Below are 72,089 nucleotides of genomic sequence, written 5' to 3' on the forward strand. Positions count from 1 at the left end.
ACTATTCCTTCTGCTTTTCAGATTGAAAAGGGTCAGATTTAATATACCGTTTTTTCTCCTCGGTCAGAACGCTTGAAGTTAGGGCATCATATCTCTCCAGCTCTCTGTCTCGTTCATCCAGGATGGCAAGGTTGAACTGGAAATCTTCCTTCAATTGCTGGTAACGTTCTCTGGTAAATGAAACATTAAAGAATATTAATCGGCTATTTTTGTGGGGGAAAAAAGACAAAAAATACCAAGTTAATGCTATTAATGTATAAGTAGAAGGTAATCAAAGGTTATCAAGTGAGAGAAAGTTGTCTAGAGTTTCTGTTCCTTTTTCAAACTGGTGTCTGTGTTGAAGTAGGGCCAGTGACCGGCAGGTCCGGTTTCTAAGTATTTAGAGCATGACATCCAGCTTTTCACAGCAAACAAGCTGGTCACCAATATATTTTGGGAATTAATATCTGCCTCAATAGGCACGTACAGCTGAGTATCAAAGACAGCATTAAACATGTGTTAAGGAAATTGTGTGATCAAATGTATTAACATTGCTAACTGTAAACTGTTTCTCTGATTAGGTCGTATCCTGGGAGTGACCTTTAAGGCCCCGTTTACTTGGATACGGTTCGGGTTGTATCTGCTACTTTTCTCTTTCGTATAGCCCGTTCGTTCACACGAGGCCGTAACGGAACAGCGGAAACGGACCCCTCAAACAATAACGGGTCCCAAGGTGGGTAGATCTGCGGACAGAACGCTCTGGGGGGGCAAACGGCTCAGTGTGTACGCCCTATACGATAATTTCCTGATAACGATGAAGCCATAGCACCGCCTCTCCCCAACTCTGCTGCTCACTGCTGTAGCATGGTCAGTAGCTACTGCTGTGGCTGAATAGATTGTATGTATGGGAATCCTGTAAATTCAGTTATCGACATCCATGTGTTTATTTGGCCTCTAAATAATATTATATGTACCTGTGCCCTTTTCAGGGGTGCTATTAATTGTTAGGCCCACCTTCACCTTGGATACCTTCATTCATTTGGTTTTGTTCTTTAAGTTTATTTACTAGTGTTTTCCTTGTTTAACATTGACCATTGCATACAGACTTTGTTTGGATAAGTTCATTCATTTGGTTTTGTTATTTAAGTTTATATACTAGTGTTTTCCTTGTTTAATATGAACCATTGTGTGCAGACTTTATTTGGATAAGTTAATTTATTTGGTTGTATTTGTTTGGTTAATTATTTAGTTGTTTATTTAAGTGTAATACTGTGTGGAGGTTTTAACCGTCTTCCTCTTGTCAGACAGGTGCTGTGGGCCTGAGGCAGCAACCCCAATCCCTGGTGGTGGTGTTCTTCACGAGTCCTGTTGTTTGGTTTGCGGTGTCACGGGTGGTTTTGAGTTGGACCCTTCCCCCTTTTTGATGTATTGCCGCCTGGTAAGCCCCAGCCCTGTCTTGTACCTCCTATGTCCCAGTATTAACTTTTAGCTGATTGTATAATGTGTATCTGGTGTTTTTAGAATAGTTAATTGATTGTTATAAAATAAAGTAATTGTGTTAACTGTAACTGAAACTGTCTCTGGCCCGTTATGTAAAACTAACCTGTGTTCCTTGTAGGGTTGCAAAATTCCGGGAATTTTCAAAGATGGAAACTTTCCACGGGAATTAACGGGAATTAACGGGAAAGTATATTTTAGCATAATCTTGACTAAAACAAACAGATGCCATTCAAGTACACTTGAATATCCATGCCATAGCACACTGCCATTGCTTACTGCATGGCTATTGAGACCACACAAAGTTTCGGAACAGGCTCACAAATGTGAGAGTGGAAAAACTGGTTTGAGCCTGACACAGAGCCATCCTCAACAAGGCTGGACAGTGACACTGAAGAGGAAGACTACACCGGCACTTTTCACTTTCTAGCTCCTCGCGAGAGCTTTTCTGGTTCAGCTCCCGTTTCCCTTTTCAGCTCCCGCTCTGTTCACACCGCTCACACCGCTCAAGAGCCGGGATGGTACTGCGTCATTGCCTCATCGTTTGCGTCATGACGTAACCGTTTACGTGCCTGCTTCCTAAAACCCAAACCGCGCGGAAATCACGACAACAATGGCCGATTGTATTGAAGCGCTGTTCGCTGTGGTTATCCTCTTACGAGACGAAATGGAAGGCATCGGACGACTTTTCAAGGGACGACTGAATATTGCCATGAAGTTGTGTACAACCAACCCCCTTTACACCCCTTTCCAGAGAACGGTAGACAAGAAGGAGCTGACGTTAGATCTGCATTGATGGAGTATTTCAACATGGGGGACCACTAATATTACTGCAGTTAAACCTGATCTATTTTGTATCATGCCTCTTACAATAAAATCACTGGATCAGACTTGAATTGTGTTTTCTTTTGTATACAAATCACAGAATGTAAACAGATAAACAGGTATGAACAATATTCTTATAAAAATAGTGCATACCCAAAAGGTTGCCCCCGCCTCCGCCTCGACGGACGTAAGAGAGACGTAAGCGACGCCGCGTCATAGCTCCAAAGCTCTTGCCTCTGCTCTGGACCGACAACTTTTTGGAGCTGGAAGTGAACCGCATTCCGGAGCTATGACGCGCCGCCGCTGCGGTGTGAACAGGAAAAACCGGCGCTTTTCAGGCTCTAGCTCCCAGCAGGAGCTGGAAAAGCGCCGGTGTGAAAGGGGCATCAGAGTTGGATGTTGATGAGGCCCAGGAAGAGCCCGTTGACTGAAAGGGTTTAGCAAAAATGCAGAGGATCGCTTGAAGGAAGATTTGCATGTTTAATGGGACTTTTTGGAGGGAGAAGGGCTCTTTTCATCTAACATTTTCATGACTTTGTGGGGATTTTTGGATGGGGGGTGCATTTTTGTTCATTTTTTAATGAGTGGGGTTGGGGGGGATGAGTAACATTTAACTCAACATTCCTGTTTTTGTTCTTCAATGAAACAAATAATTGTTCAATAAAATAATTAAAACTTGTTCTGTTCAACTTAAAAATCTGTTGAAATTTCATGTTTTTTTGTTTAATTTTGCATCGAATATTTCCAAAATTCCCCAGCTTAACTTTCCATGGAAACTTTCCGGAAATTTACCGGAAACTTTCCGCCCCTTTGCAACCCTAGGTTGCGGTCGAATAGTCCAAAAATCAGCTCCTAAGTTCTAACCCTATCGTCTATTCCTTGACCTCTGAGTGAAACGTCATGGGGTTAAGGGATAGTGGATAGGAGAATTCAAAAGGATTTAGGAGAAGAGACTGCGGTACTTTAGAGAATCCGACTGCACTTTCACTATCCGACGTGTTTATGATGCGCCAGCGGAGGTCATAAATGTGCGCCTGCTGCTGTGGGGAAACTATGGAAACTACAGTTTTCTATACAGCGGACTACAACATGGATGTTTAATAAGAACCAGGGACTACTGTAAACTCATCTAGAGACTCTGCACCGTGCTCTGATGCTGTTGTTTTATGCTTTATGAACGGGGACAACAGAGAAACATATTCTTCATGACCAAAGTTGGAATTGAAATAAAAAAGGAAAGTGAAACTTATGCTCGTCACCCTCTCCCTCCGGTCCACATTAATACAAATGATCCCAATACGTATGATTGTATGAAAAGATCTTAAAATCAATACAAATGTATTTATTATAAACGTTAGTCCTTAACATCTATCACTGTGTATATCACCATTCAAACATCTTTTAAAAGTTGAACAAACCCCACACAGCTCAGTAAACACTGTGAAATGTTGACTTTATTTGATCATTTCAGTAAAAACTAACGTTCATATTTCTCTTTTTGATTATAATACTGATGAACGTTCAAAACAAAGCACTTTGGCAAGTTACCACATACGTTTTAAAATGCTTAATAAGCACCGTAACTTTCATGATATCATTTATCGGTCATAATCGGTTGTTTCCGTGAACGGCCGACTGTTGTGTGACGGCAAATGCCACGGCCGCAAGGCATTGTGGGGCAGCATTTTCTCCTCTCCTTTCGGTTAGGGAGGTCCAGTGGTTCCTAAGCTAAAGGAGGTTATAAAGGAAGTTTGAAACCTCCTTTCCTTTCATTTAGAGAATTCGAACGGCACTTATCATGGCTGCCACTGAGGGACTTCCGGGTCATTTCACTCCGTTAGGAAGGTTCCTAAGCTAAATGGACTATTCGACCGCAACCCTAGTTCCTTGTGGGTTAAATCTTTTATTATCAATAGTTAGTTCCTAGGGGTGAAACTCCCTTAGGTGGCGTTGTTGGCAACACAAACTCTTACCTACACCACACCGTCACATTTGTGAGTTTGTGTTGCCAACAATGCCACCTAAGGGAGTTTCACCCCTAGGAACTAACTATTGATAATAAAAGATTTAACCCACAAGGAACACAGGTTCGTTTTACATAACGGGCCAGAGACAGTTTCAGTTACAGTTAACACAATTACTTTATTTTATAACAATCCATTAACTATTCTAAAAACACCAGATACACATTATACAATCAGCTACTTGTAGCTACTGCTACTGCTACTGACCATGCTACAGATGTTAGTGCAAAATCTACAGCTCCTCTACCACAACCATCAGCAACAAGTGCACATGGAGAACTACATGAACTACATGTTGCTAAATCCACCGCGGAGCATACACAGAAGGGCAACTGGGCAACCATGCTCGGGGGGTCTTCTTCGCTGCTTTTGGTGTATTTTGTGGCGGAAGTACAGCGCCACTTACAGGCCCGGCATATGTACTACAGCGTCTCCAGCTGGTCGAGCGGTCTCGTGTGAACGGACACGTTAATTGAGCCGATTGCGTGTGAACGGAATACTTTTTTGATATCGAATTTGGTTCATTTTCGTTTGCGTTCCCGTGTAAATGGGGCCTAAATGTATGTGTGATCAACAGATGTGTTTGGACAAGGGGGTTTAATGACAACCACAGGAAGAGAGGATGAGTGAAAGGGATTTACGATAAGGGGTTATCTGCATATCCCATTGTTCTTTGTAGGGTGTGAGTTTTTGCATACAGTGCCATGGGGTTTACCAGCTGGCCTCACAACATGTTGTTTGTAATGTAAATAAGCTTTGATGTCCTCCTATAAGGAGAGCCTGTTTTTCACAGAACAGTACGCTCTCTTTGGTGGATTCTTGCAAGTATAAAAGATCTTTGATACCTTTAATACGAATATTGTGTTGCAGTACGTTTGTTACCTAACTGATCATTTTCTCTAGACCACAGCTGATTTTAAGTTGCTACGACACATGTGAGGAAATATATTCTTTAATTATTTAGCTTAAACCTCTACGTTCAAATGTTCTAACTGTTGTCATGTTATCATCCTTTCAGTTTTCTTGAGAATTCAACTTTTACACACTGACACAATTATATTGATATTGAATTGTATTACAAATAAACAGTGTGCTTAACACTAATTCAAGAAACAAAATGTATCCACCCGAGTCAGTTGAGTTAAGTCAGTAAGTCACAGCAAACCAATGACTGAAACAATGAATGTGTTGGTTGATTGATTGGCAGAAACTGTTTTGGATAATTGCTTGATCTTCTATGTATCTTATGAAACAAACATGCCTAACTTATTTTCTCCATTTTATATTATTGTAAACTGATTATATTTGGGTTTGCAATGGTGGTGAGAAATAACATCACACAATTATTGTGATGTAACCTGTCAACAAACAAAACAGCTACACAGCTACTTCGTTGTTTATTAAGAAAGTCAGAGACAGGGCAATCCTACAAATGTTTAAGAGCATATTTCCAGCTTAAAGCTTCAGTGGAAATGCACATGTACTTTGATCCTGACGGGAGGTTCATGTAGATGTGGTACCTGAGGGATAAGCACTCCTCCTGGGCCGTTTTGAGGGAAGTCTCCAGTTGATGAACCATCGCAGCCTGGAGCTCCTTCCACTCCATCTCTTTCCTGACCAGCTTGGCCTCCAGGTCTCCCAGTCCACTGTCCCCGTCCGACTGCATGGTGGAACTTGGATATACCTACAGCCACAAAGCAAGTGTTCAATTCATCAATAAAATTGTATTTATATAGCCCAATATCACAATGACACATTTGCCTCAAGAGGCTTTACAGTGTGTACCGCATACGACATCCTCTGTCCTTCCCAAAGAAACCACACAATTAACGGAGAGAGAATAGAAAACACCTTGGGGAGAGCAACCATAGACTGTATATATAAAGAGAGCAACAGATCTGTCTCTAAGGATGGACATATGTGCAATACATGTAGTGTGTTCAGATTCAAAAATCAAGATGTAAAATATGGATAGATCCAGGTTGATGTACAAAATATACTAGGTGCCACACAAACACATCAATGTGTTTATCAAGCATTGAGTATGTTATGGTTAACATGAATATTAAAATAATTTAACACACACATACACCCACCTTATAATATTTCAGTCCGTCAAATATTGATGTTGTGCTCTTTTTTCTCCATGTATTGCTTTTAATATTTCTAAGAAGTTCGAACATTGTATAGAAGACCCACTCACACAACAAACACTCACGCGCACACACACTGTATTAAATGCATACGTGAACTTACCAAAACACAGTAGCTTCAGCTTTTTAGCAATGGTTAGGTATCTGTGACATTAGTGTTTCCGTTTTTGCTCATAAGTCTTCATACTTCACGGAAAACATTACAGTTAGCGACAAATAAATAACAACTTAACACGTAACGATAGCTAAAAACATTTCACGAGCTAGATTACTAAACTAAAACTTGGCTACTTCCTCGTGTGATGTAAATTGATTCCATGGCAACCTAATACGGTACGTCTGTGAAATTGTTCCCCTGCTACAATAATAGACAATGGTTCCTGCACGCCAGCTTTAGATAAAGTCCAGCGACGGTAGCGCGCTCACACGTTTATTGTGGACGAGCTTCTGAAGGAGGCGGACAGCATCTCAGCAGGTAGGCTACCGTGTGATAAGTTATTATTTTTCCTTTTAATCAATTCTTCATTTGTATATGTGTATGTGTATGTGTTACGGCCTTCTCGGAATGTATTTCCCCTGTTATATAGAGTGCTCAGCAACAGAGTAACAGGTAGGATGAAAGTCACTCGAGTAATTTGAAGGGATCCTATGCCGTTATTATAATTGTGTTGAATGGTGGTGAATAGTCTCTGGATATTGTAAGTTGTTATAACAGGATACCGGTCAGACTGGACCCACCCCTCAGAAATGTCGTCCGCCGGGATGCACATTAGAGACATACGCCTCGGTCCTCACGTAAGCACCGAGCTTTGTCCACATCTGTCTCGGTGTCGCATTTTACTGTCTTAGGCAGACATAAAGGCGGACACACCGTATAAAATGAAGCCTAACTTTACTTCGGTTCTATTCAACTGAAGTAAATAAAAGACGGACGCGTTCATTGTCTTTTTTTAGAAAAAATACAACTTTTTGGTGTCTTGGATAATGTAAAAATATACTGAAATATTAGCCGGAAATAGTATTTTGTCATCCTACCAACCAAGAAATTAAGAGCAGAGAAACTATAGCGGAGTCGGAGTGGATGTTATTTCACAAGAAGAGATGTTAACTGAAGGTCGTTTCCTGATTCGGCGAGTGATGGAGTCACAGTGTGATGCAATGAACAGTCAACGTTAGGACTGTAATGTGGTGATGCAGAAGTAGACTAGTGCCTACGTGCTCTCAGCAGCATATCTGAGGCTGATAACCCCCGGGCTCTGAGCTTCATCATTACTCTGCTTTCATATACCTTGAGAAGTCAAGGTCACAGGATCAAATAAATACATATTTGGGTGAAGAAAATACAAAACAAATAAACATTTGTATTTGTTTCCTCAAGCATTATTTCTTTAACATAATTATTTATTTCCATATTATTTGTTTCTTTTATTTATTTCAGCCCTTATTTATTTTCTTATTTCTTATTTTTATTTATGTTATTTTCATTTATTCCTTTATTTATTTTTCTGTATCGATACATTTTTCCTTATCTCTTTATACTTATGTCATTTTCTATTCTCCATACTCATCGAGTAGCCTAAAAAGATATGCTTTACAATATATCTCAGCGTTAGCAAAAACTAGTGTGATGTGTGTGTAACACTTAAGTGCAAATTAGTTGTAGTTGTATTTTACTTGAGTATTTTCTTTTCATGACACTTAATTATTTGACTATTACAATTGAAATGGTAATATTGTAAGTTGTACTATAATACATTTAGAAATGTTTGCCTAAGAAACACAGGAGTCTATAAAATCATATGTATTTAAATGAATTAACTAGCCAACAGTTAATACAGCGCAGTCTTTTTGGCGCATTATACTGTTACATTTAATATCTTAAGTACATTTTGCTGATTATACTTACTTAAGTGACATTGCAATGCAGGACTTTTACTTGTAACAGAGTATTTTTACAGTGTTGATCCGAATACTGTAAAAAATACCCTGTGATGAGAACCTTTACAATCTGTGATGAAAGCCTTTATTAAAGATACACATTAATTAAAACTGAATGGACACCACTAACAGAAATCCCCACAGAGGTCCAACCATAATGCACTTAGCCAGTAACCATACCCTCAAGAAAACAGGCTGCACTGCAAGTGAATAAGGCCAATCTTCATCCACACCACTCCAGGGTAACTCTGCAAACCTAAAACGCCAGGCATCAATCAGTCACAGTGATTACTACTGAAACAGACCACACCAAACTGTAGATCAAAAACATTCCTACAACGGTCATTAATTTGTTAAAGCTGCTGCATTTTGTTGGGATCCAATTCTACGCCTATGACTTTGGAATACATTCAGGGAACTGCAGAAACCCTCAGACGGATTGAGATGGGGAGACCCCCCCGCCCTGAGCTTAAATGGTACAACAGCTGATGCAATGTTGCTAAGCTAACAAAGTGGAGAGCTTCGGTCAGTCTAGCCAAATAATGTATTCTGATTGAAAGTTGTTCTCACTTGGTAGAGCTGGCAGCCCATATACTGGGGCTTGGTACTTATGTGGAGGTCTGGTTTTAAAAAAAAACGCGCGCGCGTGCGTGTGTAGAATGTTTAGGGTCTTATTTTAGTCATGGTCTGGTCATGGTTTAGTCTGGTCATGGAAGGTGTGGATGATGTGGGCTGGCCTATAGAAGGAGTATTCTTGTAGGGTCATGCTAATGTCACTGTGTGTGTGTGTGTGTGTGTGTGTGTGTGTGTGTGTGTGTGTGTGTGTGTGTGTGTGTGTGTGTGTGTGTGTGTGTGTGTGTGTGTGTGTGTGTGTGTGTGTGTGTGTGTGTGTGTGTGTGTGTGTGTGTGTGTGTGTGTGTGTGTGTGTGTGTGTGTGTGTGTGTGTGTGTGTGTGTGTGTGTGTGTGTGTGTGTGTGTGTGTGTGTGTGTGTGTGTGTGTGTGTGTGTGTGTGTGTGTGTGTGTGTGTGTGTGTGTGTGTGTGTGTGTGTGTGTGTGTCCCATCATGCAGATGGACACTTGAAACAGGCATTTCTATGTGGAACAGGACATCATTTGCTTTCCGTTTCTTGTTTTTATGCAAAAATAGTGGTGTTTTCTGATGTTCCTACAGTAATTTAATAATTCAAGAAACCATTTCAGAAAGCGGGGTGATAATGACTTCTCATTTATATTATTTATAATATCTTATTGTCAACATTCTTCTTGGTTAAATCGCAAAGGGGAGTACTGGCGCTGCTTGGCTTCACCCAGTGTAATACATTGACAGAAAATAATGACAGTACATTTGGATACCACGCTGTATAATCAACAAGTCATCAATTAAATACCACAAACGCTTGTTCACTTATTAGCCATGCTAGCTCCTGCTCCTAAACAACATCTGTCAGGCTCTGACCTGTAATGTACACGGTGTGACTGAAAATACATTAAAGACAAATTAGGCCTTATTAAGCAAGAGTATTTCTAGGTATATATGTTTATACATTCAACTTAAATGCATATATACTGGATATCATATAAGATATATATGAATGGTAAACTGATCATTTGTATGGAGATTTTTGTATGCAGGATATATAATCAGATAAGGAAACCACATAAACAAATCTATTATATATGACAGACAACCCTGCTTTACATATATCATAAATATTATGTGTAACCTTTAAACCTACTAACTGTGATAAAATATTTGCATTACAGAATAAGGATACCATATAAAGTAATTACACAATGGGGCAGCTTTGCCGACTGTGCCAATAGGGAAGCAAAGGCAAGGCTGTTGCAGTTGTGGCTGACAAAAATAGAACCTGAAAGGAACACCAGCCAAAAACCGCCTCCCAGATGTCCTTCATGAAAGGTATGCCAGGCTAAACAGTAAACACTAGTTATCACTTAGGAGAAAATATTACACACATTTTATGTTAAAGGTCACGTATTACGCAAAATCCACTTTTCATGTCTTTTATACATTAATATGTGTCCCCTTTGTGTAAAGAGATACAGAACGTTTCAGGAAAAAAGATTCCCTCTCTGTTTGTCCTGATCCATCCAAAAGAAAATGTTTTTTTGGAATGTGCAACCATTAGCCAATAACTAACCAAGGTAATACCAGCCAGCCTTATCACCTGAATCTCCTCCGAGAGCACCATTAGCCGCGTTCACACCGCAGTACTTTTCCCACCGCAGTACTTTTCCCACCGCAGTACTTTTCCCACCGCAGTACTTTTCCCACTTTAGTTCCGATATAGTTCCAAAATGTCGCGTTCACACCAAAAAGAGCCAGAACTAAAATTAGTTAATGAGAACCTTTTTTACCCCCTTTTCCGTCCCTGCTAGAGAGCAGGTACTTTCGTGGGAGAAAAAGGTTCCTATGTCTGATTGGCTGGGCGGAATGCAAACCACGCCCCGTAAAACTCCAAAAAAGTTTTGTGAAGCCGCCATTTTATTATCCTCGCGTTAGCATTAGCATTAGCCCAGCGCACAAACGCAGAGAGACTAACTTATGGCAACACAAAAGAAAACATGGGAGCGGTGGAGATGAGGAGGTGTCGGCGTTCTGGCGATTTACTCGGATTTACTTGGGACTCCCAGCAGCTTCTACTGAAGCCAGTCCCCAACTCTGGGGACTTCCGGCCGGGGACTTCGGGTGGCAGTATACGCCGTGAAGTTGTTTGCGGCCTGCCAGTAAACCCAAAGCAGAAGAAGAAGAAGTGACGTCAGCGGCTTCATTTGCCTAATCCTTCCCCCCGTTCATGAGAACTAAAGAGTTCTCATGAACTAAGTTCTCATGAACCTTTGTGGGAAAAGTACTGCGGTGTGAATGCGCCTATTGTGTTCTATTAAACCGAACACTTCCACAGAGGGGCGTGGCCAGCAGCAGCTCATTAGCATTTAAAGCAGGGGTGTAGAACTCAATTTCATCGGGGGCATTAGCATTAAGGTTGCACTCAAAGGGCCGGTTGTAACTTGACAATAGCCGCTTTCACACCAAGTACTTTGCCATAGCACTTAGTGCCAGCACTTAGTACCCCCATGGAACTAAGTACAGATCGCGTTCACACCGGAATAAGTTCCCCGAGGGAAGATTACGTAAATGAAGCCGCTGACGTCACTTCTTCTTCTGCTTTGGGTTTACTGGCAGGCCGCAAACAACTTCACGGCGTACACTGCCACCCGAAGTCCCCGGCTGGAAGTCCCCGGAGTTGGGGACTGGCTTCTACTGAAGCCTTCCGAGTAAATTGCCAGAACGTCGACACCTCCTCATCACTCCACCGCTCCCATGTTTTTTTTTGTGTTGCCATAAGTTAGTCTCTCTCCGTTGGTGCGCGGGGCTAATGCTAATAATGCTAATGCCAGCAAATACAATGGCGGCTTCACAAAACTTTTCAGAGTTTTACGGGGCATGGTTTGCAATTCGCCCAGCCAATCGAAATTGGTACTTTTTTCTCCCCAGGATAGTCCCACCTCTCTAGCAGGCACTAAAAATGGGGGTAAAAGTTCTCGGAACTAAGTACTCTTTTTGGTGTGAACGCAAAATTCCAGGCACTATCGGAACTAAACGGGAAAAGTACGGGGAAAAGTACTCCGGTGTGAACGCGCCTTATATAAATATATATATACACATATATAATTATATATATATATATATACACATATATAAATATATATAAAATTATGTATTATATTACATTATTGCCTATGCATTGGGTTATTATCGGATAGGGTAATAACTTCATAATGAACTACGTCTGAGAGCAGAAGTATAGGGCAATTAAAGGTGGGGTAGGTAATTTTGGAGAAACCAGCTCGAGATCGCTAGAATTTGAAAATACACAGCCGGAAAAAATCTGCCACTTCCTTACAGAGCCCCTCCTCCAACACACACGAACGCACACATGACCAATGAGGGCACGAGATAAGTTTGTGCACAGATGGAAGGCTGACAGGCAGGTAGGCCATCCAGTTATTTTAGCCGGGCCGGCTAAAATGATTGGTCGTGCTTTTTACAGTACTACGGCTTCCACAGATTACATTTTTGTATGGATTTTTTGTCAAAGCTACAAAACTACAACAAGATGGACATATTTGACCGTGATTTAATTGTAATACACGTTTCAAAATGATGCCGAAGTAACAACATACTGATACCGGTTATTAAAAACCATGAATTAATGCTTTGACAAGTCTGCAGACAGACGGCAGGCGAAAAACCTTTTAAAATGCGTGTTTTCTAAATGGAGATTGGCTAAGCTAACGCAGTGTATGCTCCGACCGTCCACACTCACAACAACGGCCTATACAGACATAAATAAAACAGCGACTGTATTCGCCATGACACAGACAGTCTGTGGTTTGTACTTGTTTAGCTTTTGTCTAGTTTCTGAACAGATATGAGGAGCTGTGAGCTCTGAGGGCTAACAGCTAACGGCTGATGTTGGTTTTGTGTTTCGCATTGAAGATGACGTCACGGCTCCGCCTACACTGCGTTACTATAGATACTGCCCCAGTTCCTAAACTGTAATGGAAATGCGCCATAAAGTGAGCCAGTCCTAACAAGGCCTAACAAGGCCTAACAAGGCCTAACAAGGCCTAGCCATACCGAGCGAGGCCGAGCGAGGCCGTGTAGTGGAAATGCGCCATTAGAGTGGTGCAGGAATGAGTCCTGAAACCAATAAATTAGTTAGCATTTTAGCACTTTCAGTTCATTGTCTCGAAGCTATTGTTTTTTTAATTGGTAAGATGTCTGAAATAAGGTCTGTGGTTAACACAAGCTTAAGAGATTTTTATGTTCCACAACGTAAAATACATCCTGAATCCCCACTCTTGAATGTCTCAAGATTTTAAGTGTCGGCGGTTGCTAACAAGTGGCTAAATAAGACTACTAGACGTCATCACGACGAACATTAGCCGCCTTTAGCTTAGCTTAGCAGTGGTGCCGCGCAGTCATGCAACCATGATGTAGTTGTTTGTAGCCTAACGTTAGCTTTTAACTTCTGGTGATTGCATTTACATGTCTAAAATAACAAAAGTGGTGTTTATATGTGGAGATTATTCTACTGAACAAAATGTGTAAGTATTGTTCGCCACAGATCTTATTTTCTGCAATATACCAAAATCCACTAGAAAAATCCCATTGCTTTTTGTCATGGAGCCTTAATGATGCTAACTTCCGGGTATACATCATCACTCCACCACATTAGGCTCGTCTCAATTGAATATTTCACCTCCTCCTTTCCCTCACTCGCGTCCCTTGCTTGTGTCTTAGCTCCGCCTCCGTAAGATGCGAGCGAGAGACACGAGGAGGTGACGCGAGGACAGAGGAGTCCTCAGGTATTAATTGGGACGTCCTCGTTCACTCAAACGTCACTCTTAAACGACGTCTGTTAATGATGACATGTGCACAGCTGTATCCCCTCTCATCGGGCTTAACTGAATAACCCCTTAGAACCGGCCCATTTGTTTGTAAATATTTAATTAAATTAATTAATCTTTCTCTTGTTAGTCAAGGAATTCAATGTATGATGGTTGGTCCTGCTTTTGTGTTCCGTTGTGGTGTAAAATGTAGCCTACATTTAAATAAAAAATATAATTATAGTAATGTGAAATCCTTTACTCTGAAAATGTGTGTCCTGTAGATCCCCACATTTACCACAAACCCACATTCAGGACTGTACATTTTAATTTAACTACTGAATATTTTAACACAAAACTATAAAATAATTGTTATTCTAGCTATTATTGTAAGATCTAGCCATTTATGAAATACCTTTCTTAACAGCTATGTTTTAGTGACGTTCAAAATCTTTAAATATGACTTCAATTGTTAGTATAACCTTAAGAAATGAATTGCACATAATAATTCCCACGGTGCTGTGAGCACTTATACATTTATGTGATGCTTTTCCACTCATTCTTCCAGTTCTCCGTTTTCCTGTGTTGAAATCGACCAGCTGTGAAGGTGGGGGCGGGGCTTTTATACGCGCGTAGTCTGCTCTCGTGTATCCTCCCTCACCCCTCCTCCCTCACCCCTCCTCATGGTCGATTTCCGGGTCAAGTCCCGGAGGAGGGGAAGAGAGGAGTCGAGGAGGGGTATTGAGATGAACCTAAAGTCTCTCTTTCCTGCTGTCTGTCTTTATGTGTCAGCCCTGTGGTTGCTTAGCGATCAGTCCAGGGTGTGCTTCACCTCTCACCTAATGTCAGGATCAGCTGCGGCCCCCTGCTGTGCTGCAGAGGATAATTGGTTTCATATAATGGATGGATTTATGTTAACACTGATCATACTATCAAGGCTCAGTGGTGGCTTACATGTTAAAGAAGCTAGCTATAGAGAACCGCAGTGACGCGTCCTAAAACCCGGAAGTAAGCTGCGCATGGGTTTCTTCGTCAAAAATGCAATGCAATTTCTCCATAGGATTTTGGAAAATAGCTTGAAATAAGGTCTGTGGTTGACACACATTTAAGAGACGGATCACGTTTTGTTCAGCCGGATAATCTCCACATGTCTACCCTACTTTTATAATTTTCGAATCATAAATCTAATCGATAGATTTATGATCGATAGATTTATGATTTATGCATTTTTGTCGAAGGAACCAGAAGAAGTTTACTTCCGGGTTTTAGGACGTGTCACTGCGGTTCTCTATTGCAAATCTCCAGACTGGCAGGATCAATCTGGGAGGGGTCACTTGAGAAATGTCCCTGATTCCTCAACCCCAACTGATCAGTGGCCAGCAGATCAGTGTGTGTTTGTACTGGACAGCTTCCAGGTATGCATGTGCAACTGTGTGAATGTGATCAGGGGTTTCCTTTTATAATTACATTCATAAATAAACTCTACAAGAAATATTATCCATTTTACTTAGGTGGATAGTAATTAAGTACAATACATATCTACAATTGTGAGGTACTTGTACTTCCATTTTCTTTTACTCCACTACTCCAATTTCATTGAGAATTTTTGTTACATTGCATTAATGATATGAAATATAATAAATACAGGACTTATACTTGTATTTCTACGTTGTGGTATTCCTACATTTACTTAAAGTGGACCTATCATGGTATATTTAAATGATATATTGTAGGGCCATACCTATATAAGGTATATTTATACGTTTCTGTTTTCAAAATACCAAACAGATCATGCATTTTAGCCATGCCTCATTTCGCTCAATTTGCACTTTTTTTTAGCTCTGCTCTGCAAGGGCAGATTCTGTGAGAACAGCACCATCTACAGGCCTGGCATATGTACTACAGCGTCTCCAGCGCTTTCGAACGGCAATGGCCGTGGCTGTCTCCTCCTGATTGGTGGAGTTGGCCCAATAGCCGTAGCGCCATTGTCCTGACGTCAGGACAGTGTTCAAATCTGGATCAGTCTGTATCAGATCCGTTGCAGCCCCTTTTTTAGAGATTTGGGTATGGAGGAAAATAGAGAGGGTTGTGTTTTCTGACACTTGGTGAGTTCCCTGGAACACCGGGGACACATATTCATGTATAAAAGACGTACAAAAGTGCATTTTGCATGATAGGTCCCCTTTAAGTACAGGATCTCAGTACATCCACCCCTGACATTTTACAACACAGTTATATACTATACCATATGTATATAGTACGGTACTGTGAGGATGAACAGCAGAGATTATAGGCTGTGCAGTAGTGTGTCCATGTGCGGAGTGTGTGAGTTATGTGGACTCCGACTGGGTGATGAAGAATATTCATCCGTCCTGACAAGCTGTTAATAGTAAATCCCGCACCGCAGATGCCATGTTTCCATATTGACACCCTCTACTGTAATGAATACAACACTCAAACACACTCCTACACAAAACACACACTCTCCCATGCAGAGTCTCATATTGTAAATAAAACAAACCCACCTCTCCCAAGAACACTAGCCTCAAACTGAACAGGTTAAGTGATTTCTTTATAGCACAAAACAGTATATTGTGTGTAGTTTGCATCATTATCATGGCTGTTATGTTATTCCTGTCATTTTATTGAACTCATTTCAAAGGCGATATTAAGTTTTGCACTGTGACGTACATAGCTTTTACACATGATTGGGTTGATTAACCACACACATATGATTTTGACTTAAGTAATTATAAACATTGTTTGACCTCTTGTTTTTACCACTGTGTTTATAGCCACTGACCTCAACAAAGTAGTCAAAGAGCATCATGGGAGGAGCAGTGGTGGACGACGCACCTCCCGGGGTGAAGGCACCAGATGGCGGCTGGGGGTGGGCAGTGTTGGCCGGGGGCTTCGTCATTACTGGCTTCTCCTACGCCTTCCCCAAAGCTGTCAGCGTGTTCTTCAAGGAGCTGATCCTAGAGTTCGATGTGGGATACAGCGACACTGCCTTGATCTCATCAATACTGCTCGCCATGCTGTACGGCTCAGGTAGACATGGGTGGTACAAGACTGGGGGGATAAGCTGTTAACATCAAAATGATATATACCACACTACACATGTGCACACTTAATTGACGTATTGATTATGTTTTCTCAGGCCCTCTGTGCAGCGTGTTGGTGAACAGGTTTGGCTGTCGGCCGGTGATGATGGTCGGCGGACTCTTCGCCTCCCTGGGAATGATATTGGCCTCCTTTGCCACAAGTATCATACACATCTACCTTTGCACTGGAGTTATTACAGGTAAAGTCATAACGAACATGCACAAAAATTAAAAAAACACAAACATGTAAAAAGGTTACATAAATATGCATGCATCTACTCTGTATATCTATTCATTACACTACATGGAATTTGGCTTACGCTTTTATCCAAAGAAACGTACATGCACTTCAATATTGTAGACATGCTTACAAAGCAAATTGTGGTTACTGTATCTTGCCCACAGACACTTCAACATATTGACTGCAGGGGGTGGGATTAACCCAATAACCCCTGGTTACATCCTTCTTGTTCTATTGGTTAATTTCCTTACAATACACAGCAACAGTATTGACGAAACATGACAAACCATGCAAATGTTTGTTTTGTTTTCCTTCTACATTTTTTGTCAGTTGCTTTTTCCATTCATCAAAGCAACATATTGTGAAACAAACGTCCTACTTTTACTTTGGATATTCCTGCAGAATATGTATATTGTTGATGACTTCCTGACCTTTGCACTACTGTCATCATCTGGGCAAAATCAATGTAACAGGAAATATGCAAACTTTAGAAACACTGATAAACCTCTTCCTGCTGATGAACCTGAACTTCTTAGCTTTATTCTAATGCCATCTTAAGGTCAACATAAGCCTTGATCCAAAGGACTTTCACATTCATGCCATCAGGTGGAAAAACATAAAGAAACGATATGATGTGAAAATTACAATATGATACATTTACAACACCATTCTTGGGACCTACTCAAACTCTACTTCTCCAAATATAAAAGAAACAGCCACAATTATCTTGAGATGATCCAAGTTTCTATGGAAGTTCAAAATGGTTAGGCAGTGAACTCTAGTGGCCATAGTAATAATTACAGTAAGTTACAGTTGCAGTAATACTAAAGTCAGTTCATGAAGTCTGTGTAGGGTTGAGGTTGGGAGGTCAAACAAACATGGAACTTTGGTCCAGGATTAATGCCAACGCCATTTAATGGTTAAATGTCATCTATATATAGATAGATGACATCAAACCATTAATGGCGTATTAATAGAAAATCATATATATATGCATATATGATATGACAATAAACCTTTTGAATTTGAATTTAATTTAATTCTCGAAATAAAACTTTTCAACAGCTGTATTCAAACTTTACTTCTCCATATAGAACTGTACGCTTTTTTTTAATTGCTTGATATTGAATGTCATTTTTAGTCTATCATTTTGGTACAGACTAAAATTGGAAACGACATTTCTAAATTAAATTTTAGCCACAAAGAATTTGTCTTTCCATGTCCAAAACGACAACAGAGACTGAGTCCTTTCCAGTGTTTGTGTCTCAAGATGCTTCTATGTGTTGGTGTCCCTCTAGTATACCTCCCTCCCTCACCCCTAACCTTTTGCAAAGTGAATTATTTCTGTCTGTCTCTCTGTCCTCAGGTCTGGGTCTGGCGTTGAACTTCCAGCCGTCTCTCATCATGCTGAATCGCTACTTCAGCGAGAAGCGTCCTCTAGCCAATGGCTTGGCGGCAGCAGGCAGCCCTGTGGCGCTGTGCTGCCTCTCCCCACTGGGACAGGTACTCCAGTACCACTATGGCTGGAGGGGGGGGTTCCTCATACTCGGGGGCCTACTTCTCAACTGCTGTGCCTGTGGGGCCCTCATGAGGCCCCTGTTGCCCCCTGAGAAGGCCAAGAACCTGGAGGAAAGCATTCCCACAGAGGAAAAGAAAATCCAGCCGAAGAAGAAGCTGTTGGATTTCAGCGTGTTCAAGGATAGAGGTTTCATCATCTACACCCTTGCAGCGTCCATCATGGTGCTGGGCCTGTTCGTGCCCCCCGTGTTTGTGGTCAGCTACGCCAAAAGCCTTGGTTATGAAGACACACAGTCTGCATTGCTCCTCACCATCCTGGGATTTGTTGATATGTTCGCTCGACCTATCTGTGGACTCATAGCCGGCACGAAGTGGGTCCGACCCAGAACTGTGTACGTGTTGAGCTTCGCTATGATCTTCAACGGGTGCACCGATCTCATTGGATCACAGGTAATTAAGCAGCATTCGGTTCAATATAAAAAGAGGATAAAGATGATCATACCTGTGTGAAGGGTTTTCAGTTTCACACACTGACTAGAAGCCACATCCGTTGACATCATAAAGGTCAGAGAACTGGACTACTTGGCTCATACTGGGAAAATAACAGGATAAAAAAAGAAACAAAACATATCAATTAAATATTTAAGAGATTATAACATGTAATGCCTATAAAAATCAGTCTAGTAAAAAAACAACTGAATGTTGTTCGGTAGATTATTTCAGTTAATTATCCTGAAGGGAAAACTGTAAATTAGACTGATATACTTTGTTATATTTGTATAGTTGGGCTAGGTAACTGTAGTGCTGTGTCTCAATTCACAAACTCCTGTACTGACGTGATTTTTTGAGAGCATCAGTGCGTCAAAATGCTAAGTATAGCAAAATGCACTATGAGTACCCAAATGACCACCATCTTGGCTACGTAACAGAAGTAACCGTTACTTTGGTCAACACATTACTGTACAAATAAAAGTTTTCTAGTAGGTTTTTTTTCATTGACACGTACTACTACTCCAGTGTCGAAAATAATCCTCTGTTCTTTTTATTATTGTTTTTTAGAGCAGATCATCTGCTACCAAGAACAATAACTGCTAGCTAGCTAACAGTGGTCATTGTCACTTTTGGTAAAGGGCACAGCAGCCGTGCGCAATGTTCATTTTATTGGGTTTATTGAGCAGTCTGTAATTATTTGCTACCACGAATAATAACGACCCTAGCTAGCTTTCAAGCTAACAGCGGTAATAGTGCAGTTTGAAACATCACTGCCTGTTAAAAATGCACAAACTGTGATAATAGTGTATGACATTGCAATGTAGGAGAGCATCTTAAATGGAGACACATCATAAGTCTTTAACTTTCGTCATTCCTTCACCTTAATGTCCTATGCTAACCTGACTTTTCTTCTACTTGCAGGCAAAAGACTACGGTGGTCTGGTGATCTTCTGCATCTTCTTCGGCATGTCGTACGGCATGGTTGGAGCGCTGCAGTTCGAGGTCCTCATGGCTGTCGTAGGGACGGAGAAGTTCTCCAGCGCCATAGGCCTGGTGCTGCTGGTGGAAGCTATCGCTGTTCTAGTGGGACCTCCTGGAGCAGGTCAGAACAAGGGAGGAAAGATTGAGACAGTGAAATAATAAAGGGGTTGACAGTCATGCTAATGTTCTCCTTCTCTCCACCAGGTCGCCTCCTGGACTACACCAATGTCTACATGTACGTCTTCCTGTTGGCGGGCTGTGAGGTCACACTGTCAGCTATAGTCTTAGCCCTGGGCAACTTTTTCTGCATTAAGATAAAACACGGAGAGACAGAAGCTAAATTGGAGATGGCTGTGAATGCTGCAGAGAAGGAGGGGCTGAATCGCGGGGTGGAAGAGGAGGAAGACCATGACGGCGAAGAGGAGCCAAAGGGAAAAGACAATGGAAAAGTCTGCGCTTTAAAAGCAGGCGAGGAGGAGATAACGGTGATGGAGACGGGAGAGAAAGAGGAAGACAACACATCGATATGAAGAATAAGACTGAGGAATGACAAACTGTTCACCAACAGGAAGTCAAATGTTCTCAGGAGGATCTGTTGCAAAACGCTGAGCTAGGAGCCACACAAAGGGAAAGGGTCTAAGTATTGTAAGGTGAGAAAATATTGCCCTTTAAATAACAATCTATTCTGATAATGAGTGTTTATCATCAACACGTGTTTTTGCCCTATTCGGCTCTAATGCAACATTTGGATGTGATTCAAAATGTGTATTACTGTTAATGAGTTCAATGGAGAGTCTGAAACACAATTCCTTTGGGCATTAAAGGTCTCACTCACTCAACACCTTTTTTAAATAAATATCTCAGTACTAGGCTCGGCTCAGACACAGATTACATTTAAGGACAAGGACATTTAGTTTTCGTTTTTTGTACTTTTCTCAGCAGTTTTTTGCTGTTGTTTTACAGACAGATGCTGTTTTCTTCAGAATTCAAGCTGTTCCACCTTCCATTTCCCTAAGGATTCCAAAAAGGTTGACTAAAAATGCCAGTCAACGTCCACTTACTAGCTCTTTTATCAAGCTTTCAACAACTTCTCATAGCTTTGGTCAACAGATGGGGTTTGCTCAGCTGCCATCATATGACCTACTGTAAGCTTTCTGTCTTTAGGGTATACCAGCAGAGATATTAGGGTGTGAGCGGTTTGTGTGATGCGAAACACAAACTGCAATGGTCTCCGTTTTTGATTGCAGACCACTTCTTTAACTTTCTACTGCAGTGGTGCCAGATCTCGGTCCCAAAGATGTGTTGAATCTAAGAGCTGAGCGGCGTCAGTCAGAGGCTGAGCTGTAGCAGTTTACAGTGAGAGCTTTAAGTGGTTGCAAAAGCTGTGGTTCCAAGATCAAAGTGGCTACAACGCAACCACACACACACATATATACTGTATGTCCCACATTATTTACCAGGCATAAAATGTAGAATAAAGGCCTGTCAAGGTTCACGCTCACAATTAAACATTTAAAAGCAAAACATTTCATGCAACATATCAGCAAGTTTGGCCCAAAGTTGCTCCCATAATACCAGCTCAAATGCTTACTATCTCACAGCAGTGGAAAGACAAAGGTTAATCATGATTTATCACTGATTATCATTGTGATTAACACAGCACTAATAATGTTCCCTCTCCAGTCTCCATTATCATTACGTATTAAAAAACTGCCTATATTTACAAACGCCAGTCAAAAGAACTTGAACTGAAACACAGTTTAAAGCTTTCGAAGGCTTGTAGGTGGACATTGCTTCAAAAATATATTGTCAAGCTAATATAAAAAATGAATGTATTTATTGTCGTTTTATGTTACAATAGGATAGCAACTCGCATTTGAAAATTGTTTGAACAACTATTTAAAAAAGGGGCAGCTAAATGTCATACTGTAGCTGTTCACTAATTGCTGCCATGTTAAAGTCTTTTTTGTTTTGTTGTCACGTGACTGCTGAGAGCTACTACTGAGCTTTCTTCATACGCTGCCTGATACATTTGTGTAGGAAACTTGAATTGTCAGTCTGTGTTGGTGTTGTTTACTCAGCTGATGAATGTACGTCCTCGTATGCCTTTACTACTGTTGATGCTGCAAGTGTCCCTGGGCTGTGTTGGTATGATGTCCAATGCTGGGATCCATGTGCTCTACTGTCTGTGTACTGTATGTGTTCCATTCAATGTTAAAACACTTAGAGCAAGCAGGACCCTGTTGCTTGGTGAAGAAATGGAACGCACCTGCTGCTTTTACACTGCTATTTTTCTGAGTGATGTCAAACACAATCTAGGCATGTGGTGCCTGATTTTCCCAAATAAATATATATTTTCTGTGGACAAATGACTAAATGACGTGTGTTCTGTTTTGTAGGACTCACAGATGAACTGATTCATGAGCAGGAACTATGTACAAGTAATTCATTTATTTACAGTTTAAGTACACAAATACAGTGGCAAATATAAATGTGAGAAAGTAAATCTCGCTGATCTGTTTGCTTACATAATTCACTCAATGTAAAGCGGAGAGGTCAAGGGTCAAAATCCAATATTAGAGGAGCAGCAGCAGGAAGAATGAAGTACAACCATTTCATTCTGAAAGACATGGCAGAGAAGTGTCCAGATTGAAAACAAAACCCCACTGCTGCTGTAGAAGTTCAGCTTTCTTCTCAACAAAGAATGGTTTCACAAAGTGTTTAAGAGGATTCACAAAGAATGCATTTCAGTGCCCGATACTGCAGTTTGTCACATTGGTGGCAGATCACTGAACCTCTAATACCAAGAACAGTGACGGCAAACATGTCGCACAAAAAGTCTTTCACATTCATCTTCCCTGCCAACAGCACGCTCTCTGCAGTCCCTCCATGTCTCTGCAGGGGCCAGCTGATGGGACACTACTACATCTAGGCATCTCAAACTCAGGTTCCTAGAGCAAGCCACACCCATCGACAGATGAGCAAACATTTTTACAACATTATTACAAGTAATTCACAGCTTGGAAATTATACAAATAAGAAAAAATGTTTCTCTGTACACAGTGAATGGACATCTGGTAAAATATGCTAGATGATGTCCTTGCCCCGTACGTAAAGTGCACTTCCTTAGTATGGAACACTAGAAGGGGAAGCGGGCTCATTGGACCCGGAGCCTGGAGGTGAAGACAGAACATATTGCCAACTAGCGTGTGAACACACAACCTCCATCACCCAACATACCAAAGCAGATTAGTGGTACGTTCAGGGGTTCAACTAGCAGTCGAGTCCACACCTGACGCTGAAGGCTCACCCCTAAAACATGCAAAGAAGTACTTTCTTTTTATTTAATACAAATGGCTATATAGTTACTGAAGAGAGCCCCATCAGTGGTGGTGGCCATCATTAAAACAGGAAAAGTGGTCAGTGGGAATGAAAAGTGAAAAGCATCACACCCCAAAAATTACCCATATATATATATATTTATAAAATGAAGAGCTGCTGCTTTATTTTTATACATGTTACTGCACAAAAGAGAGATTTTATTGATCAGGTATCGAAGTAGCAGTGGAAATGTGGGGTCCTCGATGACAGATGCTTCTGCAGAGGAAGGAGTCTCAACTCTCATCAGTGGGTCCGGCTGCCACGTTAGCCTCAGACACAGCACTGTCCATTCAGACTCTAGTGGTGGTGGTTTGTTTTTACGTCTCCTTAAAAAGCAGACGGAGTCTTCCCGAGGTCTGGTCACTGTTAAAGGTTCTGGGAGAGGACCAGAGTCTGAATGACACGGCTGTTCTGAGAGCAGTCAGAAAGCAGTGAATCAGAAGGTGCTCCCAATGGTAGCTGTAGTTAGGAATAGTAGTTAGTAAGAATATTAAGATTGCTTCTTAGTGGAAAGGGCCTGGTCCGCCAGGGTGCATTGTGGTTAGGCTCATCGAGGAGCTAGAAGATGGAGACCAGCGGTCTGTACACCGGACATCATCTGGGGGAAACAGCACAGGAAACAGGAGGGTCAGAAACTAACACACCCCTAGGGGCATTAGAGGAGCAGTGTGTAGGATCTGGAGGCTTCCAACTGAAACCCCCCCCACCTCTCTCAGTGCGTCACAGTAGCTACAGTGGCCTGCAGGTATTTGGAATAGGTGTGTCTGTTCCGACTACTGTAGGAACATGTCCGTGCAACAGAGGTTTCTCAGAAGAGGAACGGCTCCCTATTCAGTTCTGGATGACTCGTCCTCCACTAACTATTGTTTTAGGTGACGATACACTGATGGAAACATAACGCTGATATTCCATTTCCTCTAAAAGATCCCCTTAGAAGTTACACACTGCTCCTTATAGCTTTACACATGCATGCTTATCTGTACTGTCACACCTTCTGAATTAACATGTGGGTAGCACCTACATTCATCAACAGTCTACATGTGTTTTAGAGTCACAAATTCACCTAAAGCATTTAATACTCACGTTCAAAACGACCCAATTTCTAAACTGGAGTAACAGCTGGTAGTAACTAGAGATTGCTGATTGGTAGCTTGTAACAATATCAGATCATTTTCTGGCTACGGACAATATCAAGCAAAATAACATCAGTTCTGTCAGGTGAAATGGACAGGGAAGGAATACATTTATACTATTTCATTAAGAAACACAAATGTTATATACTGCTGTGATGCAGGGAAGGAACACTAATAGGGTGGGCTTACAGTGCAGCTTACATCAGGCAAAACATTTGCAAACATTTATGAAATTCCAAAACTAGGAGGGTTAGGGAGTGAAATGATTAGCGGCTGAGCTCTCAAGCAGCTGCAGCCCCAAGATATAAATGAAGTGGACTGAGCAAAGACGATTACTCCAAAAACAACTCCTTCATTCTATAAGACAAGGCTCAAAAATACAGTCACAGGAAAAAGATGCAAACGTATTGCTTCTATAAACACATTTTGCACATTGATAATTGCGGTGTTGCAAACTAACTGTTGCATTACTTGCCCTCTGATATTTAGAGGTGTGTTAAAATTCAGGTTGATGAACTCATCTGGAAAGTACAGCGGAAATAAAAGCAGAATGTGTCATAATTGCTACACCTGAAGTTACAGTTTGTTCACTTCCTGCAGTGGAAAAGGCCTGCATGGTGATTCATCTTCTGGGTGTTATCCTGGAAGTCATGTTCAGCAAACCTCGAGGACATGTAACTGCCAAAACCTCTTTGAGACACTGTGTATACATAATCTGTTCCTTGTCTTTTTCTTTAAATACTAGGAAGCAAAATAAACGTTTTTCCTTTCAGAACATGCTCTCAGCCACAGCCAGGACAAAGCTGAACGCTGACATGCAGATAAGAAGCTTCATATCATGCAGGTGCTTGGTGGAAAGGCCAGGGGGGGGAATCTGCAGGTGAACATTGGACTGCACCAAGCAAGGCTGGAGGGGGGGGGGGGGGTAGTAGGGAGGCACATCCCTGTTGGAGGATAACAACTGCTTCACAGCAACAGTACAAGCAACAAGCCACAGAGCTGAGTAGAGGGGCATTACGTCACCCATGGGGAAGGAAGAAGGGAGTCACATAGTTGGGCTGTGATGCACTGCGATGCATTTTCCAATCCAGTTCTCAGAGGACTTCCCTGCGCTGCTTGTTATTGTCAGTATCTGACTGTTCAATGATAATGCAGCTGTGATGTCATGGTCAGCAAAGTGGCTGTATAACTGAATAGGGCTGCCCTTAACCAAAGATGTTCCTAGTCAACCAGTAATTGTCACTTCCAGGGGTTAATCAGGGGTGGTCACGCGTTCATCATATTTTGATGATTATTAAATATTTTATTTTTATTTTGGCTTCACAAAATGGCTTCATTTCAAGGGCTAAGAAAGAATGTTACAGGTATATTATTCATATATTCGTACAATTGGAAGGTGTGAAATGATCCCACATTTAAATCATGGCACAACTCCCAAATGAAGTTTGAGGAGTTTTCAGGCTGATGCAACAAAACTTGCTTGACTAAGACTTTTTTAGCTGACGAACATTTGGTTGACAATTGGGGGGGGGGGGGGGGGCAGCCCTACAGTTTAATGACTGTTCTAGTCTCTCTCTAAGCACAGTGGTGAATAAAGCGAGACTCAGCGCAGCCAGGTGTGGAACTGGAGGTTGGAGCCATGCATCCCGGTGCTGTGCAGGACTCACCCAGTGTTGCCGCCGTCACACAAGGACGTGGCGAGCGTCTACTTGGCGTGATGCTCGTAGGGAATACTATTCTGAGGTTGGGGGGAAGGGAGAGAGAAGGCCCAATATGTCAAGTCAGAACCCATAGCCTGCACCAGCCCTAACAGCTGGAGGAACAGGACACATGTGGCTGGTGGAACAGCATCAGGACTGTTCTGCTGCTCTGTATCGGAGCACTGTTTGAAGGACTACACATCAGTCTAGTTTAAATCATGTAGACCAAAGCTAATCCTATGAAGTAGCAAGATACAGACTTCCATAAAGACAACGTTTATATTACCATTGAAATGTAAATCCAACTGCTACTAGTAACTAGAGCTTAAAATAGAGATTTTCGCTGCCTATACAAAAAGGAGCTTCTTCAAGCCTTGCCTGGGGTGAGATGGAATTATATATGGTTAGTAAATGTTTAGACTTTCTTCTTTCTGCTCTTTCAAGTGTTTTAATTTACACTTTGGAGCAATCCTAATCTGGCACCAACTTCCTCTTCTATCCCACTTCCCCTCTGTTTTTGCTTTTACATATTAAGTACCCTTCCAAGCCAATAAGCGTGGACGGGCAACCAGCTGCCCTTACTGACCACGTGCAACGATGTTTTGTGTATGTAATGGAATAGTCTACGTTAAATGTAAACATTTAAACTTCTTAAATTAAGAACAGACAGACATTTAATTATCTCATAAGGTCTCAACCTGTTAAGCCCTGAGCCTGTTTTTCAGGCCTCAGGCTCGAAAATGACATTCCCAGAACAAATTAGTATAACTTCCCTTCTAAAAGGGGTAAACTAATCATCATTTTTCTCAAAGTAATGATAATGGATTTTTGTTATTTTAAAGTAAATTCAGATTGAACACAGTAAAAAAATATAAATGATAGTGTCCGTCCAAAAAAAAAAACATTACTTATAGTGAAAACCACCCTTGAATGATGGGATAGTAGACTAAAAGCTTTAGGAATCCAAACTATAACATATAATAAGTACCCTGTATCAAGATTGATGCAAAACAAGTGACATTTTACCTTTTTAGAGAGATTTAGAAAAAAGAAACCACTTCTGGGGTCATTTGGGTGCATTTTCCATATCTCTGGCTCCCGTTGTTCGATTTTGATGATTGACTTTTTAACCGTTAGAGCCAATAGAATCAAGGGGAAGTTCCTAAAATCCATCTAAACATTACCCATTGGTGAATGAGTGATGCGTAGCCAGAATGCCCCGGAACCGGAAGCTGCGATACACTCTGGTGGCTATCATTAGCAGCTAATATGAAATCTCCGTTTTTGACATAGAAATTGAATGATGGATTATCAGTAAGCATTTCAAAGTGACTGACACATTGGATTAACCTATGGATTAACCTTCAGCAGCGTTTTTATCGTTTTAATGCCATTGAACACGACTTTTGATCAGAACAACAGCAAAGGTGAGACGATCTCCCGTGAATGCTCCGTAATGCTATGTGTTGTGATGTCTGTGTTTGCTTCCCATGTCGCGAGTTCTGATCGCTCAGTGATGATACTAATACCTATAGAATCTGTGGAATCTGATATATTGTATGTGCAGTTACGATAAGTAATAAGGGTATTTTTACCTTGAGTTCTGTGCCAAGTGCGTTAGCATTTTTTCGCTCAGGGCTCATTTAGACGCTTCTTGTGAGACTTGTGTTTTATTTCGGTAAAAGCGGTTCGTATCGTCAGTTAGCTGAGTTTCTTCCCGTTAAATGGGTATGACACATTAATCGGTTTTTAAATATTAAGAAGCCCTGAGACACAGTTTCGTGAAAAAACACCCTGCAGGCCCCGGATTAGGGCTTAACAGGTTAAACAACCTATAGATTACATTGTATTTAGGGTCAAATACACATCTAGTCTAGAAAACAGTAGAGTTCAGTGTAAAGTGATGTATATTTACAGCTTAAAGAAGGGTGTTCTTTTAGCTTTGAGTTCAGGAGTTAAGTGGCTGGATTGGAATTGGGCTAATAAGAAGAGAGCGGGTGCGTCTTAAGGGGTGAGTTTTACCTGTGAGGTGGACATGCGGGAGGTGTCCTGCCGCCCTGTCAGATCAGAGGAGGACACGTTGACAGGAGCTCCGCGGTGCAGGCGCATGCTGACCTTTCTCTCACGCTCCATCCCGGACACTTGTCGAGGGGACGTGTTCGCTGGAGACCAGAGATCAAACATGAGGAGGGAATGCATGTGGTGATCATAATCAACACTATTTGATCTATTTATTAAAGTTTCTGATACTTCCATCATTAAACACCATTCCTACCTATAACTAACTATAATGCTGATACATTATGGTATACCATTGAAGTCTATACTTTAACATTACAATCCTAACTGCACTGCACTGATGGTTTTACCAGTATTTGCATGAGGAACTGACCTGTGTGTGAGGTGGGTGTTAGCGGGGTGGCTGGGGCTCCCTCTACGGCTGCTCGGGGCCTCCCTGATGCAGCAGGGACTGCTCTGGCCCCCGGGGTCCTGCCGTGCCTCAGCCTGTCCTCCCGGTCCCGCCGCTCCCTCTCTGCTTCCTCTGCTGCACGGTTGGCTCCCTGTGTGAAACAAAAAAGAAACTAAAACCACTTCCTTCTTTATGGGACAGGTTTGGACCTAGTTGCAGTTCTCGAGAAGCCTTTAAGTGTAAGAGCTCTAGAATGTAAAGTAGGCATGGTAGAAATACACGTGAGTCACTGACAGCGCATGGAGTGGTAAAACAAATGAATAACATGATGTCATTTCCTGTCAGCATTCTTCTCATATAGGTGAAATTACTTCAAACTAAAATCAGTTTTCCCTTTTATTTATCAGATATAAAATACTCAACACTCCCCAACAAATCAAGACAGGCATCTACAAACTTTTGAGTTTTAATTATAGCTTATATTATACAGTTGAGAATATAATTAATACTCACAAACTTGAGCATGTTCCAGTCAAACACATAGTCGTAGGAGAAGCCCTGTCTGTGGAACAGGTTCCTGAAGAGCTGCCGGAGGTACGAGTAGTCCGGCTTGTCATCGAAGCGCAGGGAGCGACAGAAGTTCAGGTAGGTTGCAAACTCAGCTGTGGTAGAGAACAAGAAAACATCTCTTAGCTGATGGGATGACCGAGTGACTATGATTGGTCAAAATAATTTTGAAATATCTTAATACTTGTATCAAAAGCCAAAACCAATTAAATGCAATGTCCCTTTTACTCGTTGCTTCACATTTTGACAAATCAAAGCAGGTCTTAATTCGATTGTTGTATTGAATATGTTTAAAACATTTCTTGGGTGTATAACATTTCTTAAACACCACTGGCAGTGCAGGAGCAAGTTCTAAGCTGTGGAGATCGTGCACTTAAAATTCATGTTTAAACTTGTGTCAATATGGACATGCTACACGAAACAAAGGTGGTAACTCCCTTCTTTTGAACCTGCCATAAAGTCTTTTTTAATTTATGATATTCCCACAGTCCTTAAGGGGCCACTGTCAAAATGTTTTTGTTCATACAAAATGAAAGAAAGTCAAGAATGTCAAATCTATTGCTCGATGTCTTCCACACTTGTACAATATGTTCTCTTCTTCCTGCATTGTACACTGTATTGTAATACGTTGCCAGCCACAAAATGAATGTGAACCAGGTTGTCTCTGCCGAGTTTCCACCTCTTTTTATGTTTGCCAAATAGTTGTGTTGCTGACAGGCAGGTGGCCTTTAAAAGATGTTGTGTCAGTATGACAAGTGCCTTATAATGAGCATTAACTGTTACTGAGAATGAACGCTTAACTTACCGTATACAAGTAAAATCATACTGTTTAAATGAACATTTCCAGTGTTTCCCATCTTTGCTGAGCAAGAGTATTTTGTTAAATGCCTATTACAAATCTAAGCCTGTTGAGTACAGGGATTGAAGCATTACAACGACTTATTCATTTGTGTTTTAGTGTATTTTTTGGATAATTTATAATGAAGGAAACCCAAAACAAGTAGATACTCACAGGGGTATCCCTTGCAAAGAACCTCAATGGGGGTGGACATTTTCTTCTCACTGATCCGCTCATACTTCTGCCTCTTGGTAGCAGCCTTGAGGCCTTGCCAGGGCAATGAGCCGAGGTTAAAATACATGAGAACATAGCCCAGTGACTCCAGGTCATCACGCCTCGACTGTTCTGTAGAGGGGGGCAACAGACAAAGAGAAGGGTCAATACTGCACTGTAACTTTCAATTCACTGCCTAAGAAATACAACAATGTGTTTAAAGCATATTCTGAGTGTTTTGTGTGTTATTTACCAATCCCCAGATGTGTGTTGATTGAGGCGTAGCGGGCGGTGCCGGTCAGGTTCTTGTTCTCTCGGTAGGGGATGTGCTGGTGTGTTCTGGCATCGCGATACTTTTTAGCCAGGCCAAAGTCGATGATATAGACCAGGTTGCCCTTTTTGCCCAGACCCATCAGGAAGTTATCGGGCTTCACATCTCTGTGGATGAAGTTCTTGGAGTGAATGTACTCAATACGACTGATCTGTGAGGGAGGAAAGAGACAAATAAGCTCACTATACCATCATGTGAGGATATTTGGCAAACTCAATCCCACAGTTCAACCGTCTGAAAGATCCTTCTGTACACTAGCTAGGTCATATTTTGTGGGAGGACAAGGGGCAGATGACTGACTGATCTTGATAAACATGATGTGAAGCATACCATTCGCCTTTCAAATGGTATTCAATTATTTTTGTCTGTGGACCATTAACACAGGTTTGGCTATTTTATCCCTTCCTTTCCACATTTGTGTGTGAATGAGAGGCCATTACATTACAAACATTGAGGTACAAAAGCACTATATAAGTGCAGTCATTATTTATTAGATAACAATAACAACAAAAATGTATATCTCGTTGCTGCAAAGATCTATCAGCAATCTTTTTCCTGAAATATATCCAAGGAATCACCTTCTTTAGGATAAACTCAATACTAGAAAAAGGCTTCTATCTCTTCTGATTAATGGAAATGGAAAAAAATGATATACCAGAAAAATATCTGATATTCTAGTAGCAAGTGAACTGCCCATATGTCTCAATGACGGGACCAAATAAACACTGAAGCCCGGTCTGCTCTCATTTTCAGATGCTCTGGATGAGTGCTGGAAAGTGTGATGCAATCTGAAAGGAGGCTTTGCATCATAAGGTGTGTGTGCATGTGTGTGTGAAAAGAGTAGGCAGTCTCACCATCTGATCAGCGAGCAGCAGGACTGTCTTCAGGCTGAACTTGCGAGAGCAGAAGTTGAAGAGATCCTCCAGACTGGGCCCCAGCAGCTCCATCACCATCACGTTGTAGTCTCCTTCTGCTCCACACCACTTTATGGTTGGAATGCCCACTGCAAACACATAGAAGTAAACGCAATGACAATGGGAAGAACACAAAAATGTCTGGAGAACACCTCATGGTGATGTATTTCACCAAGCTGAAGGCAAAATAGAGAACAAACAATGAAGAAGATAGCAGGAAAACAAAGTAGATCAAAGTAATGGACGGTGAGGTGGGGCTGATGACATAGAAAGATGGAAACTCAACTCACCTCCTCCTTGCATCATCTTGTAGATCTTGCTCTCGATGTGGAGCTGGGGGTGTTTGGTCTTCACACATTCCAACTTAATGGCCACCTCTTCACCCACTGAAATGTCTGTGCCTGAAAAAGCACAAATGGATTCTCAGTTTACTCGTCTGTAGCCACAATGTTGCATATATAGTTGTGGACACATGCAGCAACTGTCCCTGTAACTCTTCACCACATCTATTAGTTAAGCTGCAACGTTGTCAGCAACCTCTTAATGTGAAATGTCCAAGTGTGCAAGTTGTTTCACAGAAGGACATTTCTCTAGTGCAGGTGTATGGTGCAATTTGTACGACCATCTTAGACAGTTTGCACATCCATTCCGACTGTTTACAAAAGGTGACTGAACCATAAGCTTAAACAGCTGAATAAAGAAAACATTATTATTTTGTGTGAATAATAACTGCTGGGTTCATGTAATTTACCAAACACCAGGTTCTTGTTTCAGCTACAGTACAGTCAGCGAATAAGTCCTGTGTAAATACAGGTTTAGATCAAGAATAGAAACATGTCAACATCTAGAAACCACATTACTGGCTCTGTGACAAGACACAAGTCCACTCCTTCAACATCTGCTTTCGACATGACAACATCAAAGTCAAGTTTTAATTAGGTAGAGAAGTTTTATAATCCTGCAAATCTAAAGCTATTTTGACTGAGAGATAAATGATGCCTACTTCAACTGGAAAGACCAGTGCTCCCAGTGTTTATTTAAATCACAAACACACACATGACTACTGAGCAGTAAATACACATCAAATGAGTAATGCAAACTGAAAGAAGCAGCCTAGGGAAACTGAAATAGGGCAGTAGTTTGGGCTGTGGAAGGTACACTAGTTTCTGTTAATCATGCTTTAATAGCAAAGAAGCCTTTATTGTCACTATGTATTAGGGCTGCTCGATTATGGCAAAAATCATAATCTCGATTATTTGGGTGAATAATTGATATCACGATTAAAAACGATTATCCATTTACTTTGAAAACATCCATTTATTGACAAAAAAAATGTGAACAGTATGTTTTTAACAGTTGATTACCCTGAACTTTAAGTATAATTCAACTGAAAAACCAATACAAAATAAAATAAAAAAATAATCTTTTTATTTCGATTATGTTGTTTTCATAATCGTTGCAAGCCAAAATCGTAATTGCGATTAAAATACGATTAATTGAGCAGCCCTACTATGTATAAAATACAATGAAATTATAATATGCCCATACAATAGTTGCTTCAAAAACACACACATATACACAACTATTCGCAAACCATTTTTACAAAAAGAAATAAAAGACAAAAACAAGAAGAAATACAGCTAAAGTGCTTTTGTTGAATAAATAAAGCAGATGTGCAATAACAAGGCAGTTGTATGATATGGAAAGGATAAAATAAAATAAAATAAAATACTGGTGGCTGTATTCAAATAGATGTAATAAAATGACCAGTGATTTTCAGTTGGTGATGTGGGTTGCAGAGTAAAGACAGCTACACAGTGTAGCTGCTGTCATACTAAGAACTGAACATTAGCTCACAGATAGCAGGGATAAAGCTAGCTTAGGCTACGACTTCATTTAGAAGACTGCCTATGCCTCTTGCTAAAGAGACAACTTCCCTATGACATTAGTGAATAACAAAATTAAAGTCTGTTTCCTGTCCAATGTGCTCAACAAGTAACTGTGTATGTCAATCTACGGATACCGAAATACTTAGGGGGAAAAAACGATGACATTTTGAGATTTGAAACGCTAGGTGGATTGTGCTTTGGGCTTGGCTTCAACTTTGAAGCATTTCATTTAGCTATACACTGTACGACTATAAACTTGGTGAAGACTGTAAACTGGATGGTATTGTCGTTTGTTAATTGACCTTTGGCTTCAATTAAAGTGTCATGTAGATATACAATAAGGGTTACCGGTCGTCTGGAAAAACACAGCAGTGAAGCCAATAGGAAACAGTGGTAGAAGAAGTATTCAGATGCTTTACTTGAGTAAAAGAACCAATACATTATTGTCAAAATACTTCATTACAAGTAAAAGTCCAAAGTACAAAAGGATTATCAGCAACATTTAATGTGTCATGAGTTATCATTGTGCAGTAAAATTGTCTTTATGTGTATATCATTATATTTATATATGTGACATTTCTAGATACATTTGCTGCGTCAAGTAGAATTGTACTGTTGTAAACAAACAAATATTGTAAAATATTTAAATAGTTTGACTCTATTGTGACTTAAAGAGTTAGTCCACTAGTTTAATTTTTAGAGATGCATTTTGTTAGAAGTAGCTAAAGCGGTTACTAATGATGTAGTGGAGTACAATTACACTATGTCCCTTTTAAATCGAGTGGAGTAGAAGTATAAAGTAGCACTAAATATAAATACTCAAGAAAAAGTACAAGTACCTCAATGTAAATACTCAAGTAAAGTACAAGTACCTCAAAATTGAACTTTAGTACAGTACTTTAGTAAACGTACTTAGTTACTTCCCACCTCTGCTAGCAAACAACTGCATTAAGACTACATCTACTTTGAGCCCCGTTCTTAAGAATAACATTACATACTGTCGATTAACCGATGTATGTTCATTAGGATGAATCCAAACCAGCAGCAATTTGACGTTTTCACTGGTATAATGTCATAAAAACAAGCTAGCTGCCTTACCTGCATCTTCTATTATGCCTGCAATGCCACAAATCTGTCAATCTAGTTCAACTCACATCTCATCGTTTTCAGTATTTCAGTGGACAAAATAACGTTACAGTAGCTAATTTACGAAGTTACGTATACATAACAACAAATGTTAGCTTACAGAGGCTATTACAAACATGATTTGAACCTAATACAACTCTGTAATGATGCAAATGTTGCTTAAAATCAACATGTATAAACACATTTGGTTGGTGAAAGTACTGTCAAGATGAAAATAACATGTTTAACTCACCTAAATAGATGTCCCCGAAAGATCCACTTCCGATCTTCCTGCCCAGTCTGTATCGGTTCCCTACTCTCAGCTCCATCTCGCTGTTAGCTAAGGCTGTTGCTTTGTTTGTACTTCGGCAGTTTATCGTTGCGTATCCTTAACGTTTAGCTTTTAACCTTTTGTTTACGTTACCACGGCAGATAACACCTTCACTAACCGATATACAACCCCCTTAATTCACATTCCCCCGCCCCCCAGAATCCCAGCTCCTTCCGTAACAATACAAATGTCACCATCCCTTTTTTACCTTTCTGAGGAACGGACACCTAAAATATCGACAGCGTTCGATAGTGTGAAAATCGTAGTATATGTTCTCCGTATTTTCGGGGTCATTATTGCCCAGAAACAGAAGGATGGAGACGGATTTTGCTGATGGACTTAACCCCTAATATCGTACGCAGCTTCACTCCGCTGTTGGTTATTTCCTCCGCCGTGAAAGCTGTCATTTGCAGCTGACGTCACTTCCCCTAGCAACTACAGGCACATCTAGGAAAACCACCGAAACTGTTTGTTTAATGGTATAAAAAAAATCTGGAATGTTATTAACAAGCAATTATATCATTCATATTTAATAACTATATATTTGTATAATAAGTTGCATATAATAGGTCATTAATCCATACAAATCATAATCATAATCAAATTACTTAATTTGGGGTAACTTTGGTTTTGTGACATTTGGTCCATTTTAGAATGAAACAAAGAAAAGATAAATAGATAGATAATAGATATAATAGATAATACAAAATAGAATAGGGAGGGATGAAACCCTCTTTAATGGTCACACATGCAGAGCACACAGCACACACAGTGAAATGTGTTCTCTGCTCTTTAACCCATCCTAGTACCAGGAGTCTAGTACTAGGAGCAGTGGGCAGCTATTGTACAGCGCCCGGGGAGCAATGGGAGTGAGGGGGGAAGGGGGGTGTCCGGTGCCTTGCTCAAGGGCACCACGGCAGGGCCCAGGAGGTGAACTGGGACCTCTCCAAGTAGCAGTCCACACTCCATATTTTAGGTCTGGTCGGGGACTTGAACCGGCGACCCTACAGCTCCCAGTCCAAGCCCCTACACTGAAAAAAAAAGTTCTTTGGATTTACTCGATTTGAATGTGTACATTGGTCCCACACCATGAGAATGTGTAAAACTGACACATTTTTGCTTGTCAAACCATCATATACTATTCACATCAGACCACTAGAAATAATCATGTTGATTCAACATGATATTTTTCAGCTCCTGCAATCCCATTTTATTGAGAAATGTTAAAGCAATTTCATCACGTTCTGTTTATTAAATTTTGACATGTAATTCTAACATGATTTGTTCATGCTATTATTCAGATGTATTGTCTATGTTTAAGCTATTTCATCATGTTCTGGTTGCTAAATTTTGACCAGTAAATTTAACTTGAATTTTTCATGCTAATATTATTAAAACATATTATGCGTGTTTAAAGCAATTTCAAATATGACTTGCTAATTCTATCTCATTCAAATACATTGCACACATAGCTTCCAATGGAGGCAAATACAAAATCAAGCAGTTCTGTATCAAAACACTTTATTGAGCTTTAAATAAGCAACAAGAATACCACTATACACGCACTTAGGTACATTCAAACTAGTTCTCCATTATGTGGTTTAATTCGGGGTTTTACCCTTTTCACAGTAACAATAGAAATTATAAAATATATATATTTTTAAACAATTAAAAGAGGTGCTACAGCACAGGCAATATAGAAAGATACTGCAGCATGGAACATTGAATAATTAAAGCATGGAACTATGCTTTAACCTGAACATTTGTGACATAAAATGACCTGTGGTGGCTAGACCAACATCAGTCTAGAAGAAATATATGAAGGAACAATAAGAGTGAACAGGCTGAACAGTTGCACAGTTCCTTAAATTCTCAGCAGGGGAGGGATGCTAGATAAAAGATTTCAGACACATGCAGGATTGACAGGTTTCTTATAATAGAGTCTCAAACACAAATACTAAAGACAGCAATGGTCTTTAAAATTGTCTCAGGTTAAAAACAGAAGTTGTAACGAAGCATACAACAACAAATCCTAAAATGGTATTTCAATACCAAACATAACAGAGAAAAAATAACAGATTCAATTGTTTGGGGTTCCTTGCATGCAGCAGTCTCTGAACCGTTTTACTGAAGGAGCCTGTTTTTCAGAGCAGTTGCTTTGTTTGAGAGCTTACCGCAGTCCAGTTCCATAATAATGCTTTGGACTACTTCAAAGGTGTAGCGGAGGTCAGCAGGGTAGCTCAAATTCAGCGCGTACATTAGTCCGAACAGCATTGCAAAAGCTAATGCTACATTATCCAGATTTGTCAAGACTTTGACGCCTACTAGAACGATCCCGATGTCCTCCGGTTCATCAGTGGAAGCATCTTTAAGAACGTAAATCCCCACAGTCGTGTCCTTGATGGCGCCTTCATCTGTGTCCTGTAAAAAAAAAAACGGCAAAATGTAAGCAAATAAGACCTCAAACCAAGCCCCAATCAAGAAAAAAATAAAAAATACGGGAAGGCATAGTATAGATCTAGCCATGGCAAGTTGAACATTATAAATGAAAGTAAATTAAAGATATCAAATTAAATTTAGATAAAATAATCAAGTAATTACAGCAGAACATGAATCAATCTGGTGTTCTTTAAGCTGGCTATGCCATACTGAGTATAAAAAGTGGGACACGTCCTTGTGTGGCACTAGTTGCCGTGTTCACTTACTAGTTTGTTCAAATGCTCCAAGGTAAATATGTATGCAACTACTCCACAAGTATAAAAGGAAAAATTGCAATTGAATGAAAGAAAAAGAGACATGAAAGATTTAATTGAAAAATTACCTTGACCAAATGAATGTTTACACAAGTGGTAGATGTACAGGTGCATCTTAAAAATTAGAATATTGTGGAAAAGTTGATTGATTTCTGTAACTCTTTAAAAAGTGAAACGCCTATTACATGGATTCATTACACACAAAGTTAATTATTCCAAGTGTTTATTTGTTTTAATCTGGATGATTACAATTTATAGCTAATAAAAACAAAAAATTCAGTAGGTGTTTGTGTTCCGTCTGAGTTGGATCACTAGAACTATAGAAAATAGATGTTTTCCCTGAGATCCTGGGAGTCTCTTAACACATTGGGGACACATACATGTAAAATACATGAAAATTGAAATGTATGAAAAAAAATGTTTTGCATAATAGGGGACCTATTTTAAACAAAATTACTGAAATTAATCAACTTTTCCACGATATTCTAATTTATTGAGTTGTACCTGTAATTGCAACAGTGGCTATGACAGAGACAAATAGAATGATAACAGAACAGTTATTGAGTTTGTGAAGATTTACATAGAGCTTAAACACTGATTGTTTTGTTATTATTCAAACAATCGATGATTTAGTTAAGGTGGGGTAGGTAAATTTGAGAAACCAGCTCGAGTGCGCTAGAATTTGAAAATACACAACCGGAAAAAATCTGCCACTTCCTTACAGAGCCCCTCCTCCAACACCCACGAACATGACCAATGAGGGCACGAGATTAGAGATGGCAAATCCGGATCATTTTACGGACTCAGGGTCTTCTGAGTCAGTCATTGAAGAGATCCGGATCATACGAGTCATTTGAGTCATATGAGTCAGCATCACCAAGACCGTAGAAATCCTATCGGTGAAACCGAAAAGTTGTTGCATTTCACGAGCATATTATTATTCCATATATTTTGAATATATATATATATTTGTATATATATATATATATATATATATATATATATATATATATATATATATATATATAATATCTGCATGTATATTTTCTATTTCGACATGTATATTTTATTTTTATTTCTATTCTTGTATATTTTGTAGTTTTGTTTTATTGTAAAATGCCTTTTATGCTGCTGTAACAACAACAATTTCCCAATTTGGGATCAATAAAGTACTATCTATCTATCTATCTATCTATCTATCTATCTATTAAACTGACGTTATAATTAACCTCCGCTACACAGTGTATTTTGCTTTAATAAAAAATGTTGATCACAAAAAAAAGGGTTATTTTGCGATTTGGCAAATCTGAGTCTGCTCGTGCATGAGGACGAGTCTGCTGGATCTGCTGCTATATACGGCTCCGAGTCCGCACGAGTCTGCTCTGCTGTGTGTTGCACAGTGAGTCAGGATTTGCGAATCCGAGTCTGCTGTGGACTCGTGCATGACGACGAGTCTGCTGGATCTCTGGATCTGCTGCTATATGGTTACGGCTCCGAGTCCGCACGAGTCTGATCCGCTGTGTGTTGCAGCGAGTCAGGATTTGCGAATCTGCGAATCCGAGTCTGCTGTGTGGGCTCGTGCATGACGACGAGTCTGCTGGATCTCTGGATCTGCTGCTATATACGGCTCTGAGTCCGCACAAGTCTGCTGTGTGTTGCAGCGAGTCAGGATTTGCGAATCTGCGAATCTGCAAGTCTGCTGTTGGAGCCGTCGGCTCCTCTGAGTCCCCACGAGTCTGCAGGAAGTTTCACTGATCCGCGTCCCCTCCCCTGAGCCAAACGATCACTTCTGGCAGCTATCCTGTATACTTGCTAAAGGGTAGGTAGATGGACTTGGGGTACGTTGTAATGTGATTTTACATGTTATAAAGAGAGTAGCGAGTGACGCAATTTATAGTTTTAATTTGTACGTCACACCAAGTGTGGGACTCAAGGACTCGGGTTAATGGAGAGGGGAGACTCGTCACGACCAGCTCATTTCTAGGATCCGGGTTAATTATCCGGATGAATCAGGACTCGCCCATCTCTACACGAGATAAGTTTGTGCACAGATGGAAGGCTGACAGGCAGGTAGGCCATCCAGTTATTTTAGCCGGCTAAAATGATTGGTCGTGCGTTTTACAGTATTACGGCTTCCACAGATGACATTTTTTTAATGGATTTTTTGTCAAAGCACTTAAGATATTCATTGCTATCGGGATGTTAAGAGCATTCCATGGAATATAACAACAAGTGTATCTCGAGCCGGTTTCTCAAACGTACCTACCCCCTAAGTCACGTTCCAAATGTATTAAAGCTCCCATGTCATGCTTTTCCGGTTATTACCCGTCCCCTTGTGTGTTATGAAGGTTTTTATGCATGTAAACGGTGTGCAGAGTCAAAACCCTGAAAGTACACCCTGTAGCGAGTAAAACTCTAACACAGAAAATACCTCCCCAAAACGCCTCGTTGGAGATACGTCACTGCCCATTTGATTCTTCCGGGTACCGCCTGATGTCATGCGGTACCCGGAACGAAATGGACCAATCCCGAAGAGCTATGGCCACACCAGCAGCGGCGTGTTCCTCCTCCAGAGGTTCGAAGAACCGGCATTTCACAGACGAAAGCTTCCAAAACATTGCCCAGTTTGAGGCCGGATATGCACAGCTTGTTTGGACCGTTTGGAGCAGGGGAAGATCCGGGTACACAACCTGTAAGTTTGCATTGTTATTTGTGTATTTATCAAACAAGACTGTTTAAATGTGTAAACTGTGTTGGACTGCTAAGCCATTGACACAGTGCTAACTGTGCTAACTAAGTTGCTAGAGTTTCCATATATCAACTCTAATATCAGCAGATGGCCTTGCATACATGTATCTCATAGCAGGAGAATGTCTGCATTCACATACAAAATACCTATTGACAGTATACTCCGGGTGATTTGCCGTGCGGTCAGTCGCGAAACGTATTCATGACCGTTACAATGTATGACCGAACGTAGCAGACTACCCGTATAACATTGCAATTATAAACACGTTATTGCTAGCCTAATATGAACCACTAGCTTTTGTTCATAGTAGTTTTATTACTCTACATCAGGGGTGGGCAATTATTTTTTACAAGGGGCCACTTCAGAAACTCGAGCTGTGTTGGGGGGCCGAATCAAAAATAAGTTGAACTTAATTCTGCTCAATATACCAATACTGAAAAGGTGTTTTACAGTATGTTAAAGATAAGAAATGAATCAGCTTTATACAAAAAGAAATTAGTGCTTTTGTTTTTTGTTTTTTAGTTCATTTTACTTGTTCATTGAGAAAAATCCAGTCTGTCTTGGGCTTGAACAAGTGCACGGAAATCTGGTTCAATGTCTGAGGTGGATATGCGAAGGACAGCTGAGAGGTGATCATCAGTGATAGAGGATCTGTATCTGGATTTGTTGAACTTCATCACTGAGAATGTCTGTTCACATATGTAGGTAGATCCAAAGAGGACCATCATCTTCTGAGCATGTCTCCTGATGTGTGGAAAGTTCTCCTCTTTCAGGGAAGAGTAAAACTCAGGCAGTGAGACTGACCTAAAGTGCTCTGACAGAAGTGTGTCAGACTGCAGGTCAATGAGTTCAAGCTGAACATCACTGGGTGCATCATCCACATGGCATGTAAATGGGGAAAAGATCATGTTCATTTTATTCTCAACTGTTTTGAAGTCTTTAAATCGCCTTGAAAACTCACCATGCAGTGCTTCTAACATGGATGAGTACCTCTGGAGGTGATCAGCTGATGGTGTGGCTTCCTTCAGTGTTGGCAAGTGCGTGAGAATGTTGTCCTCCATTTGGCTTGAGAGAAGCTGCAGCTTTCTCATGAAAGCCTTCACTGCACTGTACATGTCATGCACAAAAAGGCCCTTGCCTTGCAGTTTGACATTTAGTTCACTCATTAGTGCAGTCACATCTACAGCAAAACCAAGGTCTGCCATCCAGTCTGCATCTGAAAGCTGTGGGATGTCGTTTCCTTTCTTCACACAGAAGTCTTGAATCTCTTCTCTCAGGTCCCATACTCTTTTCAGCACTTTGCCCAGGCTGAGCCACCTGACAGCTGCATGGTAGGGTATGTCACGATGTTCAGTCTCACTTTCCTCCAAAAGTGCAACAAACTGTCTGTGATTCAATGCTCTTGCCCTGATGAAGTTAACTATATTAGTTACAACATCAACAACATGGTTAATTTTTAACACTGACTTACACAACACTTCCTAATGTATAATACAATGCAAAAATACCAATTTCTAATCAGGGTTAATTTCTGTCACTTTATCCTGCATTCTCTTCAATAGTCCAACATTTTTCCCTGTCAGATTTGGACAACCATCCGTTGTCACGCCTGCCAGCTTGTCCCATTTCAGTCCCAACTTTTCCACACATGCATTTACCTCCGTGAACAAATCACTCCCTGTTGTTGTACCTTTCATTGACTGCATGGCTGCCAGCTCCTCCGTGATTTTGAAGTCTGTAGTTATCCCACGTAGGAAGATGAGTAGCTGGGCAGTGTCACGTACATCGCAGCTCTCATCCAAAGCCAAGGAAAAAAAGTCAAAGTTGACCGCTCTGTTCTGCAGCTGAAGCTCCAGATTTCCCGCGATGTCCTCAATTCTCCTCATAACAGTGCGTCGGGAGAGCGGCACTTTCAAACACTCCTTAATGAACTCTCCGTCCGAAAACGGTTTACTTTTAAAGCTCCCATGTCATGCTTTTCCGGTTATTACCCGTCCCCTTGTGTGTTATGAAGGTTTTTATGCATGTAAACGGTGTGCAGAGTCAAAACCCTCAAAGTACACCCTGTAGCGAGTAAAACTCTAACACAGAAAATACCTCCCCAAAACGCCTCGTTGGAGATACGTCACTGCCCATTTGAGTCTTCCATTTAGTTCCGGGTACCGCCTGATGTCATGCGGTACCCGGAACGAAATGGACCAATCCCGAAGAGCTATGGCCACACCAGCAGCGGCGTGTTCCTCCTCCAGAGGTTCGAAGAACCGGCATTTCACAGACGAAAGCTTCCAAAACATTGCCCAGTTTGAGGCCGGATATGCACAGCTTGTTTGGACCGTTTGGAGCAGGGGAATATGGGCTCAGAACAGTCTCATAATACACACATGCATACAGAAGGATTCACACTTGTATTTCATGATCCGCAAAAGGATTCACACTTGTATTTCCGGATCCACACTTGTGTTTTTCAATGCACACACAAATGTGTTCCGTTTCATATTCATGTAAATAAAATCCAAATACAGAAAAAAGTTTTACATATGTATTTTTGATCCTCACATATTTGTTTTCCGTTTAAAACCGCTGCACCTACAAACACAAACCGCTTTCTGTGCATGGATCGCTGTGCATTCGTGTGTGGGTTTTTTGAGACTCCCCTGACGGTGACCCGATTCGTACTTGTAATTTTTTCTATCTATAGCCAATCAGATGTCTCCTCAATTCTAAGCCAATCACATGAGCGCGCCCCCACGAGGGTAGATTTCTTGCGTTCATGACGTAGCGCTTCATGTACGCATTTTGCGCTGTCCGGAGCTGACAGGTCCATGGAGCCTGCCTGCAGGCGCTAATCTCAGGACACTTCCACTCTCAGTACATTGCCACTTTCCGAGCAGGAAATGCACGCAAATACAAGCCTTTATATTATTAAGGTACAGTGCCACTTTCCGAACCATTAATGAATGTTTGTGTACACAAAAACGGCAGGCAAAACCGTTTTAAATGTGTGTTTCCTGTATGGCGAATACAGCTGCTTTATTTACTTCTGTATGAAGTTGTTGTGAGTGTGGAGGGAGCAGCTACAGATTAGCTTAGCCTAATCGATCAGTGCACTACGAAGCCAGTGCTAGACAGTGAACTGTCAACGGGGGGAGCCCCGCCGGTCATTATCGGCCGATATTCACTCTTAGTAGTTTGATCGGTGCTCTCTATAAAGGCTGATCAGGAGAGCTGGATCTGATCGTTATGGACATAAACGCGAGTGAAGTTTTAGCGAGCTGCATGAGAAACTGACGGGCTGTCAGGAGAGAGGGAGGGAGAGAGGAAAAAAGAGATGATCCTTACTCCCGTGTTATTAGCCATATCCGGTCATAGTCCGGTAATTACCTGCTAACGGAAACGCTGCTACACAATTCTTCTTCTTCTTATTATTATTATTGAAACATGACCGGTAAGTTTCAAATTTGTCCGGTAAAATAAATTCTGTCCGTGGAAACCCTGCTCCGGACAGCGCAAAATGCGTATATGAAGTGTCATGAACGCAATAAATCATACCCTCGTGGGGACGCGCTCATGTGATTGGCTTAGAATTGAGGAGACATCTGATTGGCTATAGATAGAAAAAATTACAAGTACGAATCGGGTGACCGTCAGGGGAGTCTCAAAAAACCCACACACGAATGCACAGAAAGCGGTTTGTGTTTGCAGGTGCAGGGGATTTAAACGGAAAACAAATATGTGAGGATCAAAAATACATATGTAAAACTTTTTTCTGTATTTGGATTTTATTTACATGTATATGAAACGGAACACATTTGTGTGTGCATTGAAAAACACAAGTGTGGATCCGGAAATACAAGTGTGAATCCTTTTGCGGATCATGAAATACAAGTGTGAATCCTTCTGTGTGCATGTGTGTATTATGAGACTGTTCTGAGCCCATAGGGGAAGATCTGGGTATACAACCTGTAAGTTTGCATTGTTATTTGTGTATTTATCAAACAAGACTGTTTAAATGTGTAAACTGTGTTGGACTGCTAAGCCATTGACACAGTGCTAACTGTGCTAACTAAGTTGCTAGAGTTTCCATATATCAACTCTAATATCAGCAGATGGCCTTGCATACATGTATCTCATAGCAGGAGAATGTCTGCATTCACACACACGGAATACTCATACAGTATACTGTACTGTGATTTACCGTACATTGTGACCGTACATATACTGCATGTAGCTAACGAGGCTAGCTGTATGCTAGCGCAAAACAATGTATTCATGCAAGTTACATTGTATGGTAGCAGAATACCCGTATACGATTGCAATTATAAACACGTTATTGCTAGCCTAATATGAACCACTAGCTTTTGTTCATAGTAGTTTTATTACACTGCATTATAGTTGTCTTTCCTCCAAGCTAACGTTCATATCGTGTTAGCTACCAAGGTAAACAAAGCTAGGTTAGCATATTAGCAGGCAAGCTGTTCATTACACAACTACTACTAACGAATGTAAAACAACTACGTTTCTCTAATATTTTGTGATTTGCATTTGATTTCGTCCAGCCAGATCCTGGCGGACAATCCATGACGTGCTAAAAGGCACTTCTACTACTACTGAGGCGTCGTGCTAAAAGGCACCGCACCGACTGTGCGCAGGCAAGATGCAAGGAGGAGGAATGGATGATATACCGTGTATATATGTATATTTATGTTCATTTTGTACATTTCTAAAAATAAAGTTTAATGGAAATACTTAGTAGGCCTATCCTTTCTTCCCTGAATTCATATATAGCAAACCATGATTTGATTTCTCATCAAACAGTAGTAGTTTATAACGGGTAAAAATAACTTACTCTTTGTTATGAGCGGCTCGTAGGCCACAAAGACAAGGAGACATACACGAGTTTACAAAACCACGGCACATTTATTGTGGTAAATGCAGATAGGTGGTTGAGAGGATCGCAGAGTTAGTCTTCCTGCAGCCGCGTTGGAGAGAGACTGGGGCCGTAGTGTCCGGAGGTGTCCGTGATCGTGCTGATTAGCCTCTTCAGCTCCACCCCATTGTAAGACAAAGGCCCTGGGGCCGTCACACTCTTCTATAACAACAGTTAAAAATATATATGTATATAAAATATACGGCTGTGCCGACGCCATGATAAGACTGATGTTACGCTGAGAGCAGCCGGGAAAAGCACTGTTAGACATGGGCGCAGCCTCTCTGGTGGTTGACTAATCAGAACGAGTGGCCGAGCTGACCAATCGGAGCACACTAGGCTCACAGGGAGGGGGGGGCAAGAGCTCCAACGAGTCGTTTAGTGGAGAAAGTGAATACTGCTGAATACACATGCTTGACAGAGATGCTGTATGCGAAACCAATGTGAGTTTGGAAAATTGCACAGTATAAATCTATTTTAGTATACCTCAACAATGTAATTATGATCAGTGGAAATGGCCATGACATGGGCCCTTTAAGACATAACTCGTCTTGACAGCTGCATCTCTGGATGTGGAATGTTTTGTGAAAATGTGTTGTTGGCTTTGCAGCTTAGCTAGCAAAGCATCCGACCCCTTTGCCCGCTCTTCCTCAGACAGGTTCTTGTATTTATCTGCGTGTTTGGTAGCATAGTGGCGACTCAAATTGTACTCCTTGAACACAGCGACCTGCGCACCACAAACTAAACACACAGCTTTACCTTTCACTTCTGTAAATAAATACTTAGCGGTCCATGTCTTGTTGAAAATGCGGCATTCAGTATCGATCTTTCTTTTTTTGCCCTGAGCGGACATTTCGAGGACTAGCCGGCCAGCATCACTCGTAGCTGTTCACGGCATGCGCATTTACGTAAATAAATAAAAAAAACAGCAGTGCCCTTTTCAAAATAAAAGCAACACAGTTAGAAAAGTATTTACGCTTTTATTTTTGAAAAGGTTGCTGTTTTTTTCATTATGTTATAATTTATGATCAACCTCACACGGGCCGGCCAAGGCCGGCCAACGGGCCGGATGTGGCCCGCGGGCCGTAAAATGCCCACCCCTGCTCTACATTATAGTTGCCGTTCCTCCGAGCTAACGTTAGCTACCAAGGTAAACAAAGCTAGGTTAGCATATTAGCTGACAAGCTGTTCATTAGATTGATTAGATAGATCCACACTCGGAAGGCCACAACGGAAAGACAAGGAGACATACACGAGTTTACAAAACCACGGCACATTTATTGTGGTAAATGCAGAGATACGTGGTCAGGGAAGAGGATTGCTGTGCTGCTTGGAGGGAGAGAGGCTGCCGTGTGACTCCCGGCAGCTGGCTAGCACCTCGGCTCCGGCCAGGTGTCCGTGATCACGCTGATTAGCCTCTTCAGCTCCACCCCATCGTAAGACAAAGGCCCTGGGGCCGTCACACTCTTCTATAACAACAGTTAAAAATATATATATGTATATAAAATATACGCCATGATAAGACTGATGTTCGGCTGAGAGCAGCCGTTTAGACATGGGCGCAGCCTCTCTGGTGGTTGACTAATCAGAACAGAGTGGCCGAGCTGACCAATCGGAGCACACTAGGCTCACAGGGAGGGGGGGGCAAGAGCTCCAACGAGTCGTTTAGTGGAGAAAGTGAATACTGCTGAATACACATGCTTGACAGAGATGCTGTATGCGAAACCAATGTGAGTTTGGAAAATTGCACAGTATAAATCTATTTTAGTATACCTCAACAATGTAATTATGATCAGTGGAAATGGCCATGACATGGGCCCTTTAAGTTAATTCAAGCAGCAACGATGAAATATTGAATTTAAGCAGGCAGATTCATGTACATACCACATATTCTCGCACAAGGTCTTTTGGATCTTCCCCCATGTAGATGCATAGTCCCTTGATGATAGACTCGCGTCCAGCATCTACATCATCACACTGAAAGTAAATGTACTTGATTAGTGTCTTATTACAGGTCTTGTGCTTTAATTCAAGTCAACTACTGGTGTGAACTGTCATTTGGATACATATTACTTTGAGAATACAACATCACAGTTCCTAAGAAAGTGCAAGCCCTGTTGTGAGCTCCACATCCCCTGGACATCTTTCTCAAATTGTGGTCAGTGGATATACGAGTTGAATTATTATATATCACATTTAAAATTGAGATGGATAGATGGCTCAAGACAGGGTCAGTTAAAGCTACAATGTGTAGAATTAGGGTGTTTTAGCTAAACGTGTGGTTAGAGAGGGAATGGCAACGCTCTACTCAATCAGAGAATCTACAGTGGCACTGAAGGACCAAAAAGTAGCAGTGTGTGTTAGAGCTGCTGTCAGCCGGCACTCTGGTCACTTTCACTGTGGAGCTACTACACTACTGAAAGGAGAAAGATAAAAAAAAAGCAAAAGCAAAAGCACTAATGGTCTTCTTGGCGATGAGCACTTTTTGTGTGCCATTCTTGCAAATAAATTATGTAATAATTAAAATGTAAAATATTGTAGCATCACTTTTCACAATTCTAAAATTCGTGATTCTCAAAAAAATGTATGTTTATAGGTTATTCATAATTGTGAGAATCCTGTATCACTTACATTAGCCATTTGCAAAATTATTGTTTCCAGCCTTCCCCCAAGCTGTCATCCTCACTTTTGGAACAGCTTCATCAGGGTGCCAGAGTGGAGGTCCAGCTGAGACAGGAATTTTGATTGTAGTGGCTTGGTCGTGATTCTCTTGAATTCAGAGTTGATCTGAAAACGCATAAAAGCAAAAAGGAATTTGATCATTGTTTAACATCAGGGAAAAATCAACCACCAACAACACAACACAGTTGTTTCAACACAGTTGAAAATAAATATAATAGCTCTTACCAATATAAAATCTTTCTGTGTGGGCCTTTCAGTGGTAAGTGGTAAAGAGGATGATGAACCTACGAAGGAAAACATTTAGAATCAGTGAATTTAAGATAAATAATGATAAAAGACTACAAACAATTTTAACAAAAGCACATGGAATATATATAATACATACTTAAATATAACAAGTCCTCCTCTCTGCTCTTGTCTCTCTGTGTGTGTGCGTGTTAAACAATGCCAGTGCTAGCTAGATAGCTAACATTAGCTAAACATAGCGTCATGATGACGCGAATGTCACGGTTCAAAGCTGTATGGCTAGGCTAACTAGCAAACTACTTTACAGCGTTATAACTGCCTGAACGTGCAGTTGGCGGTAGTTAAAGCGGAGGCTAATTGTGCTGCCAACCAACACGAGTGAAGCCGTGCAGGCAAGAATGTCCGTCCATCGTCACTGACTTTATGTTAAATCGGCACAACAAAACTTCAGCCGTTGGCAGCACACAGAGCCCCACATTATCTCATATTTGTTCAGAAAATGAATAATAATCCTTGTCACAGACGGTCCTTGGCATGCGGAAAACAGTCGCTGTTTTTTAAAAGTTTATATGAGGTTATTTTAAGTGTGGAAAGGGCACCAACAACGATAGCTTAGCCCGATCCGATCTCCATTCAGAAAATGGCTGCTTTAAAGTGTTTTGCCTGCAGTTTTTTAACTACACTTCCCACAGTAGTCAATCATGGTTTAAATTAATCGGTGTCAGTATGTTGTTGATTCGGCCTCATTGTTATACGTTTATTACAATGAGCCACTGCCGGACTAAAGTAATAATATGCAATAAAAAGATTCAATAATTAAAATAAAATTAGAAACATTAAACATTAGAAGTTAAAGTAAATTGTCCAATCAAAGATAAAAATGAGATGAAATACAAATATTTATCTAAACATAAGAAGTTTAACACACCAGGTTTTACACAATTGATGACATAACTGTTGACTGCAGTGCCAGGGCACATTAAACCAAACTAGAAGGAAATATGCAGGCCCATTTTTGCGTGTTTGGAACATGGCCTGCGCTCAGATTAATGCATGTGTGGTTTTGCCCATATTGTAGTAAGAATCAGGAGAAATTGTGCAGATGGTCATTGTGAACCAAATAAAAAACACAGTAAAACTCAATACCTGCATCTTCAATGGGCCACAATTTCATTTTGTACTGTAAATGGATGTACGTGTATCAACAAACTGTTATCTGCTTGATTTGCATACGACATAGTGGTTACCAAAAATGCCTCACCCCTCTTCCTATGAATGTCATTTAATGTGCTGTTATCAAGACTAGTTTCGATTGTCAGACAGACAAGTTTTGGTTAGGATGAGACAAAGATCTTGTGTGTTGTTACCAGAGTTGGGTGTAACGCGTTACAAAGTAACGCGTTACTGTAATAATATTACTTTTGTCGGTAACGGAGTAGTGTAACGCGTTACTTTTATAATTCAGTAATCACACTACAGTTGCTAACATTGCCCCGACACGCGTTACTTCGTTACTTTTATAAAATCAGTCATAATCACACTGACAGACAAGAGGGGTTTCCGCCGCAGGTTTATATGTACGTAATCTGCGCGACTTGCGCGTCCACATCTCCGCGTGCAGTGCTGCATAAACATGGCTGAGTCAGCGATAACTTTCGAGGGGTGGAGGTATGCCCATTATTTTGAGTTCGTCCGAAGAATAGACAGGAATGTGACGGTGAGGTGCAAACTGTGTCTAGGCCAGAAGCTGTTATCCACTGCTGTAAACACCACGTCAAACCTCAACAAACACCTGCAAAGAACACATGCTAAGGTGAAGCTAATAGCTAAGGACCCCCGAACCCAGAGTGAGGATGTTGTGAGTGCGCCGCCGCAAGAATTTGGAGGACCGGTAACCAAAGCAGAGATGGACAGACTTGTAGCATCCTTCATAGTAGAGGTAATGTTGCCCATTTGCACAGTGGAATCACCATCGCATCGTTCAGAGATATACTGCGCAAAATACAGATAGCAGGAGACAGAGGACAGCCATGGTCAGAGCTATCTGGATCAGTCTTATGCGACAATGGAAACTGAACTAAAGAGAACATTTGAAACTTTAGCAGTCTGCGTGATCTGCCTGTAGGGAGGGGCGGGCCGGCCCTGCGAGTAAAGTAACGAGTAAAGTAACGAGTAAAGTAACGAGTTACTTTATGTAGAGAGTAACGAAGTAGTGTAATATATTACTTTTTTTTAAAGTAATATGTAATATGTAATATATTACTTTTTTTTAGTAACGACCCCATCTCTGGTTGTTACAGCATTTAGAATCCACATCATAGACACACATTTTGTCATAACAAAAAAGGAAATATTGTAATAAACAGGGAAAAACATTCTGTGTAGGTTATTGGGTTTATTACACAATTAAAGCACTGAACACAGTGAGCTAGAATGGAAAATAATTGTATTCAACATCTTTTGGCAACCAGTCCTTCAATCTGTCTCAGTTCCTTTTAGAGAAGTAGGCCATGCTCCAATGTAACATCTAAGGTAGAACGTCATATGGAAATATATTCAAATACAGTCTTATTCATGCCGTTATCGTCAGAAAGCCAGCCAATAAATTAGTATACAGTATCAGCCGCAGCTTATTTATCTATTCCATTTGATTGATGCTAGATAGATAGATAGATAGATAGATAGATAGATAGATAGATAGATAGATAGATAGATAGATAGATAGATAGATAGATAGATAGATAGATAGATAGATAGATAGATAGAGAGAGAGAGATAGATAGATATATGGATAGATGGAAAGAAATGTCCCTGTAAGGGATTAATAAAGTGTATCTTCTTCTTCTTCTTCTTCTTAGATAGATAGATAGATAGATAGATAGATAGATAGATAGATAGATAGATAGATAGATAGATAGATATAGTTGTTGCTCCATTTTAGAATGAAATAATAAAATATAAAAAAGAATAAATGTAAATAAAGGATGAAATAATAAAAACATAACATAAAAACATTTTTAAGAAGTCTTATAAAAGCTTGAATAAAATCCAATCCAATAAAACATTTCTAAATAGGCTGCAAGAATAACAATGTGCACAGTGTATCACAATATATAACATTTACTACAAATTATATACAGTAGATAGAGAAGTTTCTCCTCATATCCAAGCTAGGTCAACACAAGCTCCCTGGCCACGCCCACTGATCTGAATTGATTTTTCTGATTGGCTGCATGTGACCAAGCACACAGAATGTTTTGATTGGCTGACTGGAGGCCAGTCAACACAGCACTGAGGCCACTCACATGGCAGCCCTGCTGTTACTGTTTGTGTAATCTGCAGGCACGTGGCCACCAATGCGCTGCATGGATTTAGCTCTCTGCAGTCTCATCCTGAGGGAATAATAACTGAGGTTAAATAACCAATTACAGAAATTATTCAAAACAATTAAGTTTCTCATGATCATTTGTATACTGTGACTTATTGGCTGAAATAATCGTTGTACTTCAGATATAATGTAATTTGCATAAAAAGTCAAGAGCAGTTTTCATTTTAGCGAAAAAAACAAATTTGACATGTAATGAAGTCATCCAGCCAGTTCGATTTTACAATGTGTAAATTAAAGTGTAGTGTCTTCCGTAATGGGGATAACTTGATATTTATTCCCATTGATGAACAGAATCAGGCCCTTGGTGAGTTGGTTGGCCTAATATTCGCTATAAGTGGAGACTTTTAGTAAAGACTGTTCCAGGAACAAAGACATGCTGAGTCTTCAGAATACAGTGAACGTAAAGCACTTGATGTTTTTAGGACAGAGTGTTCTGTCAACTGGGTGGAGCTGCCAGAGTTGAGGAGGTTTAATCCAATCATTAGGGTTCATGTTCTCCATCCCTGCATCACACATGTGAGACACTCAGTATTTTGCTCTCATTTCATGGGCCTCAAAAGACATGAACAGATCATCAATCACAAGACGCTGCTTCATTTGGAATGTTTCGCCTACTTGTTGTTTTAGAATTCTGTGAAACGAATAATACATCATTTACCAGCTGTTCAAGGGTTTTGACATCTAAACTTAACATTTCTTAAAAGTGGCGAGCCAATCCAATTACGCGGCATCTAGAATAAAATCATTAGTTATGATTGTTTGCAGACATACAGTCGAACCATCTGATACAGGTTTTGAAATGCAGCACTTGGTTGTCTCACTATAAATGAGCCAATAGTATCCCGTGCAAAACATGCTGCAATATTTAACTGTGCACAAACTTATTCGCAGTGCAAAATATGCTTTGCAAATACTAAAGATGTACACAAACCTAACAAAGAATGAGATCCCCTCCATTACAGAAAGGACAAAGTAAGTAAAGATAAAGCATTTAGCTTTATCTTTTATAAAAGGGAGGAAGACTAAAACATTAGGACAAAGAAAAACATAAAGAAGGAAGTAAGGAGGAAGCAATGAAGGAACAGAGTGAGGTACATGTAAGAAGGAAAGGAGAAAGGAACAGAGTGAGGTACATGTAAGAAGGAAAGGAGAAAGGAACAGAGTGAGGAACATGTAAGAAGGAAAGGAGAAAGGAACAGAGTGAGGAACATGTAAGAAGGAAAGGAGAAAGGAACAGAGTGAGGAACATGTAAGAAGGAAAGGAGAAAGGAACAGAGTGAGGAACATGTCAGAAGGAAAGGAGAAAGGAACAGAGTGAGGAACATGTAAGAAGGAAAGGAGAAAGGAAGAAAGGGGGAACATAAAGTGAGGAAGCAAAAAAGTTGGAATATTAGAAAAAAGGGATATGAAAGGAGGCAGGAAGGAAGGACATAAGCAAGGAAGGAATAAAGGATAGAAGAGGGGGAGCAAGGGAGGATTGAAGAGAGGATACAATTATGGAATCAAGGGAGGAAGGGAGGAAGCAAAGTAAGGAGGATGCACTGAATAAGTAGAAAGGAAGAGAGAGAAGGAATGAAGGGAATGATGAAGGAAGGAGGAAAGATGGAAGGGTTCAAACAACAAAAGCATGGAGAAAAAAAGGAAGGAAGGAAATGAGGAAAGCAGGAAGGGGTGAAGGAAATGAGAACTGAAGGAAGGAGAAAGAAAGGTAGAAAAGAAGAAAGGAAGGAAGGAAGATTAAGAGGAAAAAATAAATTCATTAATTAAGGAAGGATGACAGGAAATAATGAAGGAGAGAAGAGAAGGAAAATATAATGGAAGTAAAGGATGAAGGACTGATGGAAAGGTAGCATGGAATGAAGAAAGGGAGGATGAAGCAAGAAAATAAGGGCTGAGAGAAGGAAGGAAGGAAGGAAAGGAGAAAGGTATAACAAATGAAAACGTAAAGAATTAAGGGTGGGGGGCAGTGGCGGTGCCAGAGATTTTCTTTTGGGGGTGCTGTGGGGTAGCTTGACGTTTCATAGAGGGTGCTCAAACATTTAGGGTTTCCCATTAATGTCCCGGGCGCTACAGTTAAATGTTCTACTGCTACACTCCCCACGCAAATACACAGTGTACCCGCGACTGTTACAATGAAGGCTCGATAATCAGCTCACGGCATATAGGCTAGGTGTAAGCAGGGTAAAGTACTATTTTTACAAGTGGGGAGTGGACCTAACATCCTCTAGGGGCAGGGGCGGATCTACCGGGGTGGCATGGGGTGGCAACTGCCACCCTAAAAAATAGCCTTGCCACCCCAGCTGCCCCAGTTGGCAGCTTTGTTTTGAAATAAAAGTTGTGGCTCATCGGACATTTATGAGAGAAAATCCCTAATGTCCGAGTGCAAGTGAATGCAGCACAAGACGCAAGCCTTGTAACCCCTCCCCCGGCCCTGGCGCGAGCGTGGAAATGTGATTGGCGGCGATTTCATTTGAACGGGACGGCGCAAAACGAGAAGCATTCCATATATATATATACAGTCTATGATTCGGACCCAAGTAGACGGAAGGAATGAGGTATTTGCGGTCTACAATGACAGAGAAGAGACTGTCAAGTTTGGCTGTACTCAGCATTGAATCAAAACGCACTGAAGCTTTAAATCTTAATAAGTTTGTGAGGCGATTTGCTGAACAAGATGATAATCAGCAGTAATTCAGTTGTTATAGGCATGCCAACTTGATGCTCTGCTCACGGATGACTCGATGAGCATAGAAAACTGTTAAGATGACCTTACGTGTGTAAATATTTTTTTTTCTTTGTGGGGGTCTTTTGATTCTTTTTAATTTTGATATATGAGGGTGAGCAAGCATCTTGAGGAACATTCATCATTAACTCCTCCAAAAAATATAGTTTATGTAATAATAAATGAATATGTGAATCATAACAGTGATTGACAGCTGATAGGAATAATATGATTGTTAATAGTATCATATTAATTCAGACAAACATCGACGAGACAGTTAATTAATGTACTTATTGCAGCAGTCTGCATAGATTTGGTACCCCTGCTGGTCTAAGAGTGAAACAAACTCATTCAGTTATTGTTCAGTTAGAATTCATTCAATGATGTCTGCCACCTTATATATTTATATTTAAGGCTTTACTGATGTGCCACAATAATGTCACCTAATGTTATTGAGTTAAAATATAAATATTGTGGCTTTCCAAGTTAACATTGATTGATATGACTGCGATTAAATCAGCATATACTTCTGCCAGGTAGATGCCACCCCTCAAAATCTCCTGCCACCCTCTTGCCACCCCATGAATATCTTTCTAGATCCGCCCCTGCCTAGGGGGGTCCGGGGCAGTGGCGTAGCCAGGAATTATTGTGTGGGTGGGCCTGGAGAAATGTAGGTGGGCCAGGGGGAGACTTATTAAGCGTGGGGTCTGAGCTGCAACTTCATTAATGATTTTATTTATTTTTTAATGCACTAATTAAACATAAGCATAAACTAGCAGTGAAAACAAAAACATAGGCACGGCAGCCTCAGAATGTGTGTAAAACTGACATCCACATGACTGGCTCGGCGGCCACAGGTTGTTTATCCTTGACAGTCGCACAGTGCACACACTGAGTGTTTTCATATTCAGCAAATGTGTACACGCTTCACTGCACACCCCAAGAAGAAATAAGACTTTCATTCACTCACGGCAAAACTTACTTTACTTACTAATTTACTCACGGTAAAAAAATGCATTCCCTATTCCATTGTCATAAAGGTGGAATCTAACTATATCCAGAATAAGTTTTATTGGATCCAGGCTAGAAACATGTTTATTTCTGCTGTGAAGTTGGGCATTTTAACATGGGGGTCTATGGGAATTGCTCCTTTCTGCATCCATCCCCTGTCGGCCACTAGATGAACTGCAGTTTGTGGCACTTCCTTCTGGGCTTCAGAGTTTGCCGCTTGTCAGGAACGTCAAAATCGCTATGACGCGCTGATTGGCTGTGGGTGGGCCCAGGCAATGAAATTAAAAGCATCAATCTGGTGCACTTCGAGAGCAAAATGAAGAGATCTATGGATACATCTCAACCAGCGACGTGCAGTCAGGGGAGGCAGAGCCTCACCTGTCATACTCCAATGTAACAGAAACACAACTAAAGAAAAACTAAATAGTAATAATAATAAAATGTCTCCACTGATCTGTGTTGTAAGTGTGATTTCTGTATGATTCCAATCGCTTTTTATAGTCAAAATCAGCAAATTGGCCGAGCTCCGCTACAACTACATGGGAGCGATGAGGAGTGAGGCAGGGACGAGCTCTGCCTCACGTAAGCCCACAGTAACTTGCTGGAGCACAGACACTAATGTAGCGCGGGCACTTATTTTGTGAGCGCGCTCAAGCCAGGCTCATTTGCTGACTGTGGGGTGAGGTGAGGCACAGATGAGCTCTGCCTCCCCTCAGAATGCGTCACCCCACAGAAACTGGCTGGAAAGCGGGCCCTAAGCGCATGCCTGTTACCATCTCACTGTAGGTCACCAATGTAATGTGTGTAGATCCCTTTATTACATTTATCCTCGCCATCCATAGTCTCTAAATAACTTATTTCACGTATATATGATATTTAGGCTCGCTGGTCTCATCGTACAACGGCAATGAAAAAAGCACCAGCTTTTGAAAATAACCGAATATTTAGATTAAGGTCAAAATATAATATTTGTAAATCTGACTCTGAAAGAGTCAGTGCCTCACCAGGCATGAACCTCACCGCACGTCACTGATCTCAACACCCATATGAAACAGAACTGTAAACCGATTTTCGATTTCTTTATGGATATTTTACAAATCACTCCCCTTTTAAACTGTATTCTTGTTTTACTGTCATATAGTATTTCATACCTGTTTTTCATTTATGCTCTTATTTTTGTATACCTATAATGATCATATAAACGTGTGCCTCGGAAATACTTATTTACATTAATCGTGACCAAACCGTTTGAGACCCACTGAGATAACTTAGACTACAGTTAAAGGTAGGGTAGGTAAGTTTGAGAAACCGGCTCGAGATACACTTTTTGTTATATTCCATGGAATGCTCTTAACATCCCGATAGCAATGAATATCTTAAGTGCTTTGACAAAAAATCCATAAAAAAATATCATCTGTGGAAGCTGTAGTACTGTAAAAAGTATGACCAATCATTTTAGCCGGCCCGGCTAAAATAACTGGATGGCCTACCTGCCTGTCAGCCTTCCATCTGTGCACAAACTTATCCCGTGCCCTCATTGGTCATGTGCGCGTTCGTGTGTGTTGGAGGAGGGGCTCTGTAAGGAAGTGGCAGATTTTCTCCGGTTGTGTATTTTCAAATTCTAGCGATCTCGAGCCGGTTTCTCAAACTTACCTACCCTACCTTTAACTATCTAAACACTGAGAGAGTCCTTTACTTCACCTGAGCTGACGTTATCTGAGACTCTCAGTCTGACAGGAGAGAGTTCTCCCTCCACCTTGTTGTTGAAAAAGCTCCTTATATCCATTAGCGTAGCTAGCTAGAACCAGATGCTAACCACAACAATCTCCGGTACCGGTGTGTGCTTGCTCGCGCACGCACACACAATGGCTCGTGCCACACACACACAGAGCAGAGCTTGCATGAAACACAGAGACCCAGAAGTAGGCTACTTGTACTGTACTGTAGCATATTATTTTCGAATCAATCATTTTTCAAACTATTTTATTCACAAAACAAACGAAAAAAAAACATACATTCCTTGGGGGTGCTATGGCTAGGAGTCCTTACCCCAAGTGAAGGAGTTCAAGTATCTCGGGGTCTTGTTCTCGAGTGAGGGAACAATGGAGCGTGAGATGGGCCGGAGAATCGGAGCAGCGGGAGCGGTACTGCAGTCGCTTTACCGCACCGTTGTGACGAAAAGAGAGCTGAGCCAGAAGGCAAAGCTCTCTGTCTACCGGGCCATTCTCGTTCCTACCCTCACCTATGGTCATGAAGGATGGGTCATGACCGAAAGAACGAGATCCCGGATACAAGCGGCCGAGATGGGTTTTCTCCGCAGGGTGGCTGGCGTCTCCCTTAGGGATAAGGTGAGAAGTTCAGTCATCCGGGAGGGACTCGGAGTTGAACCGCTCCTCCTTCGCGTCGAAAGGAGCCAGTTGAGGTGGTTCGGGCACCTATAAGGATGCCACCTGGGCGCCTCCCTAGGGAGGTGTTCCAGGCACGTCCAGCTGGGAAGAGACCAAGGGGTAGACCTAGGACCAGGTGGAGGGATTATCTCTTCGCTGGCCTGGGAGCACCTTGGAATCCCCCAGTCAGAGCTGGTTGATGTGGCCAGGGAAAGGAACCTTTGGGGCTCTCTGTTGGAACTGCTACCTCCGCGACCCGACCACGGATAAGCGGGAGAAGATGGAGGATGGATGAATGGATGGGAAGGAGGCAAGTAAAGGGGGCAAAATAAATGAAGACATGAATGAAGCACTTCGAAAGGAAGTTTAAGAGGAAGAAAGGAATGAAAGCATGTGTGGAATGAGATATTTGCCTTATTCTTTGCATGAGTTAGCCTTATTTGGTGTTCCAACCTCCATTTTAGAGTGGAACTGCTGTCACTTTGCTTGGCGTCCTCATCTTTTCTAACCTTAACTAGCCATAGAAACAGTTTGTTAGGAACTGTTATTCAGTTTTCATAATTTTCAGACAGGAAAGTAACCATTCCTTATATGTGATTAGTTTATCTAAAAACGTGAGAGCGGCCTGTCGGCAACAACAAGGTCATGTAAGCTTAACCATAAGGTATTTTTTTTTGCCTGTTTTAATTACTATCTCTCTTGTTTTCGATTCATTAAAAGATGTGTTTTGGTGTTCTTATCTATGTTATTAAAGTTGCATTTATGACTGCCTAATTTCTCCCTAAGTGTTTTTCATTCACCCACTGTGCCTGAAATTCACAAACACAGAGCCATTGAGGATGATGTGTGCAAGAAAAATAGATAAAAAGGACACCCTATTAGTCAGGATTCGGGAATATTAGGACTCAAATGCAGTTTAAAAAGGGAAGCGGGTTTCAAAACAAAAGCAAGCTTTATTTTAACAAAGCTGATGACATGAAAAAACAAGACAAAAACCATGAATCATGAACAGGTAGCACGAGGTAATGACAAACATGGAGGGTGAGAAAAGACAATGAACCGACATGGAGCACAGGGGAAGACAAGACTAAATACACAGAAGGGTAATCACAGGACAAGACACAGCTGGGCAGGGGAGGCAGAAACACAAGGGCAACAGGTGAACACAATCAGACAATCAGACACAGGAGGGCAAACACAGGAAGGAAGACAAGACACAGGGAGAACAGAATTTCAACATAAAACCATGACAAGACAGACAAAACTAAAATTGTGACACTATTGGCATTTGTTTCACAGACTGAAGGAAGTTGAACTCTGCCCACCCCTTATTCTTTATGAAACTGTGTGGCCTTTTCTTATAGGCTCTTGTCGCCTTTTCAGTTATTCCTTCATTTCTAGTATTTCCTTTTTATTTTTTCAGCATTCGGCAGATAATTTATTCATCATTTTCTTTAGTTTATGAGCAGAAACAACCTTATAAGGTGGCATGCTACTAAATCGTATATAAACTGTTTGCGCTTATTGAGAAGCCGCAGTGTTTATGTCTCAAAGATGTAGTATGGTTGTTCACAGTGGCGTTTTTATATGTACAAAAGTGGTGGGGCACAAAAAACTTAGATGTCTATATATAAGCTTCTGCAGTGACGTGCAGTGAGGTTCATGGCTGGTGAGGCACTGGCACTGACTCTTCAGGTTTACAAATATTATATTTTGACCTAAACCAAAATATAATATTATTTTCAAAAGCTTTTTTTGTCTGATGCGTCGATTAATTTTAAACAGACAGTTCAACAAAAGGATACCCAAAAAATGTAATTTTATCATTTAAATATTGAATTGTTCTCTCTTAGTAAGATCCCATTTTCAATAAAATGGCGGTCTTACCTTGACTTGAAGATGAAGTCCATTTTCCTATCCTTCTGGACAAACATTTCTATTACTTTTTTGTAAAAGTCCTCCTTATCTTCTTGTAGTTTCAAAAGTCTATCATAAATCTAATCCATAGATTTATGGATTCGGAGACAGTTTCTTCCCGCGGGCAGTGAGACTGTTAAAAAATTGAACTGTTGAAACAACTTCAAACATTCAACTGCTACTCAGTAGTATGTATCTAATACCTAATATATATATATCATTCCAATAACTTGTATATAGACTCATACTGCACTATTCCACATCATAACTTTATTTCATTTTTATAACTATTATTATTTTTGTATTGCTCTTGCTCTTATTGTTATTATGTTATGTTATTATGTTGCATTGTTGGAGAAGCCTGTGACATAAGATTTTCAACTGCATAATTACTCTGTAGCTATGTCAGATTGACAATAAAGAACCTTGAACCTTGAACTTATGATAAAAAAATTATAAAAGTAGGGTAGACATGTGGATGTTATCCGGCTGAACAAAACGTGCATTTATCTAACAGGTACGTTTCCCACAGATCTTATTTGGAGCTATTTTCTAAAATCCTCTGGAGAAACCTCATTGCTTTTTTGTGCTTACTTCCTGGTTTTAGGACGCGCCACTGCAGCTCTCTCGTCTCCTCTTCACACAGCACACTTTTCGCGGCACACGTACTTACAGCCAATCAGCTCTGAATGATTTGAGATGACGTATGGTGGGGATGGTAGCTCCGTGCCCCTCTGGTCATTATTTTTTTGCCACACACATTTCATTACAAAATACTCTGAGCAGTGAAGTTTTTACAGTCACCGTTGACTTCACAGCGAGAGGAAGGGGCATAATCAGGTTTTGTCCCACATAGAAGAACACAGACTAAAACAGCAATGTACAGACGAATCAGATGATTAAACATGATCTTAAAATATATTTTATATATTTTTTTATTTATTTTTTTGCATTTTTGTAATCATTATTTGTAATACTTTCTGCTGACACTAGGTGGGGCTGTGCCCCACCTGCCCCTAATGACCAGTCGCCACTGGTTGTTCACAAACTCCAATAGGAAGACTTTTTTAACATTTCTACAGTATTCACACTGGATGTGGGGACAATAAGGAATATTACACTTTACTATCATTTTTTGGGACACATTTTCAAGATATATGGTATGGCATATGGTTTTACCATATGCTCTTCTTTTTTTAAGTTTAAATATCTGCTCAAGGTGTGATTAAAGTTGTAAGAGTCTGTCCTTAAGGCATCCTAAACTGTGCTAACTACAGCCAGTGGTAATGTCCCCCATTCCCCACATGATGGCAGGCTTGACTGTAGTTTGCAACACAACGTGACACGCAGCCTCTCGCCACATTTATTGTGCTTGAGACAGTCCAAGATTGATGTTAGGGTCTAACTTTACATAAATCTTTGTTCACAATTCCAACACATTACTTCAATTGAATATGAGTTTCAACATGACCAGTTGATTCAATGATTCAGCTGATTCCTATAAGCTCCTATTAAGTTGTTCCTTGCTTTTAAATCCCCTTTCAAATTCTTCATTCAAAGTTCTTACTTCAGGCGATTGCATTTACGCTTCAAAAACATAAGAGTGGAGTTAATATGTGGAGATTATCCTGCTGGAAAAACTGGTAAGTATCATAAATATACGTGTGTTTGCAGTAGAGCTTATTCTCGGAAATATTCCAAAATCCCAATGCTTTTTTGTTGAGGCTCCACTTGCGATGCTAACTTCAGGGTCGGCCAACACAAATGTCGTCATTACTGGACCACCCAACTTTGATCACCACCAGAACAGAGGGATTTTACCTGGTCATTAATATTTATCATTCAACAGATAAGAAGGTGCTGGATTTGTGATAAGTATGCTACGAACAATTTATATTTTTAATTCAGTGAGCACTTCTAACAGACTGTTTCAGACATTCTATTTATTAGCATATCTCAACAGGAGGGGCTGCTGGCGAGCAGTATTATTTCACAAAACATACCTGTACCTGAATGTCTTACATATGATTTTCATAATGGTTTATTACGCATAAAACATTCAACTCTTGCATCAGGACGCTCGTCGTTTCTACCCAAGCCCTCATAAGATATAACCAGAACACATACCTTCTTTTTAATGTCTGGGTCAGCCTAAAATTAATAATCATCACTGCATGGCTCCTTTTCATTAAATATGTCAGTTAACACCCTATTGGGAAATTCAGAAGCTTTTACGTGTAGTCAAAAAGGCATTTGCAAACCAGTGGCTAAATGAGACTACTAAAAATCATCGTGCTAAATACCTCTGTGCCAACGTTTGTTTTTTTACTTCTTCTTATCAGGCCACCTGATACTCCCAATATGTTAAAGTGACATCTGCCAAGGTAGAATGGACGGCGAACGCTGCTCAGTCTGTAGGGAATTGGCTCTGAAATGGAAAGGGTCAACAGTTAACGTCCCAATCGGACCAAAGAGTGAGGACTGGTAGCCGGAGAGGTGCCAGTCCAGAGGTGTCCTTGAGCAAGGCACCAAACGCCAACTGATCGTGGGCTTCGGAACAGTGGCAGCCTCTTTGCTCTGCCACGTCTTGTCATGTCTATAGGTACAGTTTGAGTCTAATTGTAAAATAACCGCATTGTGAAGAACAGAATTTTCCCTGGGTGTTTTATAAAGGTGATCTTATTCTTAAAATCAAATGGAGATGAAGAACGATAACGGAACAGTTTGGACCTTTGGCAGAAGCAAGATGATGGTTTACAGAGGTTTTTAAAAATCAGGTTGGTTGAACTGAAAGCTGATACAAGCTGAGTCTGAAGCGGGAACAATTGAGAGAGGAAAAAGCAGAGGTGGGAGAAGAACTCAGATCTTGTACTTGAGTAAAAGTAGAAGTACCAGAGTTTAGAAATAGTTCTAAAAATTTTACTCAAGTAAAAGTACAAAAGTATCAGCATCAAGATATACTTAAAGTACCAAAAGTAAAAGTAGTCATTGTGCAGATTGGTCCATTTCAGAATAATATATATGACATGTTTTATAATGATTGATCATTAAAGTGTTCTCAAAGCTGGTAAAGGTGCAGCTAGTTTGAATGACTTTGTATACTGCTTGTGAATTTACTCCAGGTGAAACTAAAGTCTGATTTAACACTTGATTATATTTCACATCATTCATCCAGATCTGTAAAGTAACTAAAGGTATTAAATACATGTCGTGGAGTCAAAGTACACGGTTTACCTCTGAATTGTGGGGATGAAGTACAAACGAGCAAAACATTTAAATACTCAAGTAAAGTACAAGTACCTCAAAATATCACCTAAGTCGGTACTTGAGTAAATGTACTGAGCTACTTTACACCACTGTAAAATAGAGTGTTAGAAAGACAGTAAGAAGCCAAGGAGCTTCACTTACAATGGAACAAGTAAGATGGAGAGAAGATAAAAAAGGAAGAAATGTAACATGGGTTGTAGAATGAATGGCCAAAAACAACAACTAGTCTTTTTTTTTTAAGTCTTATAAAAGAGGAATCAAAAAGACCTAGAGATGTGAAGCAGCCCCTCATCGCCCCCTGCTGCAGCAGATTGAAACAACATCTCTCTCTCTCTCTCTCTCTCTCTCTCTCTCTCTCTCTCTCTCTCTCTCTCTCTCTCTCTCTCTCTCTCTCTCTCTCGACCATGATCCTCTCCGTCCAATCGGTGACGGTACAATAAGAGCCGTGTCAGCACCCCCCTCCACAGCCACAATCCTGCTCCTCACTCTTCTTTGTGTGTGTGTATTCTTCATTCATCATTTTTGTAATCATGTAGTCTTACTGAGCTCAAGATCTCTGTTTCAAACGACAAGAAAAAGGAAAAAGTTCATAAAAACGTCAAAGAGAATCCTCACCACAGTTCAGTCACGCAGACAGCAACAGACAGGGATTATTCCAAGCAATTGCAAGTGTCTGGAAAATGTGATTCAATATTGCTTCTTTACAAATAATTAAAGGAGACAAGTAGCTTTAATTTCTTTACCGTCCATTGCTGGAGGGAAGGCTTCAACATAAGAAGCCTTATATATGAAACACCCTTGTCAGGTACAGTGCTTATCTATATGTGAAACAGAATACTTTAATATCCATCCAGATACAGCAGTGGGCTCTGTGGCAACTCCTGTCACACTGTCAGTGACGTTTACTTGAACAACTTTTTAAAGGGGCCCTATTATGCTTATTTTCAGCTTCATATTTGTATTTTGTGCCTCTACTCCCTCTGGAACAAAGGAATGTTAGCCTTTGCAGACCATTTACATGCACAAAAACCTATAGAACACTACAGGGAATAGAAACCCCCCCAAAAATATAAAGGCCCCTTTAATAGACCAGTGTGAGCTCAGGGAAGTGAGCATTACATATAATGCTTTGCTTTTTTTGGTGAACTACTACTGGATAGATTTTTTTCCCAGCTTCCCGTTGATGTTTTGAACTTTAGCACAGATCACAGTTTTAAACAACAGCAGTGGAGTGGGAGGAGATTTTGAGTACAAATTCAGAAAGTGTTTCTTACACTGTAAGAAAAGTGATGATCATTGTGATTTGGGCCAAAATGAGACATGGAAAAGATCATTACTGGTAACCTTGTGGTAGTACACTCTTGTTAGGAAGGCTAACACATCTCAAAACATATTAACAAAAACTGCAGTGGAATGTTTTGCTAATAAAAAAAAAATGTTGATCAGAGTTTGAAAGCTAGAGTGAATAAGTGAGTTAGGAACAGTATTCCTATCTGTTTTGAGAAATGATGTGACTTTTCTATCCTTTCAAAAACAAAGATTTCACTGATTTAAGTTTACCGAGTAGCTCAATTTAAAGTAAGAATTTGCAACAAATAGACAAATAAATATAATATAAATGACTAAAATGAACTACAACTAAATGATTCAAGCTGATTCCTTGCTTCCTACTTCTTACCCCTTACTTCTGGCAAACTTGCTCAGACCCAACAATTGCTTTACTATTCCCTATTCAATTATTATTAATATTAAACATGTCACAGGTCCAAAATGCACCATTTGGGTTACCAGAAATACACCCAAAAAGTGTTCTCTTGTGCAATTTAACCTTTCTCCAAGTGTACAATTCTTTGTGCACGTTATCTTCAGAACAATGTTTAGAAATGTGGAAATGTTTTTTCAAACCACCCAAATCACATTAAATCAAAGCATCAATCAGCAAATCAAAATGTATATTTATGGGTGTTCAAAAGTGGATGCAGAGAAAGACAGTAGAAGAGTCAAACCAAGCAAAGGCAGACTGGACCTGAGCAAATAGGTGTTACCAGCAGTTTATATCTGTGCGTGCGTGTGTGCGTGCGTGCGTGCGTGCGTGTGCGTACGTGCGTGTGCGTGCGTGCGTGCGTGCGTGTGTGTGTGTACTGGACCTCTTTCTGATGGCTGTCTGCCCAACTATTGTTTTTGGACATTTTCTTGACACCTCAGGGACAGAAAAAGGGGAGAGAGAAAAAGTAAATGTCGACAACATGAAATAATCATCACCTCCTTCCACTGCTCCAGTGAAATATGAAACATTAATACACATATTCTCCCTCCTTCTCCTTCACTCTGTCTCCATCCTGCGCTCACTTCTCTGGAGAGAAAAACTAATAAAGAGGAACAAAAAAGCAGGAATGATTATAAGCTGCTCCTATGCAACAGAAACATTCAAATCAAACAGAATGGGTGGAGAGAAAGAGAAGCTGAGGCTGAGAGATGGGGGGGCAGGTTGAGATTGACAGAGGAAAGTAGTGTGTGTGGAGGAAGATGGAGGAAAGGGGGAGGTGAAGTAAGAGGTGGGTGATGCAGGGAGAAGTCTCTTTGTTTCTGCTGAGAGTTAATATTCCAGTGGCTGGCTTGGCACCTCCACCTCATTTCTGTCTGCAAATATTTACACTGGATAGCCCTGTATCCATGTTTTCCTCTGATACACACGCGCACACACACATGCATGCATGAGCACACACGTTGCTAAGGACGCTCTGTTTATAGGATCCACTCATATCAATACGCAGCTTACTTTAACAACGTTAACTATGGCCAAAAACACAATCATTTTCCGTATTTCAATTTGATTGTCAAACTGTCCCCAGTAAAGAAAAGAAAAAGAACAAGAAAACAGTGCAAAGAGGCAAGAGAGGTTGAAAGACACATAGAGCTGGACAGTAGATACATATCAGATTTAACAAACACAAGTTATATATCAAACACATTATACTCATTTTCTGGTCTAATTTGTATTTAGTGTCTCTACTGTGACATATTTACAGGCTTTAATGTTCAAAAAGATCTTTATTCTTAGTGTTACTGTTGTGATTTGACAACCTCTTAGAGATGTCCTGCCCCTTATGTACAATGTGTAGCCAATAGTGTGATGACACTATGTTAAGGAAGTTAACAAAGGTGTCGAATGGAGGAGTTCCGGGGGGGGGGGAGAAGCTCCCTCTGGAGGGAACACAATGATTTTAGCCTTTGCAGACCATTTACATGCACACAAACCTATATAACACACTACATGGAAGGGAACAACCATAATAGGGCCCCTTTAATTCAATACTCACAATGATTTTACAAATACTGCAGTGGATCCACCAATCCAATCCAATCTGCATCATTTTTTCTTTTTAATTTAGCGAGATGGAGGGGTCTCTTGCTCAACTCCACCCCCTGCATGCATGATTACCTACATAGGAACACATATTTTAAAAAAACAACACTTTTTGTAAAAACAGTACCCTCTACTGTGTGTGTTCAGTGTCACAGCTTGCATAGAAAACAAAAACGGTTTACATTTAACCAACAAAATAAAGTGATGATAATAATGATATCCTTCAACTGCAATTTTTGTTAACAGAGAATAATAAGTAATCACTGCTCTAAAACTGTCAGACCCACATGTTTCCTACTCATTTCAACAGATCACACAGGTGCCTTGGGGGTGCAACACCATTTTGGTTTCACTTAGCAGTTAAACATCCTTTAGACAAAGGGAAATTAAAGAGTATGCAAGAATCCCTAAATGAATGTTCCAATAAAATGCTTGAACCGTTTTGGGTTATTAAGTTCTGTGTGGATTTGAAAGCTGCTTTCTCAAACCCCTTTTTAAGGACCAAACTGGGGCTTTTCTGCTCAGATTTCTTATATTTGTTAATTTATCAAATCTTTACAGCAGTGAAAGCAATGAAGCGATGTTAGGTGGGAGGATGTCTCCAGTGACCCGAACACCATAAAGCATTTATTGTCTTTGTTGTTGTTATTAGAGTGCAAACACACCAGCTGAGGTGTCTGTAGGGGGTAGAAGAAGAGAACAAGCACCCAGCGGGGAGGTGTAAAGCGAGGTCGGTGCCACTTATGGCCTGTTTCAGCGCCTATTTTATGGGTATTAAAACTGCAAAATAGGCTTTTAATGCAGGCCGAGGCCAGATGTCGATGTTGTTTGGGCTGCTTCTCCTCTCCTGCCTCTCTGCGCACTTCATTAATCGAGATGTTAAAAGATTTATCCGTGTCTTCCGCTTCGTCGTTTTTTCCTCCTCTAACTCCTATTCCTCTAACTCCTATCCTCCCTGTTGTCCTCTTTTGTAATTAAACGGTTCAGTATGCGGCCCTGTGTGTGTGTGTGTGTGTGTGTGAGTATGCATGAAAGCAGAGAGAGAGTGGGGGGGGGGGGGGGGGGGGGGGGGGGGGGAGAAAGGGTTTTCCTCCCCATGCTCGTTTTTTTCTCTTTCTTTTCCTTTGCAGCAGCTGCTTCTGTTCTGCCTTACCGGCCAAAGATTCCAACTTAATTAACACTAAATAATTAACTGAATAAACATGCTAAGCACAGCAAACACACACACACACACACACACACACACACACACACACACACACACACACACACACACACACACACACACACACACACACACACACACACACACACACACACACACACACACACACACACACACACACACACTCATACGCTCTTCCTGCATCATCTTGAGTTGGTCATCGAAGCTGTGGGAAGGATGAGACTTTTCCCTAAATGTTGGTATAAAGCTCGCGGCAGTAAAACAGGCTTATTTCTAATCAGGGAAGTAATGAATGTGCCTGATTTAGTCATTAATCATGTTGTACAGCAGATGTAGCAAACCGAAAAAATAGTATGTCTCTAAGGCTACAACTGTCTTTACATGTACCGGCTGACACACACATATTGCTTTAGGGTTCATGCTGGAACAAATAAAGGTGTTATGGTGCGTTCACACCGGAGGCAAACACAAATGAACTAAAAGCGCCGCAGAGGAGCTGGGGCTTATCTCCCTGTACATAATACTGAAAGAACCACTCTTGCTGCTTGGTTCATGTCATGAACGTCCCATACATGTCAAAAAACAAACAGCATCATGTCTAGGTTCAAACATCATCCGGTGTATTCACTGTCTTTAGCAAGTATAAGTCGGCTGAAGAAATCTTGTTTAATACAGTGGTATGAATCCAAATGTAACATTTGATAAATGTTATCGGAAGGATGCCGGACTAATGTCATAATAATAGCTATTATAGTGCAAACCCTGAATTAACGCTTTGTCAGGTCTGTCCATGACGACAAGCAAAAAGTGCTTAAAACTCGATCAGGGCTAGGCTACGCTAACATTGTAGCTGCTCCCTTCACTCTCAAAATAACGTCATGTTAAATAAACAAACAGTGACTTTATTTTCCATGCCTCAGACAGTCTATGGTTTGTACACGTACATTTATAAACAACGATTTTGGTCCCTTCTGTTCAACTTAAACATTCTGAGAACCCCCCAATATGTATAAGATATACATTATTCTTCTGCAAAAATAGAAAAAGCAATCAAAGTGTCTTTTGAATGTGCTAGTTTCCAGCCTGAAAGTCCTTTCCCTGGCTGGCAACTTATCAAAGGAGAATGCCACCTTTGCAAGCTGGTTGCTGATCTCCCCTAGCTTTACATTATGGATTTTGGGTAAACAAATGAAATACAACTATTAATTCAGGGAAATTCCAAGGAACTCCCTATTGTGACATGTCTCATGTGTTGGTTGTGTTTATTTTGTGTATCTTCAGACACTGGCAGTGGGGGTTTGCACATGTGATGTTCGCCTGTAAGAGAGCATGTCTGTGTGCAGAGAGACTCAGTCAAGGGTGTCAAGCAGTGATGTGATCTGGTCCAGTGTGAAAACACACACACACACACACACACACACACACACACACACACACACACACACACACACACACACACACACACACACACACACACACACACACACACACACACACTCATACGCTCTTCCTGCATCATCTTGAGTTGGTCATCGAAGCTGTGGGAAGGATGAGACTTTTCCCTAAATGTTGGTATAAAGCTTGTCCCTATGCCGTGATTGTGTTAACAGATTGGTGTCCCCAAATACTGATAAATACCAACGCACCCACACACACACTCAAATAAATGGCTGTGTGGTGTGTGTGTCTGAGAGAGATTGGCAAACACAGTTAATGAACAGGAAACATAGAGTGTTCAGCTTTTTTAAAACTCAACAGGCAGCCTTTGAAGTTTCATTGGATAAGTTACAGCACACTTGGAGACGATCACCACCCAATGCATCTTCTGACCATCAAGCCGCAGAGCAAGACCTGCCGACCGAAAACCACGAGGGTGGAGAGGGAAGAGAAGAGGGGGAGCCAACCTAACCCAGCCAGGACCTGAGGCTACTCCACTCAGCCTAACTCAGCAACAGGAGTGGAGTGCACCAGCTGGGCGTAAGAAAGTAGGCCTTAACTCTAACGTCGGGCTTAGCTACGTCCGACTTAGTTTCTCTCAGGGCCTCGCATGGCTTAGTATGCTGCGTTTCCATTACAGTTTAGTAGCTGGGGCAGTAACTATGGACGGTAACGCAGTGTAGGCGGAGCCATGACGTCATCTTCAATGCGAACCACAAAACCAACATCAGCCGTTAGCTGTTAGCCCTCAGAGCTCACAGCTCCTCATATCTGTTCAGAAACTAGACAAAAGTTAAACAAGTACAAACCACAGACTGTCTGTGTCATGGCGAATACAGTCGCTAGTTTATTTATGTCTCTATAGGCCGTTGTTGTGAGTGTGGACGGTCGGAGCATATACAACGTTAGCTTAGCCGATCTCCATTCAGAAAACACGCATTTTAAAAGGTTTTTCGCCTGCCGTCTGTCTGCAGACTTGTCAAAGCATTAATTCATGGTTTTTACTAACCGGTATCAGTATGTTGTTACTTCGGCATCATTTTGAAACGTGTATTACAATTAAATCACGGTCAAATATGTTCATTTTGTTGTAGTTGTAGCCACTCACGTCACTAGTTTCAACCCAGTCTCACGGCATTTCGTGTTATTGTCACGACATTTAATCTATTAATGCAATTTGTGTTTTTTCCCCTTTTTTTTCGTGTCACACAGAACGATTTTAAAATCGTATGTATTTCTATTGGTAGTATGTTTCGTGCCTGCACCACGTCTTTTTGTCCGGTCGGGTCCAGCTGTGTGGTTCATAAAAACATGTTCTTACCATAGATTGTATATATAAAGGTTCTTACTCATTATCAAGCCACGATTATTGTTTTTACTTCTAAGTTGTTATTCTTTTCTAAATAACACTGTTATTTACTCAACAATAACACACAATTATCCTTGTTTTTATTTCTTTGTTTGATTCTATAATCACGGGCTTTTTTGGCGTCCGTCAGGAACTGAATTTCAAAATAAAATAACCGGAAACAGACGTAGGCCTATATGGGACAATTCGATATGAAATCCGAAAAACATTTCGGAGTTTAGGATGGCCGAAGACACTACACTACCCATAATCCTCAGATATCGTTTGGGACTACAGTCCCGTGATTAATCTTCAAGCTCAGGGATTGGATGTTGGAGTGGCAGTGCGCCAAGGTTACGCCGAGCGTCAAACAGCACTTTGAAATGGAACGAAACCACGGCAGACTATCCAAAACTGGACTCGAACAGGACCAGCCCCCCCCCCCACCCAGAACTACACATGCTGGCTATTGTGTTTCGCAAAATGTTCTATGGGACAATTAGAAGTATTAAACACATTGGTGTTATCAAATTTAAAACATATAATTAATAAATGGGTGAAAATTGCCCACATGACAGCTCATTAGTGCGAATGCTGTGCCACAGCATTCCACTATAGTACTTCAATTTCTTTATTCTTCCCCTTATTATTATTAGTGCGAATGCTGTGCCACAGCATTCCACTATAGAAACTTTCAACTTTCAACTTTCAACTTTTTTAAAATATGTTATACTTAAAACATTCAGCTTTTTAAAGTCTTTTTTTAACATGGAAGTCATTGCAATGCATTTGAGCTGTAACAATTCTCTCTCTCTCTCTCTCTCTCTCACAGACAGACAGACACACACTCTCTCTCTCACACACACACGCAGACAGACAGACAGACAGACAGACAGACAGACAGACAGACAGACAGACAGACAGACAGACAGACAGACAGACAGTCTCTCTCTCTCTCTCTCTCTCTCTCTCTCTCTCTCTCTCTCTCTCTCTCTCTCTCTCTCTCACAGACAGACAGACACACACTCTCCCTCTCTCTCTCTCTCTCACAGACAGACACACACTCTCCCTCTCTCTCTCTCTCTCTCACAGACACATCAAGAGAAGAGAGGGCGATCAAGAGAAGTGAGAGAGGGTGATAGAAGAGTGATAGGGTGATCAAGAGGAGAGAGAGAGGGCGATCAAGAGGAGAGAGGGCGATCAAGAGGAGAGAGAGAGGGCGATCAAGAGGAGAAAGAGTGGGCTGATCAAGAGGAGAGAGAGGAGGGCGATCAAGAGGAGAGGGCGATCAGAGGAGAGGGCGATCAAGAGGAGAGAAGAGAGGCGATCAAGAGAGAGAGAGAGAGAGAGAATAGAGAGAGAGGGCGATCAAGAGGAGAGAGAGAGGGCGATCAAGAGGAGAGAGAGAGGGCGATCAAGAGGAGAAGAGAGTGGGCGATCAAGAGGAGGAGAGAGAGGGCGATCAAGAGGAGAGGGAGAGGGCGATCAAGAGGAGAGAGAGAGGGCGATCAAGAGGAGAGAGAGAGGGCGATCAGAGGAGAGGAGAGGAGGATCAAGAGGAGAGAGAGAGGGCGATCAAGAGGAGAGAGAGAGGGGCAGATCAAGAGGAGAGGGAGAGGCGATCAAGAGGAGAGAGAGAGAGGGCGACAAGAGGAGAAAGAGTGGGCGATCAAGAGGAGAGAGAGAGGGCGATCAAGAGGAG

General features: G+C 40.9%; 3 protein-coding genes across 5 annotated transcripts; 1 reads left to right on the forward strand and 2 right to left on the reverse strand.

Annotated features, from left to right (window-relative positions):
• Positions 1 to 47: 47 nt before the first annotated feature.
• On the reverse strand, positions 48 to 6,806 carry LOC117482586 (coiled-coil domain-containing protein 57-like; the record flags this gene model as incomplete). The annotated part of the gene is made up of 3 exons (XM_034130722.1): positions 6,582 to 6,806; positions 5,846 to 6,009; positions 48 to 170 (listed from the first exon to the last, which is right to left on the reverse strand). Coding segments are annotated over exons 2-3 (269 nt in total), but the record flags the coding sequence as incomplete, so codon positions are not given.
• A 51-nt stretch (positions 6,807 to 6,857) lies between these two features.
• Positions 6,858 to 22,545, forward strand: LOC117482603 (monocarboxylate transporter 4-like). 2 transcript variants are annotated; one of them, XM_034130748.1, is made up of 6 exons: positions 6,858 to 6,953; positions 16,628 to 16,883; positions 16,993 to 17,136; positions 18,544 to 19,145; positions 20,109 to 20,289; positions 20,373 to 22,545. In XM_034130748.1, exons 2-6 carry the CDS (start codon positions 16,661 to 16,663, stop codon positions 20,696 to 20,698), a joined length of 1,476 nt encoding a protein of 491 aa, XP_033986639.1. In that variant the 5' UTR covers positions 6,858 to 6,953; positions 16,628 to 16,660; the 3' UTR covers positions 20,699 to 22,545. The 2 variants fall into 2 exon arrangements, with proteins under 2 accessions (XP_033986639.1, XP_033986640.1); XM_034130749.1 differs by lacking the exon at positions 6,858 to 6,953 and adding an exon at positions 10,185 to 10,338.
• A 54-nt stretch (positions 22,546 to 22,599) lies between these two features.
• On the reverse strand, positions 22,600 to 35,410 carry csnk1db (casein kinase 1, delta b). Of its 2 annotated transcripts, XM_034130728.1 has the most exons (10): positions 34,923 to 35,410; positions 31,946 to 32,056; positions 31,596 to 31,744; positions 30,664 to 30,892; positions 30,372 to 30,542; positions 29,306 to 29,454; positions 28,775 to 28,943; positions 28,405 to 28,544; positions 26,350 to 26,420; positions 22,600 to 24,147 (listed from the first exon to the last, which is right to left on the reverse strand). In XM_034130728.1, the coding sequence occupies exons 1-9, from the start codon at positions 34,996 to 34,998 to the stop codon at positions 26,388 to 26,390; spliced, it is 1,227 nt and encodes a 408-aa protein (XP_033986619.1). In that variant the 5' UTR covers positions 34,999 to 35,410; the 3' UTR covers positions 22,600 to 24,147; positions 26,350 to 26,387. The 2 variants fall into 2 exon arrangements, with proteins under 2 accessions (XP_033986619.1, XP_033986618.1); XM_034130727.1 differs by lacking the exon at positions 26,350 to 26,420.
• Between the last annotated feature and the right edge of the window lie 36,679 nt (positions 35,411 to 72,089).

This window comes from Trematomus bernacchii, unplaced genomic scaffold, assembly GCF_902827165.1.
Source record: "Trematomus bernacchii unplaced genomic scaffold, fTreBer1.1, whole genome shotgun sequence".
In the NCBI taxonomy this organism is placed as follows: domain Eukaryota; kingdom Metazoa; phylum Chordata; class Actinopteri; order Perciformes; family Nototheniidae; genus Trematomus; species Trematomus bernacchii.

Excerpts from the sequence above, each read along its gene's own strand:
- csnk1db (XM_034130727.1), bottom strand. The coding sequence starts at position 34,998 with ATGGAGCTGAGAGTAGGGAACCGATACAGACTGGGCAGGAAGATCGGA. Across the intron at positions 30,893-31,595 it reads TGCTGCTCGCTGATCAGATG|ATCAGTCGTATTGAGTACAT; the intron begins GTGAGACTGCCT and ends CCTCCCTCACAG. Across the intron at positions 30,543-30,663 it reads CAACACACATCTGGGGATTG|AACAGTCGAGGCGTGATGAC; the intron begins GTAAATAACACA and ends CCCCCTCTACAG.
- LOC117482603 (XM_034130748.1), top strand. The coding sequence starts at position 16,661 with ATGGGAGGAGCAGTGGTGGACGACGCACCTCCCGGGGTGAAGGCACCA. Across the intron at positions 19,146-20,108 it reads CCGATCTCATTGGATCACAG|GCAAAAGACTACGGTGGTCT; the intron begins GTAATTAAGCAG and ends TTCTACTTGCAG. Across the intron at positions 20,290-20,372 it reads AGTGGGACCTCCTGGAGCAG|GTCGCCTCCTGGACTACACC; the intron begins GTCAGAACAAGG and ends TCTCTCCACCAG.